General features: G+C 40.3%; 1 protein-coding gene across 1 annotated transcript; it reads right to left on the bottom strand.

The window, feature by feature from the left end:
* Positions 1-1,917: 1,917 nt before the first annotated feature.
* GPR149 (G protein-coupled receptor 149) lies at positions 1,918-30,651 on the bottom strand. The gene is made up of 4 exons (XM_076340680.1): positions 29,427-30,651; positions 28,195-28,387; positions 24,821-25,287; positions 1,918-2,536 (listed from the first exon to the last, which is right to left on the bottom strand). Exons 1-4 carry the CDS (start codon positions 30,393-30,395, stop codon positions 1,964-1,966), a joined length of 2,202 nt encoding a protein of 733 aa, XP_076196795.1. The 5' UTR covers positions 30,396-30,651; the 3' UTR covers positions 1,918-1,963.
* Between the last annotated feature and the right edge of the window lie 30,297 nt (positions 30,652-60,948).

The raw sequence follows: 60,948 nt of genomic DNA, 5'->3' as shown, positions 1-60,948 counted from the left end.
ATAACATAGCATCTTAGTGGAACTAAGAGCCTTGAGGCAATCTTATGAGAACCCTTGTTTTCACCTTGGAAAGGCAGCACATGGAAAGCACAACTTGCAGTGTGATCCATCTCTATCACAGCAACCTGCAGTCTTCAACCCTGATTTTCTTCAGTGCTACATCACTGTCACACCTGCACAGCCCCACTGATTGCGATGGCAGGCCTGATTTATGTTGGTGAAGTGAGAAGGCAAGTCATCTGCTTGTTTTCATGCCTCCGTATCGAATGCTGAATGCAAACAGACACAGTATTTGGCCCTTTTGCTCTGTTTGTTCATAAGCCATAAAGGAATCCTGAATAGGGTTGTGCTTATTTTCCCTTGTGTTTTCCACTGAGTGGAAAACAGGGTGACTGCACACACCTAAATGATTATGTCGTCATGCATACCACTGGAAATTAAATCTATTCCTTAAAGAAGCAGTGTAATTTTTAATCAAACTGCTGAAAGTCCTGAGAGTAAATTTACCTCTGTTTAACTGAAATGAATGACAAACCCTCAGAAGAAGAGCTCTCAGTCAAAATGCACCAGCATTTCAAGCATGTGCAGCATATTTAATGTAAGATTTTAGGACTCCATTCATTGTTTCTGCCTTGGCTTGTCTGAATTTGACACTAATTAGAGTATTCACTGGTTTTAGGTTGGCTTTAGACTTACTTCTAGGTTCCTTATAAGTCAGCAGGGAGATGGGCTCCTCCTGAAGGTGATACAGGTTGGGACCCAATTTAGGTCACCAGACCACTCTCTTGAGGTCGATGCCTAAGCTCAGTCTCTAAGTTTGGCCACCTTGAATAGCTCCTTTCCCCTCTCCTAAGGAGTCACAAATCAGTTGTAACCCCCAGCTCCTGACTCAGATCTAAAGCATGAGGGTCCATCCAAAAAGGAGTGATGACAGGTTTACTGACAGAATATATATGGCAGAAAAAACAGTAGTGTTCTTGCTGTGAGCCAGTGCGACTCCTGCAACTATGTGCAAGCTACACCCACTCTCGTGGTTGTGTTGAGAAAAGTATTAGCTTCACATGGACCTTGAGGAGGAAGACGACATTGTAAAACTATTCCTTGCTTAGGGACAGCTCAGACATGAAAAATTATTCAAATTAATCCTAGCTCTTCAAATATTTCAAATGCTGCCTTTATCTGGATTGAATTGCAAATATTCTGTATGGTTGGGAAACTTCTTAACTTGGTAAGAGATCATGGAGGCAAAAAAAGGGGACTCTTCAGAGTAACTGGCATAAAATTAACCAACATTTGTCACATTTGATCAAAGAAATGTCAACCATGAGAACACTCATAAGTTTCCCAATGTCGTATTTACAAAACGTGCATGCTTACATTTCAGCCACCCATATTCAAAGGTCTATACAATGGCCACTTACATAGGTATTACATATGAATCATGTATAGAGCAGTAGAAAATTAAACCATTTACATATCTTTTAATCCTCTACTTAGTCAACTAAATGAACTAATCTTAGGTTTGGGCTACATTTTTTCAGATAAATGTTTCAAGTCTGGCACATCAGTAAGAGCAGAATTGCAGGTCAGCCAAAACTGTTGTAACTTCACACCTATGGAGCTGCTCCTTCATTTTCTGCAGGTTCCAACAGACAGACCACCCAGTGCCAACAAGCAACCAAAGCTGGTTTTTAAGACTTTATTTAGGATTCCTTTTAGACACACGTGTTCCTCAAACAGATAGATATATAACTTGAAATTCACTATGCAAAGCTGTAAAGCACTTAAGTATTTGTTACCCCATCCATATATCATTAAAAGTTTTAATCTATTTAACAGCGTACCCAAATAAAATTAATTTGTATGTTAGGAAAAAACAGTTGACATTGTATTTGCTAGGGTAACTTGAGTCAAGAGGAGCAACGTCTGTCAAATCAGTTTAAATGCCTAGATTAAATGCCTTTTAATTGCTGTTGCCATCTTCTTCCCGTTTTCTGTATGCTTTATTCAACATTTGTATTTCTTCCTGATAACCACCTCTTTCCATATGCTGCTTTTTACTATTCTGCCGATGAGCTTCGACAGTGTCTGGAATTGATATGTTAATATCACTGTCAGGATTGTTTGACGGTATGAAGAGGGAGTAGGAGGCAGTTTCCCCTAAATCACATGAGACAAACCTGTTTTCTTTCCGTGAATAACGTAAGGATGGAGACCTTACCTGTGTGGAGGACTGGCTGATATTACTGATGATTGACACAGTATCCAGGGCCTCTTCATTGTCACAAATTTCAAGCACCTCTAAATGAATTTTAACGCTTGTGTCAGCAAACGTATTAGGAGACTCCTCTGGGTTTGGCTCGTGACCAACGCTTTTAGATCGATACACTTCAATTTTCTTTGACGTCGGTGTTATTTTTTGCCCTTCAGTGCTTACCTCATATGTAGATAAAGAGAGCGTTTTTCCTGTGGGTGCCTGAAGAGATACAGTTCCTTGAAATGCACACAGAGGGATAGCTAAGGCCCCACCTGCTCGCTGAAAAGAGAAAGAATGACCATTATCCAATACTAATGTTTGACGTTAGAATCCATTATAAATAAGCCAATTATGCTTAGTTTGTTAACTTATTTTACTGTTGTAGACTTTTCCTTGCAGTATTTTAGAAACCTGGTATTTATGTCTTTAAAGAGTAGAAAGAAGTGGTTTATAATTACACACTTTAGTATAAAAAGTGAAGTCCCAAGTGACTGTGACTCAGCTACAGCTTATGGACACGCACACTTTATTAGAATAGTCTACACTTAACGTTTCATTGTGGCCAGTCCACAACGAGACAGCCAGCACTAGCAGGCACCTCTCTAGCTAGTACTCACAGGCACCTCTGAAAGTGTTTTCACTCTGCTCAAATCAGATCAAGATACTGACCTCCTAAAGCTTCTCATACAGTGACCAAAAGGAGAGAAATGACACAAGAAGACTGTTCAAAACCAGGACCCTACGCTGACAACATCTGTCTCCCTTGGACACCCTGTCTTAATTAGTCTTAACTAAATTAGGTGCCTAAAGTTAGACGGCTTAGCTACCAAGCTGAACTTTCCAAAACAACTTATCAGATATTATTCAAGGAACTTTTCTGTGCATTTTATTTTTATAGTGGAAATAATGTTCAATCAATGGTATCAGTTGGAAATCTATAATAAGGATTTACAGTGCCACTACCCTGACGGCCAGAGGGTCCATCCAGAACCTTGCTGCCAAACACATTTCACAGTGGTTCTAGAAGCCAATACAGGACATCTTTTCTAGAACAAAGCTGAATTTATCAGTAGAGAAATTTTCACACACTTGAAGGCAGAGAAAGAAAATTCAGTTACAGCTCTGCAGTACTAAAGGTCATGCTCAAACCACCAGTTTTTAGCAGTTGCAATGAAAATATTGTTTCAGAGGCTGTAAATAAATAAATAAAGGCATTACACAAAGAAATCACTGGGAGTGCCTGCATGGAGAACAGAGGACATGGCTTGCTCCTATGTGGACTATGGTAGCTGACTCAGTGGTAGGTTGTTATATGCTCCCTTCCATAGTGCTGCAGGACAGATCCTGACTCTTTCTCTCACACTATAAAGACTCTCATTTTTAACTGTGGAGATTGTCCATTCAGTGACTCAGTTGGACAGAACAAAAGTGATGGCAGAAGTAGACACACACACAGCAAAGAAACACCAGACTCAGGTTCTGGAGAATTTCACTGGGGGCTCATCTATTGCTCCATCCTTATCTGCTTTGCTACAGTTGGGCTTTGACTACTTGCTGAGAAGGGCAGGGATTACCATTTGAAAACTTGCTCTTACTCACTAAAAAATACTATTAAAATGAACCACAGCTTTGCCAAAAGCAGACTCCTTGGCAGGCAGTGAAGTGCTGACCTTGGGACAGGGCAGTTCATGAGGAAGGGCTGCACTGGTTTAGAGGGAAATGCAAAACAGAGAAGACTACTGAAAACAGGGGAAGCTGCAGAATCCAGCTCTGCACCCACATAGACACTAGGAAGAAGTGTGCACTGAGGGTATTGAAAAGCTGCCAGGCAGCAAGGTGAATCACCTTGTACAGTCTTCTGTGTTGCTATGCTGCTTTCCGGACCCATTGATGATCTTTTAAATCTACCTCAAATATCTCCAGATCACATTGTTATGTGAATTGCAACCTTACTCCTTCTGCGCTGCAGTTCCCTCTCCAGCTAAGGTGCCTCCCTATCACCCGCTGCTGCTGCCTGGCAGGGCAAATCACCAGCCCAAACCTCATCCTCCCCTATCCTTCCTCTATACACACACAGAGACATGCACAGAGACCCTCCTTAGTAGCATGTAACTTTCTGGATGATTTGGGAATAAGAAACAGTATTACAGCAATCAATGCATGAGGTGAAAAAATGACAGACAGTTGATTTATCAGGATGTGTAAGTCTGAGGCATTAAAGGAGTTTGGATAGCATTCACATTTCTTCCTGTCCATGCAATGGAGGGCTAAGATGAGAGAGGGAGACAGCTGTCTAGGAGAGCAGGATATGCCTCTTCGTTTGTGAGTGTTGTGATTAATCTACCTGCAACCAAGAGACAAACTGCAGAAACCCTGGGCTTTGGAACGGACCAGTCTTTCCCAGGCAAGTTACAGGGGGATGCCCTGAGCTCACCCTTGGAAGCTGGAGGGTACTGGGTACTGATTTGTCTTGTGCAAACTGTGTGAATAACAAGAGAGGAACAAAAGGAGGAGTGACAGAAAGACCAGGTCTAATAACTGGCAGTACAGAGAAGTGCTAGCATTATTTCAGCACTGAAAGGACCCCTTCCACTTGGACCAGTTCTGTTTAATGCTTCCTTTCTAGTAAAACTGAGAAAGTGAGTAAAAACAGAGAGGTTTAGGATACCAATTGGAAAGGTGAAATTGTTTATAGGGAGCTGGGAAGGGCAATTATTTGCTGATTATTAAAGGAAGCTGTTGTGATGAGACTTTTCTCGAATCAGGCACAACTTTACAACCACACAGCTAAATCAAGTGCCACATTACCTCACGTTCACTAAAGAGCATGAAAAGGAAATTAGGTTTCATTGCGTAAAAGAATCTTGCCAGACTGTGACTTAATGTGGTCCTTCAACAAAGGAATTTGCCTGACAAAACCCTAGGAGCTGGCTTGCTGTACTGGAAGGAAATCAAAGTTGTATTAGTCTCCTTAATAGATTTGCCAGAGAAAAATGGTCCTCAGGTGTTCTTCCAATGTGCAGTTACAGAGGCAGCTATTGTGCTGTGTCATCGAGCCGGCAAAGGTCCTAGATCGGTGAATGTTAGACGACAGCAGCTCACTGCCAGCTCCTGGATGCTATTCGAGTACAGAGCCATGGCGGGGACAGGCTCCCCCTCAAGTGTAGCTCTCCTAAGGGTAAGCACCAGCAGCCTTTGTTTCAAAGCAATGACGAGGGAGCTTTTTTTTAAAGCACAGTTAGGTGTTGACACTTACATTTTCTGTAGTGGTTAGTAATTAGGATCACTCCCCCAGGAAAGGAGAGATGTGAGAATAACTGTTTTCTCAGCTTGGGGAAACTCTTGTCCACTTGTTCCATCCCAGGTGCTTACTAAGGCTACCAGAGGACAGAGCAACAAATCCAGCTCTGGGTAAGATCAAGTGGGCAAAGCGTACTGTTCTAAGCAGCGCAGACAGAGGCACAAGGTTAGCGTCTTGGATATTGCAACAGATAGAGCCTGGATACTTAATAATTTTGGTAACACACATGTAGAATGGTGTTTTTGTTGGATGCAAACCCTACAGCTCTGTTTCCAGTCCCCTGTCTCGTTTCTGCAATCGACACTGAAAGTCCTTTGCAGGGTCAGTTAAGAGTGTCTGCATTTCTGGCTGTTAATCAAGCTGAGAGTCTGAAGAACAGCACTTAGATTATGCAGGAAGACATCTAACGAGTATGAAAAAATAAGTTAAATAAGAACTGATTACTTCAGTGCAAGGTTATGTTCTACTTAATAAAACACTGTGGATTTGTCAGACTGAACATCAAGAAGACGGAGGGTATGTCTGAGGCACCTGGAGGGAGAATGAGTAATCCACACTCGCTGGAATGAATACTCCAGTTCTGGAGAATGAGAAATTTTCCAATGACCACAGATTTAGTGTCTCTTTCCAGAAGTCTGTTTTCTGTTGAGAAATCAGTATTTACTTCTAGAAGTGAAAAGGATATACCAAGTCTTCTATGCCACTTCCCAGTCACTAACCAGGAAGCTAGTAAACTAAGTCATTTTCAACTAGAACAATTCCAGTAGAGATATCGTTCAATTACAGACACCTTCACCTGTTTCTACAAGTAGAGAATCCATTTGTCTCTTTGCAAATCATGCATCATAATGCCATGCACTTGTGACTGTGACAGGCGCCTGCCTAGTAACCACTGCCCTTGCAGGGAGCGGCTTTCACATCACAGCTTAAACTCCCTCAGTGCAGCAACCGAGTTGCAAGGAAACTAGACTATTAACCGCAAGCTTTGACGAAGTACCTGTGTGTGTGAAACAAACCCATTCATCATCAATGCAACATGTTCAAAGTTTAAAAAAATCCAACTAATTACTGGAAAAAAGTAAGCAGCATTTACATGACACTACAGAACTTACTAAGCAGAGTTTATTAAAAATTAAATCAAACCCTGGAATTACATGATAAGGGAAGGCAGGAATAAGCACAAGGAGAGATCTGAGCCACTGAACTGAAAATTCACCGGTAAGTGCTGAGGGGAACTAGCACTACCTTGGCTGGCCCAAAAGTGCCACAGCCCCAGGAATACTTCTGTGCTCCACACTGGAGGGGAGATGCTGCGTCCACAGACGGTGATCATCCCTCTGCAGCCAGAGTACCTGAAAGGACTCTACACCAGAGCCAGAAAGGGGCTAGCGACGGAGAACTGGATCCAGCCCCTCAGCTCCTTAGCAATGCACAGGGCACTGAACACCACAGCCAGGCTCCCTCCTGGATTCAGAGCTGTCACCCGCCCTGTCCTTGCTTTGCAAGCTTCACTCCAGAGTCAAACAGCCCAACAGAAAAATGCTATGAATAAAAACACTGTTAGCCCAAAAGAGGGATGAATGCATTTCTGGTTTTATGTATAGCCAGGTAAAATTGATTATTACTGGAATTACTTTCAGTATAAATTACTATTAATGAGAATAGAATGTGACCCCTATGTTATCCTTGATATCAGTATTAAATATCCATTTTTGCTTCTTATGACACATCCATGGCAATAAATAGGAATCTACTAGCAAACCAGACTATCTGGTACATCCTGTGAATAAGTATTTTATCTTCCACTCCCATTTTTACCTACAGTTCAGCTCTCTGATTTTGTCTTACAATGCAATTTAATTCTAAAGCAGTAGGAAGAGGAAGCAATTTGAGTAACACTTAACAGTGGCCTTCAGTTCATCCATCCAGGTTTCTGTATCTCATCTCTGCATTATTTTAGCGTGAACAAGAGCATCCGCAGTTGTAGAAGGGTTATGATTCATTTTTACTTCAGTGAAAATAGAAAAATCCACTGTGCTCTTTCTGAACGTCTGCCATCTCATTCTCCACAGCCTGGGCCCAAAATGCGTTTTGAAAGGGTACTGCTCCACCGGGCTCTTTCCACACTCTTTTGCCCACACACTTTGTACTCCTGTATTTAAAAGAAAACCTAGTTTCTAAAAGAAATACACATATTAACTCCTCCCACACAATTTATGCTATGCATTCTCTTTTTAAAGCACTTCTACACAGATGGTTTTAAGAAGGTACAGAAAACTTACAGCCACTTGTTTCTTGGATCGTCTTCAGAAAGACAATGTTTTGATGCTATCTTGACAATGCATGCAGGAATCAGGCACTAGCATAAAGGTAAAGAGCTTTGTGAAATAAAATAAAACCCTATCTTTTCAACCAAAGTGGCATTTTGCAGCTTTTGTGTCTCAGCAGTTTTGCAGTACATTACATACACATATATAATTATCATTATTCCTAAATAAAATGTAGAATTTTTTCTACAACTCCAGTACTGTTGTTTGTTTTATCAGAATTAGTTATACCAGGATTTGTAGTACTATCACATGACACCCCATAGCTGAAATGCATTCTTTCTAACTCTCACGCATCCATCCCATACCAGTTTGGCATCCATGGCAACTACACAGGACAAGAAAGCCTTGCTATTAACGATTCTGATCCTGTGAAGACTTGTCCTTCTGAGACCTTACTCACTCTCAACTAGGAGAGGTGAAGGAAGGATCAGACACTTATCTGCTTGAACACAACAGATTTAAAATTAAGTCTGTTCTGGTTCTTATATCCATTTATAGATACTTTTTCTCTGTGTGCACACATGCATAGATACATGTAAGTATTTATTTATTCATTGTACACATGCATATATGTATATAAAATATTTACCTTTTTACAATTAATTTCTTAATTTCTGGTAGGATTGAAAGGTTTTAATTTGGAAATGCTCAAATTTTTCAATTTAAAAAATCATGGCATTCCCCAATCAAAACATTCTGTAAGCCAAAATCGCTATCTTTATGCTGAGGCCAGCTTTAACTGAATACCACAAAATATCTGCCGGGTCTCATAAAAGTTGCAATCTAGCACTAAATCTGAGCTATCCCTCTAGAGGACTGTTTTCTGCAGGTTTGCATCACAGAAACAGCAAGTTGGTAATTTTCAAAGTTGCTTAATATATATCCACACGCATTTCATCACTCGGGAACGCGGCAGGATCTCTAACACTGTGATGTTTGCCACGAGCTCTTGCCAACGAGAGCTGGCCCTTCCCTTGCCTAGTTTTACTTTTTGTGAAGAGTGTTTATTTCCATCATGTCCTACCACAGGGCATACCCCCTGTGCAGCTCCTGCCCAAGATGGCTGGAGGCAATTCTGTCTGTTAGAATCTGGGACAGGGATTTCACTGGAGAACTACATGTACCAGCACATGCATTTTTAACAAGCAAAGACAAAAAGTTACAATGAAATAAATCACAAATGTACTTGTTCCTTAAGGAGTGCTGATGCATTCTGAAATCTCTGCATAATTGATAAAGCAAATCCTTTCATTATTAAATTAAATTATCCACCTTCCAGATTTCACAGAAGACAGAAAGTAGTTGTTGTTGCTATGAGGCAAACCTTCCTCATAATCACTGTAGTTTAAGACCGGGCTCCCCTGTCCTGTTCCAGCTGCCTGAGCAGAGGTTGAGCCGGATTCACCAGGGGAGGATACTGTCACGCAGGGGAGGCTTCAGCCTCTGCAGAGGATGTAACCGAGGTACATGGTGGCTGGGCAACGGGCCCTGGCAGAAAGGTTTCAATTTGGAAATGCTCAAAACAGTGAGAAAGGGCCCACCAGGAGCCATCTGACTTACAGTTTTTAAATGATCCTACTAAGGCCATTTATGGAACCCAGAAACTCTGCAGCCTTCCCTGAATAGGAAATAAGTTGTTGATCCCTATGGCTTTTTTGAGGGGGAAGGGAAGGAAAGGGGAAGGTAACTTTTACAGAATCTGTTACTGTATTTCTCCTTCCAAACTGGCAGAAACCAAAGCAAAACACCCTTTTCTATCTGGTTTGCCATGAAATAGTTATATTTATGTGAAACATTAATAAAGGGATATTAAGCTGCAAGTACACTCTAAGAAAATTTTAATTTCAGCACTTGCCAAAGCAGAGCCTCGTTCTGCATGCTGGTAAGTGCCTCCCAAGGGTGTACAGCATTCCCTCTGCTTCCCTTTAGTGTCTGCAGGAGTTGATCAGCAATTTGCAGAGCTGGGCGCTTACAGAAAAGTCAGGAATGTATGACTGCAACCAACTTTGAATACTGTTTCTGATGTATTTACATGTGATGTTCAAAATAACTTAAAACTAGTTTACAAGTGATCAAGAATTTATTCTGCTAGAGGAAGCCTAGAAAATTCTTTAAGGCTAACATATTAATATTTCAAGTACCAAACATTTCTACATACTTTTTGCATTTTATAGTAAGTGTAACTGGATTCATCCTGTCACAAGGATCTTAAACTCAGCGGTCCTAGTTCTCCAGTGTTTAGCACCTGCAGAAACCATCGTCCAGTCTGGATAAGCACACACTTCCCAGGATTTCCTGGTAATTTTTTGTTTCAGGGAGTGGATGACTGCACAGTAGGGAAAGGAAAGCATGAACAGCTCCATTCTCCAAACGCAGTTATCAATTAATACTTCATCTCCTGAGAACAAACCTCACTCTGTTCCAGAAGTAGATCCTTAGCTAGGTAATGCTTGTTAGCAACTAAAATCGAAGATAAACTGTTCAGAGCCACATGACCTGAACGGTGGCTCACATAGCTCACAGCTCAGTTTAATTTTAAAGACAATAAACTTGTGTTGCAATATGGTAAAGGCCAGTGGAGAAAAAAAAGGTTAACTGGGGGAAGAAAGGAAATGCCTAAGAATCTGGAATTCCTACATGATCAAGGGGAAGAAGAAAATTTGTTTGGAGGATACTCCAGTGCACCTAAGTTAGGAGCTACCCTCCCTGACTATGCAAGAAGGCTGTGTACTCAGACATTTAAAGTTTGAACTAGTTGCCCAGACATGGTTGTGCAGTGCCATCAGAGATGCCATAGAGGATTCAGGATATCCTAAAAAAACTTTCAAATATAAACTAAAATAAACTTTCAAATAATAACTAATGGGAGACCTACAGCCTCCTGAAGCAGCAGTTGGAGGCCAAGTGGGACACCCTAAGGCATCTCAACTGGTTCTATACGCCTGTGTCAGGGCAACGGACTCAAGCACAAGGTAGTTTGTAGACTCTCCCTCACGATTCCTAATTTTCAAATGTCATGAATCACAGGCCCTGGAATAATAAGATAGGTGTAATATTAGTGTTACAGCAAAGTAGAGATCATATTAGAGCGTGTATCTCATCTCTGGAAAAGGTAGGAGAGCTCTGATGGGAGGTCCCAGAACAGACAGTGACTCTCCCAAGCCTGCGGAATGGCACAATGGTAGAGCCAAGAACAGCCAGAAGGTTTTGCTGTGTCCCAGTCCAACGCCACTCCCATTGGGCCATGCCGCCTTCCCAAACAGAAATATCAGCAATCTAAATAAAGCTCTAATGAGTTTGCGTTCCTAATTACTTTGGTGGAATACAGCTCTAGCTGATTCTATTTTTAGAATGTTTCCAGTAAGGATCCCAACATTTCTTTCCAGAGACAATGTGTTTTCTGTTTATTTTAAAATAGAAGCTTAGTCTTTCACTTCCCTAAAAATAAAAATTAGCTGCAGTAAAATTAATTACTGCAATGATTTGCCCTTTGAGAGGCTAACTGCAGTAAATTTAGAGCTAATAGGGTATGACAAGAATAGACGAACTCACCTCAGATGACCTGAAAACCAGTATTTGCCATTGGCCTGCCTGATGTAGACAGACCTTTATTTGGAGCAAATTAGTAACAGAAAGTGCAACAGAGGCATCCAAGGTAAGAATACTTGCATCTACATGCCAGAACTTCTGTACTCAATTGTCTGGGGCTGAAGTAAATGAGCTCAACAGAAAGCCCTTTAATAGTCCACAAATAATGCATATGGCACCTTTAGTGATCCCCTGCAGTATGGGTGCAGCATGGACAGAAGCTCAGAAGGCACCTGGTTTTAAGGCTGTTCAAATGAGTCCATGGCTCTCCTTACTGCTGGGCTTCATGGGAGTCATCTGTCATGAGCTTCAGTTTCTCTGTGGTCTGTAATCGCTGATGTCCTACAGAAGTCTAGATGCTCTGCACCTACCTATGCTAAAATTATTACAAACAATCTATATTTTCATGTAAAGATTTGCTGTTTCAAATCTCTTACATTTAAATAGTCTTCTTCACAGACAGAATAGATGATTTTACAAGAAACAACTCTCTTCAATACAGAAACAGGTTTGCCTGATGGGATTTGCTGAAATGTCTGGCTTTCACCAAACTTCTTGCGTTCAGGACACCTGTCTCACATCCTATGCTGATCTTTCAAAAATAACCGGGAAAATGAGCAAGTCTATTTTGATTTGTACTTTTGTTATTTTTAATAAGGTTTTTAGAACAAGTACAGACTTGGTCCTTATGTAATTCAGTGCATTTGTTCTCACAACAGTGTGAGATATTTATGACAATTTCTAATAATTTATTTGTACTTTCAGGTAAAAAAGAGTGCACAGAATTAAAATTTCAGTGTTAATTTTAATTATTTGCATGAAGATAAATATTTGGGGTGTGCGCAAGAAACAGAGATATTATTCAAAATCTACACTAGAGGAACATTTAAATTGTGAAGTCATGCACTTGAAAGTATAAAAATGCCAGCACTGTGGCTACGTGGGCAAATTAATTCTGGCTCTCGTATTTCTATCTTGTGTGGTTTTCTCATATGGTACAGCAAATGTGGGCAACAACTGACCATGCAATTGCAGGCTAAGGTCATGGTCTATGTGCACACCTATGTTCATACAGAGAGGCAGGCAGAGAAGCTACCTGAGGTTTTAAAAGCAGAACAATGAGGCTAGCACTGCACTGAGGCAACCACCTTGCTCCTAGCTGTAGAGAGAGCTCCACCCTTGAATCTCCATTGCACGGTATCAATGAGTCTCAAGTAATAAGGGTTTTGTCAACTGGACCACAATTAAAGCAGTGCTAGTGTCCACAGAACTGACATTTCCTGCTTTAAAAAGGTGCAACTCTGCAATCTACATATCACACTCTAAAGAACATGGCTTTTGCATAATTACATATATCTGCCAAAGCTTTCCAGCCATGAACGTTTGAAAATGACTTCTTAGCAGTCTTGACTGACGGGCTAATTGCATTATTAACTGTCTGAAGAAGGTTAGTATTGCAGAAGAGAGAAGAGGTCTATTGGGCAGCATGTGTTGGGTATAGAAATCAGAGCTTGGAATGCCTGGTTCAGCTCTCCATCACGTTGCTACCAGGAGGTGGTCACTCTGCACATGAGATGATCTGCTGACATTCATTCTCTTTTTTGTAATAGCTGCAAAACTGGGCCTTACCCTTTTCACCAGAGTTGGTGAAGTTTACTTGACGTGTGTACTGCCAGTCCCGGAAAAAAGTTCTGAGTTCATTTGCAAGCATCACACTAACAGGCTTTCTGCTGAGCTGCAGGTATTGTAAAGTTAAACTGAAATGGTGTTTTTGCTTACTAGGAAAATATAATGAAGAAAAATACATTGAAGAACAGCACAAGCCTTTAAAAAAATGGAGAACACATCAGCCTACAATGTAATGGGTTTATTGGAAGCTGTCTAAATTGCACTGCTTTTGTAACTCCTATTTCATTAAGTGGCATTAGGACCAATGTACAAGGATCCCTTAGTCAGTGTGATACTGATTTTGTTTGTAGCATTGTCTGTTCTCTCAGAGAAAGAACATTGATACCAATCAGTGGCAGCTCTTTGCAGGACTGATTTCTGTAAGAGTCTCTGACATACAGTGTCATTGGTCAGCTCCACAAGGCTTATTTATCCTCATTACTTCTCCACAGCCCAGTTTTTTATTTCTTTTCTCTAGTTCCATGCGTGCATGTATACTTGTATCTAGCATTCATAAAAACCTGTTTAAGCAACAGATCTGAAAGCTCTTGCTTATTTATCTGAACCAGACAGAATAAACAGCAGCCATAGGAAGCTAGCTGCTTCACACTGGGGTGCCAGCATGAGGGAAGTGCTATAGGAGCTTGCCTATATTCAGCCTTGCCCTCCCGGGCAAGTGTTTCTACTCTCAATATTTCTCCTGTTCGTGCAATTCAACAGAGTCCCAACTGGAATTTAACTGCAGGCAGAGAGTCAGCAAGCATCGCAAGGCCCGCACCACTTTGTCCCACTTGGAGCAAAGTTAGAAGATGGTGAAATGCTATATTGATTTTCCAGCCGAGGGAACACCACCTGCAGGAAGAGACCAGGCGAGAACATCACAGCAGATTAGCATGGGTACAGTTGTATAGGCCAGTGGAAAGCAAATATAATCTTCCAGTCCATTCGTAACTCAGCTTCTATGCTGTGCCTGGTGTTTACTGGAATGTTTACAACTTTCCTGGAGTGAGAAAGATCCTGTGTATTTATCACTGCCAAAAAACCTTAAAACTGCAGACATACAGAAATACAGCACTGACTCCTCCTAAGTGAAATAATTTAGAGCCTCCCCCTCTTTCTCTTTGCAAGGCACATAAATAGGGTCTATACAGACAGTCTCTTGAAAGAGTTTGCTTGAGGCAACCCATAGATGAGGTATCAAGACAAGGAAAAAATATAATCAGAAAGCCTACAACATATTGCAAGCCTGGGAGATTTCTGTTGCCTGAAGGCACTTAACTATAGGCAAAAAAATACTTGACATATTTACACCCAATTTCTTTAGGAAAGGGAGATACACTGGTATTTTATGAGGTGTTAAAGGTATCTTTCAAAAATGCAGCTGAGCAAGAGTTAGAAATGACAAGTACTATTTTTTCTCTCCCTCTCAATTATAGCTAGCCTACATAGGTGTTAAATAAAACCTGGTGCCTCATTCTCCTTTCATGCCACTTTTATTCCAGAGAAATCACTTTGATGGAGTAACTCTTTACTCACAGAACAGAAGATGGGGAGACAACCAGCTACGGCATCATTACTACCACTCCAAGGTAGTGCCATTTTCCAAGTAGTACATCGCTTCAACAGAAAATCAAAGGCATATATTGTCTGGCACCCTACTCTTGAAAAAGCTAAATCAAAGTGATTGATACCTTTCTCACTGCTTCTCTAAGGTCTGAAAGTAACAGAATAAAAAGTACTGTTTTCATAATACAAATTAAAATGGGCAGCCTTCTGCACGTATCACTTGTTGCTCAGAGGGTGAAAAAAAAGTAATGTAGGGAGAGACTTCTTATCCCTTGTTTCCCTGAACCACTTCAGGCAAGTGAGCAGTGCAGGCCAGCTGGCATGCGCTATCCCTCCTCTCAGCAGACAGCACTGAAAAATATTCAGTCCTGCTAAGAGTTACCTTCCTCTGAAGTACTGGAGTGGCTGCTAGCATCAGACATACGAAATACCAGAAGTTTTTCAAATGAAAGCTTTATGCAGACTGTGACAAAGCCCCACTAAATATAATGGAATATTTACCTGACTAAAAGCTGGGATGTTTGGACTTGGGGTGCTTTGGATCAGACCCACTGTTGACTAACCTTGCTATTTACAAACTTTAGTAAAACGTGGGTGGATTTTTTTCTCCATTTTGATAAAGTTGGAATTGCTGAAGGTGACCTACCCACATCTGCTTCTGACCTTCCAATTTCCAAAGCCAACCCCAGTTTATTATCTGAGGTAAGAGGTTAGTTTATTGGGGAGAGCTGTACTTTTTAACACTATTCCAATATCACACCTCTGCTTGCTGACATGCAGTCAGCAGGTCAGGCTGCAACTCTCACCCCTCGTACAGTGTGTGAAGAGGCTGTCAATGAGGACCACCTCTACAGTAACTGCAGGATTGTGTGTTTAACTATGAAATCCTTATGCTTTTATCTCACTTTGCAAATCACATAACTTTAAAATCAGCAAAGACAAAGTCACATTCACAAGGATCCAGTGCAGGTGTTACTGGCAGGGTTTAAAGTTCAAACCGCAGAGTCCTCAATGCTGGCCAATTTCCATTCAGCTGAAACTAATTATCTTTTGTCAAGGTGGCTGACCAGGTTTTAGCCAAGCACAGAGGTTTTCACATTTTAATTTTTAATCACAGTGCAACTGAATGGTTCGGTCACACCAGAACACCAGACACTATTTCCAACTCTACCTGACCTAACACTGAGAGGAGACCAGCAGTCCTAGCTCCTTACTCTGCTAATTTTTCATCAGAGATGCAAAGCCTTTCACTGGATCCTTACCCTTACTTAGCAGTGCAAACCACCTTCAAACGAGATGGAAATCATCACCCAACATTCAGTAAGATTTCAGCAAGTCCTTTCCCTCAGGGGTTTTTTGTTTGCTATTAAGAAGTGGTATGCACACTGGGCCAATCTGCCCAACATACACTGTAAGTTTGGGGGTAGCAAAATAGGAAATTTAACATTTCTTTATAACCAAGTGAATAGCACATATGACCATCAGCACGATGACTATAACTATTTAACACCTCTGAACACCGCCTGCTATAGAAGCAGAGCTGGGAGGAAACGTACAAGATGGGTTTGTAGGACAGAAACATAAGGGGACACATTTCCAGGGCACGGCATGTGGTTCAGCCTCTTGACTTCCATTAGTGTTAATGGGAAAAACACAGCTATATCCCTGCCCTCAGGATGCAGCCCAAGAGGATATTTTTGCCTGTAAACACTGCGATTTAGTACACAGCACTGCACCCAGTATTCCCACCTCTGCCTTCATTTCATCAGCACAGCCACCACCATGTGCTAGCTTTGCAGCAAAACAAGATTTATGGAAGCTTTATTTTTGCGCTCATTTTCCCTGCGTTGAAACAGACGCAAACCCACAGCTTTTAGGTGAAAGGGCTGAGTAAATTTACTGGAAAGTGCTAAAGAAAGAAAGAAAAAAGTGGAAATGACATGGTAGGAAGGAGCTTGGGGGAGGGGTGGAATAGGTGACATTTTTCACCTCTTCATATACTGACATGCAGGAAAGTACGTCAATCCAAAGTCTTATAATATGTAAACCAGTATTAAAGAAATATATGTCCTCATTAATGTGCTTTACACTTATTATACCATGTTGCTCCTTCCACTTGCTTCTTAGTCACAGGGAGCCACGTTGTGATGTCCCCCTTCAGCTACCATCAGGTTTTGTTCTGCTGAAACAAATGTACTGCTACTTGCAGTACTTCTACAGTGGAGCAATGTATCAGGCTCTGGCTATGAAAATAAAAGAAAACTAGAAGAAAGGCCAAACACAAGCCAAGGAAATTGTTGTATTTCTTTAGGACTGTGATATAGTACGGATAAAAGCATTTATAAAAGGAGTTCCAAGGATGGATTTACTGCAGTAGCCTAAGAGAGCAGCTGTATCTTCTCTTTCCTTCCTAGCACCTCCTCTTGTATGTGTCTTCTCTCCTATAGCACAGAAAGGCTTTACCAGCCCCCACTGCCCCCACCCCATCCCCATCCCAGCTCCGGCTGCCCTTCAGCTCCAGCACTGAAATCCTGGCAGGGAAACTCCCAAACTCTGCCCCAGGCTCAGCCTCATCTGATCAGACATTTCTTCCTACTCCACCCAATGGACTGCCAGCTCACACAACAAAAAAAGTAACAAGCAAACATTGCATCTCTATGGGCTTTTTGTGGCATTGGTGCGGGCTCCTTCCAGAAAGCAAAGACAAAACTGTCTCTAACCAGGCAACTGGCAGGCAAAGGATCTGCTGTCATTCAGGGTCATATCAAACTTTAGTTTTGCTAGATATTGTAACTATGCCGTAACCGGAGATTGCAGCCAGCAGCAGCTTGTAGTACCACTGGGCTATGTGTGTATTTTGCCCCAACTTGACTTGTGGGAAGCTCAGTAGAGTTTATCCAGATGATGTGCAGGACAGAGCTAAATTCCACTTTCCCTCTATATTCTCAAGAGGATTCAGTACTGGCTGAGCAAGCTGACTCCCATCTCCAGCTCAACCCGGGGCTCGTTCCCCTGGGCCATCCCAGCACGGGAGCCAGCAGATTAATGAGCAGGGAAGAGAAGAACTGGGCACTGCAGAGTGCCTGCTACTTCACACATTGTTTTCCTCCCTGGCAGAGGGAACGTATTAGAGGCACCACAGTTCCATGAGCCTAGACCTCCAGTTTTAGTATCTCACAGTGTTTGTATTACATACCTCTCGGTTTCAGAAGAAACCAGTAGATTGTCAGCAGCATAAAGCCGCAGGGGTAGAGGAGCTGCCTGTGGAACTCAACCCATTACATCAACTCCTAATGTAACCCGATTTTTTTTAAGACCAGAACTAGGATCAACTCTCAGTGAGAGCAGCAGTGTCTATGATCAGGCAAGGGATCAACTAATTTCCATGAGATTAGGTCAATTCTTTTTGATGGCAGCCTGCAAAAGACTGCAGAGAACTTTAAAGTACTGCCAGTACAGGCAGAGCTTATAACAGATGCATTGCAAAATAATCAGAGGTTTTGTTGGTAAGTAGAAGGGAAAACACAGTCTGCACATATGGATCTTTCTGGAATGAAAAACAGAATGCTTCATGCCCTTCTCTTGCGGTAACTTTTTTGTGGTCTGTTAAAAGCTTGAAGAGCAGCCGCTGTACAGTCACTAGAACTGGCTAATAGCACAAGACTGGGTGAGGAACTGGAATAAATTAGTGAACGCTAAAAAAACCCAAAAATAATGGTATATAGTAAATTAGACATTCCTCAAAAAAGGCTAAAAAAAAGATGGCTCTTTCTTGAATTGTATTGCATTTGACCAGCACTATTTCAGTGGCTTTGGAGAGTGGTTTTTGTCGGAGCAGACATAAAGCCCTTTCACTCTAAACTACATTCACGCATGTGACTGAACTTTCTCTTTCCCATCCTGCTTTTCTCTGTTTTTACCCCAGTTCTGAGTAAACAGAAGCACAAAACTAACCGCTGCAAGACCTTGTCACCAGTTCTCTGGTAACACAACTTGCAAGGCAACAGAGAGCTGGTGCAGTCCCTGCTACCCTCTCAGAAGCAATGTGCCGACCAAGCGCACCGCATGGAACGCAGCTGCATTGCGTCTCCCGAGTAGCATCATCATTTTAATGTTACCAGATTAATGTATTTCTACCTCCAGATCATTAAATATACCTACAAAAATAGCATAACTAATTAACCAGCTTAATATAAATCAATATGCGCATGCACACACACACACAAATTTCTTTAAACAATGTCAGTTTTATAAATCAGCGCCAGTAAAAATCTCACTCACTGCTATGAACTCTGGAATTCAACATGGCCTTAAGGTGATCTGTGGCAGAAGTATACACACTAATTATGTTTCCTTACATAAGCAACACTAAATAACAGGGTCTACAGAGAAAGCAGAATTTATTTCATGTTAACAGTTTACCTTTTAATGATTTCATGGGTTTTTTTAAAATAACAGAGCGACACATGTGTGTTTCGGACAGGTCCCTCAAACAAAACATGAGCATGGATGTGTTCTCTTTTGTGGGAGAAGCCCTCCTTGCCTTTCTTTTCCCCTCATACCCATCCCTCTACTGAAATGTTGATCAGACCATTCTGCACAGCCCGCTCTGATTCTTGTCACTGCCACTTGTGCCAACAGCTTCCTCAAACCAGGCTGTGTCCCAGGTAACTTGTACCATTTGAAGGGCTGAAGTAGCAGGTATCTTGTAAAGGATAAAACTGCTGCCACAGGTACCCTGAGCAGGATGTGCACTGGGTTTGTTTCTGGACCACAGCACGCTCAGACTGGACTGTTCTCCAGTATGTCGCTTCTTTTCTTCCTGAGCTTTCTTAGAGAAACTTTGGACAATTATTCTTTCATGAAACGATGCTTGTTCAAGCCTGCTTTTATTTGCACACTAAATCTCATCCCCCTTTTCTCTCTCCTCTCCTGTTCAATCTGCAAAGTGGCTATGAGAAGGATTAATAAAAAGGCATGACAACAAGCCCTTAGAAAGCTGGTGACACCCAGCTCATTTCTGCTGACCTGAGCAGTACAGGAAAATGCCGTGGCCAGCAGCAGGCGAAGACTGAGGCAGTTACTTTGTGCTTCACTTGCACAGCAAAATCAATGTATTATACCCTTTATATTGTAAAGGATTTACTTGTCCTGCTGGTAAGAAATACTTGTCCTCTGTGAAAAATCTGTGTGCCTGGCTAGCTGCTGTTTGGAGATCAGGATGGGACTATTGCACCTTTTTGGCCCTGACAATTGCTACAGCAATGCACATATTACTCATTCAGCAGCAGCAACTCTCACAGTGATTTCTTCAATACCTGGCTGAAGTTGACTGTAGTTCTCCCAACTGTAACTTCAATCAGCATGGTATTTTCTAGATTTGATTACTGCAATGCTCTCCATTTTGCTGCAGAACTGCAAATAGTTTGGTTGTGTGAGTAAAAGATTCTCTCCTTGAACATAAAGGAGCACAGAGGCACAATGACAGGAGGGGGAACCCCAATAACAGCATCAGGGAAATGGAGCACCCTGACCCAGCTGCTCTCAGGGCTATCATGGGAGCTCTTAATTTCAAAAGCTTTCAAACCAGGTAGTACAACAAAAATTATAAAGAATTTTAATGTGAGAAAAATGCATTCTAATTTTCTGTAAGACAACTCACTGTCCATTTTTCAACAAGTATGTGCAGAAGGACTGAGATTGTTTTTCTCAAGTTCTCATGCTAAGCATCTATGCCCTTTGCTATGGGGAAATTCAGCATGTAAGGACACATTTACCACATCACTTAACAGCTAAGCTGAAAATCCACGTGTAATTGCTATTCTTGCTCCTACTGTAAGTTATTACAAGTTCTGCTTATTGAAAAGAAAGCTGGAAGTACTTTAATAAGAACATCTATATTTTTTTCTGTGATAAAGCACTTATAGTCTGAAAGTACTGAAGATGAGGAACTTTTATCCTATTAGGATAATCATCCATTTCTTTGTAAGGTTTGGTGTCTTCTCCCCAGTTGGATAGCTTAATTGACAACTTAAGCAGAAGTACATGGCCAATAAATGCTAGGGAAAAACTTCTTTTTTAACAAAGGTGAGAAATGGAGAGTGATGAAGATAAAGTGACTTTGTTTAGATACTTAGGGACTTCCAGACAGAATAAATAAAAAGGGTGGCTTTCAACTTATTTAATGTTTGGCCCAAATCAATCTTTCATCCAACAAACATCTGAGAAATGCATTGAAGTTATTTTTACAATGCTTGCTGGAGTTTCATATTCTGCCCTTTTTCAGCAGCAAAGCAAATGTCAGCGCAGTGAAGCTCTGGTAGCTCATGTTGAATGTCAGAAACACTGAGATCTGTAACTTAGAAGCCTTGAACTTTTAGACCATAGGAGCGTTAATGCCTGGCAACTGCACACTGGGTTATAACTTGGAAAAAGTCAGAAAAGGATGAATTGGGCTTCCTTGTAATACAAGTAGCGAAGAAGTATGTCCAAAAGTGACATATAAAGCCCCAGGGCAAATAAAGCCATCCACATGAAGTCATTGCCAGCTGCTTCACAAAGAGACATTCGTACCTGCTGTAATGGAAGTCATAGGTCTAGCAATTTGAAATGGCAGCCACAGGAGATGGGAAAAGGAATTTTTTAAATTATTTTTTTAAACACTGTCTGGAAACTACTGCAAGGAGAGCCACAGTTAATGATGAACCTAGTGATATACTGACTTTATTAACCAAACTATACCTGGCATACAAGGTGTTAGCAAGAACTAGCAGATTAAAACCAGGCTGAGTCATCGTTTACTTTTGCCCACAAACACAGCAGTTCATCACTGCACACTGCAACAGAGTGAACATTTGCTTTTTCATGAAAGGGATGATCAATCAAATCTGAAACATCAAATAAGTTCCTACTTTGACTCAATTTATAAAATTGTGTTTATCAGAGGGAGAGGGGATTCCCTTATTTAGATAGAAAATAAATCTTCTACATCTTACCTATGTATGTGCCAAAGGTCCAGAGCAAGTTGATCTAGCTTTGAAGTCAGCCCTGCTTGGAGCAGGAGGTTGGATTAGGTGACTTCCAGAGGTCCTTTCCAACCTAAAGCCTTCTGCAGCTCCCGTCTTGTGAACTTCACAGAGGCTTTTACCCCACTTCCACCAATTGTAATGCCAAATGTCTACTGAATTCCACATTGCACACTCAAACCCTCACAGTTTAGTTAACACTCAGCCAGGCAGACTGGCTTTGGATTCTGACTTCATCATGCCCCAAATTCCTGCCTCCTGTATCACCTCGGGGTTGCAGTGGGAGGAAGGACTGGGGTTTAGGCATCAGCATGTATCAGAATTCAAATAAACAAGGAGATACTGTACTGACTGTGGAGTTCACTGGAGTTACACTTTGGAAAGATTAACAGAAGCCACGGTTCTGCAGGAAATGCTACAAAAGCATGACAGTCTCACCTAGCCCAGTCAGCACGCGCTCCAGAAGACAGGGTTCTCATAGCTCAGGCAAGGTCAAGTCCTCCCCCACAATTCGGACCTTAAAATTCAACTTCCTTAATGCAAATTCCCCCTTCCAAACATTGGCAGGATAGCTTGGGAAAAACTAAGCCTCCCAGGAAAGTTATTGACCATCTTCCATTGTCCTTGAATAGGGCATAAACATGCAACTACACCTGGAAACATGTTTCTCAGATCTACAGAGACTTCTGCTTATTTCAATGGAGACACTTAAACCCCTTTGACAGGCAACTGATACTTTAGTTTGTGTGACAACTGAAGGACAGTGGGAGAATAACTGCTTCCACACAACACACAAAACAGCTTTCCCCAAATAAATACTCAGGAGGATGATTTTATAAGTTTTCAATTAAGTTTGTGTTCATTCCTCAGAAAAGAGATACACACTCTTGCTTTCTCTCAGTGTCACAATCCTAGAGAAAAACTGAAGGTATGCTTTTCCTATGGCCAATATGAACTTCTCACTGTGCAAATATAGCAGAAGAAAAGCTGTAATTTTGCCACATACTACAAAAGCTCCTGAAATTTAATAAAATAAAATGAAAACTCAACCTCAAATAGTATTACTATTTATTACTCAAATAGTAATAAAATATTTTTAAAAAATACTTCAATGTTCTTTGGTTTAGTCCTTTTGCATGTGTTTCCTGGTTGCTCATGCATGATAAATTGAAAGCTGGTATCGGCTCCTTTTAGATTCCACCAAGGGAAACTTCCAAAGGTGAGCAGGCAGAACTGACATTTTAAGTTGTCTCAGAGTCAATTTACAGCAGCAATATGAACCTGTGACCATGTCCCACATAAAACATGAAAACTGTACTTATATGTACACAGAACTGCCCTGGTTTATCTTGAAAATGGGCCAGAAGACCATCATATACACTATTTATGCAGACCAAAATTGTGTACTGGAGCCATGCCATAGCATGGGAAAGGTGCACGCCGAAGGAGCAGATAACTGCACGATACAGTATTACCTCTTTTCACTCCTTAGGCCACTCTGAGATGCTTTTTAGAGTCCAGTATGTGACGAAAGCAGCATGTAAATTCCACAGTGATAAACAGCTGTTGCTGATTTCAATTTCCACTACAGATATCACACTGCAGGCTCGCCTGGTGCCTCATGTCAGTGTTTGGCCTTTGGTTCATAAACATGAGTTTTTAGGAGACAGAAAATCCTCACACTCATTGCCTGCTTAACAGACAGTTGACAAGGAATGGCTAACAATCTTACCCTTCTTTCATTAAGAGCATTCAACCTGCAGTAGTTGTTGTGACATTCTGCCCCTTAAACAAACACTGATTATAGAAAATAAAAGTAAAGCTTGGCAGTTCTCCTTTAAGACCACATTCTTACATGAGACAACAGCTGTCCTTTTGCTGGATCCAATTTCAGTCTGCCAGTCTGCAAATGGCAGTTTTGGGCAATTCTCTCTCACAGCTCTTCTTTAGTGTTGGACCCAACTCTAGTCAGAAGTCAGTGCAGACCCTCCCAGTATGGGTACTAACAATAAGGTTTGTCATGGCAGAACCAAAATGCCTCGAAGCTGAGGAAATCTGTGATCCTGCTGTTCTTGATATGCCACTATCAGCATGGCAAGGAACAGGCAAATGAAGACTGCACTTGGAACAGACCATAAGCCTGCAATCTGATAAGTGAAAGCTAACCCCAACTTTTGTGGCAATGGTGGTACATTCAACAGTCCACACCTTTAGGTGAAATAGTCACATAGCAAGATTGGAGTGCTCTCTATTAATTTTAGACAGTATGTCCTTAAAGGCTATGGGTTTTGATATACCTCCTCTCCCAAGCTGTGAAAAGCTCTGTTAGATTCAATACAGTGCACAGCAAATGTGACAGAGCAGAATCAGAACCTCTGTGCAAAGAACTACATAAGCTGAGGTTACAGACACCTTTAACAAGTCTTTCAATTTCAAGTGCTAATGTATTAAGACTCCACCTTCACTTTTCTCTGAGCTCCTGAAAACTAATAAATTTTTCAGAATTTCTTCTTCCCAATAACTGTCCACAGTCTAAAGGAAAGGGATGAACAATATAATATTTGGAATCTTTTTGTTTGAATCTAATAGGAATCTTTGTGCCCAGATTAAAATCTGCATTTATCTGTGGATTTACCATTCATGTTTGGTTTTGCAGTTCTCTATTTTCCCCTACCCAAAATGTAAGCATGACAAAAAAAGTCACCAGATGCTTGGAAATACTCTTGAAAATGCAATATTTGAGTCTTTTGGAGAGAAAATTCCTATTCGTTAAGATGAATTAACATAATTCATACTGAATTCTTACCACATACAGATCATGCAGGTGCACACAAAATCATAATAAATAAATAAATAATAATAAACCCCCCATGATTAAGAATACAAGTGAGAAATTATTGCAGGATCAGAATCTGCAAATAGGTATGTGGTTACTAAAATATACAATGCTAGGTATGGTTTTTACTAAAAGTAACTACACTACCAATAGGACTAATAGTAATTTCAATGCAAGTAAAAATTATTCTTATTTTTGTAAGGTAATTCTTATGATCAGAAAAAAAATAAGGGCAAATTCATATTTTACCTGCCGAGGGGTCCTCTCTGACTTACTCCTGCACCATTCCCAATCTGTGAGTTCAGGTTTATGGCTTTCCTCATGAGACAACCTCCTTTCTGGTCCTTCAGAAAAAGTCGACTTATCAAAATTTCTGACCTCTTCTCTTTTAAAGGTTCCCAGTTTGTCAGGAAGGAGGCGGTCGGTGCTGCTCTCCTTGCCCGTGTCTCGCCCGGCCCCGGGTTCCTCCGGGGCGTCCCGGGAGCTGTCCGCCAGGGCCGCGGTGCTGAACCCCGCCTTCCCAGAGCGGGGGGGATCGCCGCTTCCTCTCCGAGGTTCTTTCGAGTTACCGCAGTCGTAGCTCACCAGGTTGTGATAGGACGGAGATTTGCCAGCACCATCGTGGTGGTGGTGGTGGTGGTGGTTTTCATGGGATATTTTGTAGATTCCATAACCTTGCTGGAACGACAGGTTGAATTCAAAACCCCTACGTTTGGCTGAACAGAAAGGGAGGAAATGTCATATTAAAGAGAGTCAAAACCAAGAAGAAAACTGAGATTACATACACAATGAAAATGACATTCTAAAACATAGAATAAATTATTTAACTACTGCTAGAAACAGACAATTTTCTACCCATAAAAAGAATGAATTGTTGAGAAGAAAGACTTCTCAGATAGTATGTTATTATACTGCCTTCTTAATGAATTCAGAAATTATACATTCCAAAGTTAACGGATTCCCAGAAACTGGTAGATTATCTGCCATTTTCAAAAACACACAATAGATGATGTTTTATGGGATACACACAAGAAGAAAATACTTAAATTTTGTAATACTTTCTTTTTCACAGCCTGTTTCAGCTATATTCCTAAAGGTGAAAAATTGTACAAAATGATAAAACATTTCTGAGAATCTATAACTAACCTTCAATATCAATAGTCAAGCAAGAAAAACAGAATTCTACAATAAAAATTAAATATTTGAAGTATTTACACAATGAAATTTTTGTATATTCTCCATTCTAAATTCAGTGCTCCAACTGATCTTACACAGTAATTGAACAATTAAATAAAAATTCTCAATCATTATTTATATCCTTTCATTCTTCCTCCTTTCTAACACAAATCACTTGAGATTCTTCATCCTCCCCCTTTTCATCTTACATTATGTAGTAACTAAAGAAGTGCCTTTTATTAAACTAATGAAATCATCTTCCCACCAAACCTTTCATGCTAATTTATAAAATAAAAGGTATGAGGATACATTTATACAACCTCTATTTCTACTCAACAGTTTGTGTGCTTACTAGATCATATATAATTACGGGTGAAATTCTGACCTTAGCAGTCATTGCATTAAAACTTGAGAATAATCTTTAGTACAAATATCTAAAATTTACAGATTTATTTAAAATAATTTTATAATTGTTACTTTTCCATCTGTTGTACATTTATCTCTCTAAATAGCATTATTAAATACATCTGAAATAAACTGCCTTCTTGATGAACTGTAGTCATCCTCTCTGGGAAAGCGGTTAAAACGCATCAGTCGCAGCACAAGCCATTCTGCACTTGGAGAACGTGTTCAAAGCAAGTGAAAGCCATGAATGAGAATGGCTTTTTGTCTAGTATTCAGGAGCTTTCTTTCTCCTTAAACATGCAGTGAATGTCAGGAATTCACCCACTGATGTCAGAGAATGGGAAACAACACCCAGATCCTCAGAAGTATTTAGCTCTTAACTTTTGCAGTTGGACTAGATGATCCTTTTAGGTCTCTTCCAACTGAACTATTCTAATTCTAACTTTCTAAATAAAACTTACCAGCACTTTCAATTCCCCTTGGACAAGGCCTCAAGGGACAACTGTATCAAACTCTAGCACTGTAACTCTCACTTCTGAAAGATTAATGCATAAATCTATCATTTTTATATACTAATATAATTGCAGCATTATAAATCAGAAATTGAAATTATTTTTCTGTTAAAGTTATTCTTGATAATAATTATGATCATAAACCAAAAAAATCACCTATTGCTCTATCTTCCCTCCTTGTAGGCTTCCATACTGGTATTTTTACCAGAACATATTTATCATATGTTAACAGAGATCTAACAGATACAGATGTATTTAATATCCTGAGGCAGATTTATATCCTTCAAACTTTCCATAATTACCTACCGTTGAACAGCTGAATTTCTTAAGTTGGTACAGTTTCGCTTGTCCCAGAAAGCAAACATGTATGAACATATATGCATACATTTGTGTGTAATGAATGTAAATTAATCGCTAATAAAGATACTGAACTTTTATTAGTAAGTATAATAAGCTTCAATAAAACATTTTAATAACAAATACTTCTCTCAGAAGAATACTGGAAACATATTTTCATTTGTAATTCAAAACGCAATCCCTCTGTGCAGATACATGAACATTGGAGCTTCAGGTATTTTGTAAGTAACTGTGGCCAGGAAATTTACAGGAAAGCATTATGCAGTCTTTTAGCCACAAATATGACAATGTTATTCATGTTCGCAGAAGCCTAAATGTGTTTTTCACTAGAGATAAGTTCATGGAGTGATAGCTGTATTTCTTTGTCTTCTGTTTCTCTGACTGAATATTACCGCATTATCGAGTTCTTTATGAAAAGAACAAAAGTCATGTAACTGCAGGAGACAGGCTCTGGCAGTCAGCGTGTGCAGGGATTCCTCCAGCTGGTTTTACACGGAGGCCCAGAGAAAAACAGGGCTTTAGAAGATTCCAAGAAGGTTACCAGTGAAGGTCTGACATCCTCTGTTACACCAAGGTAAACTTTATAAACATGGAGGGAAATATTTTTAGGCAAAAACTGTGTAGGAGTTCCTTAGCTTTCAACAAGTGGCATGAATACACTGAGATACAAGCCCCTCCCATAAATCACATCCTTTGCTATTCACTTATTGGTGTTGCTGTGATTTCTGGTTAGTAGTTACAGCGCAGGTGTACAAACAAAAGCTCCTCTCCTTTTTAGAATTTGCTCACAATTAGCATGTTTCCCTCCCCCCCCCCCCCATTAAACATATTTAGCATAGTCCATGTATTTGATTAGTAAACGTCAGATTTTGGCAGATACATTTCTCCCAGGGAAGGAGAAGAGAGCGAAACTAGGATTCAGAGTCCATTGGACTCTGCTAAAAGATCCGACAGTGACCTGGGAAAATCAGCAAAGCTTCTGTATCTCAGTATCCACTATTTCCGTCCAGCTGTCTTGCATGAATGTTATCAGTCCCATTTACTGTTCTAAATAATGTCTATATAATTCAGGCAAATGATTTGAAGAAGTACAAAGTACCGTTACTGACACTAACTTCCTATCCTTTTTATTACAAGATACATTCCAGCTATGCATCACCCTTCCATACTTACTTTTGAGTTCTTCTGAAGACACTGCATATGAATTCCTCCTGCAATTAATGATGCAGCCACAGGGCAGGTGAATCCAGTGTTCTGACAGGACAAATACTGGGGTGACTGTGGCAGCCAGCAAAGTCAGCAGGAAGCTAAGTGTCTCAAATGAAAGGCTTTGAAAACCAATGATGTGCTGGACAACCATTTGTATCTGAAAGGCAGAGCATTTCAAAATTTAAATTGCTTCAGGCACATGAGATACTTCCAGGAATAAACAGAACATCTCACTATGAATATGACACAAGTAAAAGACACAGGCTGTCATTAATGTTTGCTGAGCCTAACAATTTTGTTCCTAACAGAAAGTGGAGAAAACACACTGACAGAGGCTCTCCTCCTCATTCTGCATTTCTCAGAAAAACCCTTGCTTAAGCTAAATATAGATGCCTGAACACTATTAAAACAAGCAACTCACAATCCAAGCAACTTAGAAGAGACTGCTAGCTCAGTCCCTCCTGCATGGTACTGAGGAACCCCAACTCCTGATGGGGAACAAGAGAGACAACTTAGCACCACACAGGGCTGCACTGCAGATGCTCTGTAATGCTCCCTTTCCGCTGAGAGAAGCTCAGGTGCTGAGTCTATACACAACCCAGGGACAGGGATAACACTGCCCCGACCCGTGTTCCGTGTTCTCAACGGACTCCTTTCTAATTATACATGAATGTACCTGTTGCCAAATATATTAGTGCATGCATATGGACAGCACTCCCTACCACCCACCCCACCCCCCCAATGCTACAGAGATTACAAAGATGCAAGCAAACCTCATTTTTCTAACAAATTCCTATTTTTTTAACCAGTCTGGCAAAGGACGTGACTCACAGCTGTGAGGAGAGGCAGAAGAGCTAGCTTAGTACAATTCACAGACCCCATAATGCTGAATAAACGCTTGTCAGAGAGCTGGCAATACAAAAGGGTGGACCTTATTAATCCCTGTATTCAGGTGATACAAATGATGTGATGATAGAGTAACATACTGATGAATCAGGCTCTGCCAAATCTGCTGAAAGCCAGTTAAATTCATGTAGTGACACAGACCTGCTTAAAAGGACTTTTGCTGGCTCAAACTATACTATAAGGAACAATTGCAACGGCTGCTGTCCATCTGTTTCAATACATGGCACACCAACTCACATCCCATTTAAATGTAAGTAAACATTAGAAAGTAAAGCAATCTGACGATTTACCATCATTGGAAGCCAGAGAATGACTTTTGTCAATGCAAGAATCAGTGAGAATCGTTTCTGGGCGAAGCCCACCGTGATGCTCCTGCTCTGTATGCCGTTCATGCAACGGGGCTCGAGTACACTACTCTCAGCCACACCTTTCCTAAAAACTGTCTCTGAGCTTGGACATGCGTTTTGGAAATGCTTCAGGGTTTTATCCACAGGATCCACCGGTGACAGAGATGGGGTGGCAGTACTGCAGCCTGCAGGTGTCCCAGGGGTGATGTAGCCTCGAGAGATTTTCTGGTAATCAATGTGCAATAGCTGTTGCCCATCTGAGCACAACAGCTGGTAAGTTAGAGGAACAGACAGCACTGTGAGGAGGCAAAAGCACAGTGAGTAGACAATAAATAAAAACAAGATGTAGGAACTGGCACAGTCAGTGAAGCAACCCCAGGAGGTGGGGATGTACTTGCCCCAACCACAGAGAGGCAAAATGCAGATCAGCAAACTGACAATCCAAATGGTAAGAATGGCCCATACCATGCTCACTCGTCGCTTGGAAGTGCTGCAGCTCATTGTCTCAGTTTTGTTGATGGTGTAGAAGTTGTAAGAAACTATAAGAGACCCTTTCAGGTTGCTAGAAATGCCCTGGAATAAATATATTAGTGCTGAGGTGGTGCACAGAGGCTGGGGGAGGACATCACTTGACCACTGGGTGAGCATGAAAATAACCACTGGCACAATGCTGATCAAATCATCTATTGACAAAGAGGTCACAATCATTGAAACCGTGGTTTTGTTTTGCATTTTCAGCAGGGAAACTAGTGAATAAATGCTGCCCAGGAGTGCTGTGAATGCAATGATAAAAGTCAGGCAGAATAGAAAGACATTCAAAGTTTTCTGCTCACTAGGCTTATCCATAATGCTATGATTTTCAGCGAAAAAGCTCGTCCCATTGAGAGACAAGTTACTAGGCGTTACCGACATTGTCCTTGGCAATTTTTTTTCTTTGCCTTCTCACTGACTCTGCAAGTTTTCACTATCTGAAACCAGAACTGTTAGCTCCACATCACAAGTTTCTTTGTTTTCCTAGACTCTCTTTTGTGGCATCCAATGAAGAAATATTCAGGTGAAAGCACCCTTGATAAACAGAACAACTCATGCTCTCAAAAAATCAGGCAACAATGAAGTATCAAAGATGCTGAGAAAAATGCAATTCTTCATAATCCTTTCAGTACTGGAAGATTCAGGCTCTTCAGGTAATAACATGCCATTCACTTTTGACAGATATCAGGCAATGTGCCTTACTCACGAGTTCAGTTGAAACGAAGGCAGAATATCAGGTATGTTCAAGCTCTAGTAGCTCAGGGAGAAACATAGTAGAAATGAGAGGCTGTTGGATTCACCCTGCGCTGTTCTGAGCTGCAGGAGGGAGGAGTCAGATGCAAGCAGGATAGCAGAGCCGAGGGGAGTGAGTATCTTCTCAGATAGAGCTGCCTCTTAGCTGGATCAGAAGACTGAAACAGTGTCCCTGCTAAGCCACACCTCCGATGCTGACACTGAAATCCAATGCAAATACTCAGATCTGATGTCAGCCGTAAATGTCATTCCCGTAAAGCCCATGGCTGCTCTGGGGCTGTGCATCAGGAGCTAGAGTGCTGCTTTTATTCTTTTGCACTTCTACACTCCAAGCTTAGCAAGCGGAAAAGCCGCAGGAGCCTTTTATGAAGATGAAACAGAAGGGGTGTGTCTGCTCTGCCTTTCTGTACTCTTACTCCCACTGCAAGCGTGCCTGTGTATGTGCACACACTGCACATGGATGCTAACCGTATAGTTACTTAGTGACAACCTTTCATTAATGACAGATAACTGCCATACATGTTAGCCAGGTGTTGCCTGCCTATGCAGTATCTCAACTCAGTTTGGGGTTTATAAAACTTTCATTCCCTGCATGATTCAAATCTGAGCCGCATCAAATGCTGACTGTCTGCTCTAGCTGAATACAGGGATAGAATCACAGCCAAGTGCATTCTGGCACGTTATGAAAGTTTTCTCTTGAGAAGGTGCAATACTGGCAAAACTTATAAGCTGACAAAATTTCCAACACTCAGATGTTAAGTGGACAGATAGGTTCAATGCAATCTTCTTGGAGGACTCTGCCTCTCTTTTCTTTTTGGCACCACTTTGAGTTCAAATACACGATGGTGATGCAGGACAAATATTTCCTGATTAAGGGTAATATTGTAAGGCTGCTGCAATTACTTGCTAATCTGGGTAACATTACAAATCCACTCAGTTAGAAATCTGTGTTGTTAACAACCTGATCCTTGCTCAATTCTACCCACTTTGAAACACATTAGCTGTGTCAAGCCAACAGCTGGATTGCTTGGGTGTTTTCCCTCCTGCCAAGGCAGGGCAGGGTTGGAGACAGTGATTCCCAGGTGCTGGAGCCCCAAATGGGACAGGCAGTGGGAGAGAACGAACGTATGGCTGCAGCTGTATGGTGTGACAAGAGTCCACAATACGAGGACCAGAGCTAAGGGCAATGACAACTTATCTGAATAAACCCTCCTTCATTTCCAATTTCCAAGCTGCCCTGCCACGGCACTGGGAAGACTTACACCCCAAAACAGGCTAGGTGTTCCAGTCAACCCCCTGTGCCCCATACAGCCTCACTGCAGGACCTGTCATGAAGCCACGTTCCTCCTATGCAGCCTGACCAGGAGCCTTTGCCTCTCCATTCTCCCATTCACATCGCAGCTGCCTCTGTTTTGAGGATTCTGCATTATTTATCAGGACCAACTGTCAACCCTCATGTCAGAAATTTGCAAAGGGAGGAGCATCCATCCTGCCTTCCACATGAGGCACAGTCCTGGATCTGGACCATCCATCTGGCCTTTAACTGTACAGGATTTTGCCTTGGCTTTTGTGATTTATCTGTCCTGCTGGAATATTGATTGTTAATCTGTGCTGTGCCAGCTAAAGGCCAGGGCTCATTTCCTTCTATTTACAAATCATAGTCACCTCTGCCGCTGCAAGTCAACTTTAAATTAAGAACAGTGTTCTAAATCTTAAGATTAACAGTGTGAGCCTGGACAGAAGTACAGTCAAGAGATAAGAAGAGAAAGAAGCATCATTCACCCTTGTTTGGACCGTTATTTTTTAGCCTGGCTTCCTCAGGAAACACATGACCACGCTGCCTGAGTGTGGATATATGCCTGTGCATGTCTCTCTCTTTCACGCCCCATCCCTCAATTCCTTTTGACAAAATGATCGTTTTCATCTCAATCTGGCGGTGCCAAAGCTATTAAGTTCCCACAAGTTTTATGAAAATGGGCAGCTGATCAGAGGCGACAGATCACAGCAGGCTCCCTAGACAAGAGACAGGCTGCAGCAGAGTTCCCTCTTCACTAGAAACTAGTGAACACAAAGCAGAGGCTTTATAAATACTCCAACTATAAAGAAAGCTTCAGCTGAAATTTCAGTTAACCTGGGTGCTAAACTGCAGGAAACCAGCTTCATTCACTCTGGCATGTCCTAGTGCTTCCTGATATGTGATCAGTTACTTTCATTCTTAAATTCCCTGTTTCCATTGCCTGCATCATCTTCATTTGCTCTTGCCACGTTACTGCTGGGTGTTTAGAAACAATTTTAATGATGCTTGGGAAATTTATTCTCCCTACTTTGGAAAATTTTTCTCCTGTATCCTGAGTCATTATACCTACACTGGATGTCCAATAGCCCTGACGGCAGATATCAACCACAAATTTTCTCAAAGTTCCCTCAGTACAATCCTCTTCACATACCTTACTGACCTTGCTTTATTAGCTGTGCATATACAGCCTCTATGCCTTTCTGAAGATTTTTGGACACTTTGCTAAGAGTAGTCCGTTCTGTGCCTTCCCTTTGTATTTGGAATTAAATGCTCATCAGTGTTTTTAAGAAGTCACTTTTATTTATCGCCATACCCATTCAAGGCAGATGACGTATTACTCACTTCAGTTTCTCTTCCCACAGAATGTATTTTATTATATGAACTGCACCTTGCCATTCTCTGTGGCAGCTTTTACCAGAACTTACAATACGGTGAAATGTTCTTTCCTCTGGTCACTTCATAGTTATAAACCGAAGGTCTTAGGAGCAATGAATTCAAGCAGCTTCCCCTCTTATTTATCTTTCTTTAACATGACTGATAAATTCTGATAAAACATGTACAGAAAGATCAGTTTCATCATAAAACTAAAGAGAGAATTCGGCTGTAGTTAAGAAACAAGCAACTCTTATAGAGAAGCATGATTTTCCACAGAGCTGTGCCTCCAGGTAGTTGACTTGCATGCCCAGTAAGGTCTAAGCTCTGAAACTTCTCTTGTGGCTGGGGCAAATGAGTCTGAACTAGATTCTCTGATCTCTTCTGAAGGATGAGTTTATATTGCAATCTTTCAAAACTTACAGGAACACTACCTTTGCAGTTGTAATTTCACTCCCAAATTTCCCTGAAATTAGTGAAGAGACTCAACTAGGGCTGGGGGTGGCAAGGACAGGTGAGTGAGCAGAGAGGTAGACAGTGTCATCACAACCCCCATTCTCCCAGATTTTCTAAAGAAACAGTGTTAGAATAATACAGCACTGCCAAAAAGCCACGGGTAATGATCTTGCAGAAACCAAGAGAAAGAAAGAGACACCTTTGTCTGCTGCTGTGCCCTTGGCTTGGACTGTGTGAAGGTAGGCATGAATTTGTAGATTAAGATCCTTACTACCTATTCCCTTTCTTCTCTGCATTGAGCCTCCTGAATTATGGGAGGTTCCTAATACAAATACTGTCCCTTCCAATATAGGTATATATTCTTCATCCTGGTGTGAATTCTCTTTACTAGGGAATGATCACAAAGAGAAAATACATTAGGCATGGAAATCTCCTCTCTGGCCTCATTTCAAACAGCACTGCACAACAATGTCTCTTCAAAGGAAGAGTCAGCCCTATTTGACAGTCTATGAAAGGATTTCTAAGAGACAAACTGCATGTAACAATTCAGAAATGCTTGTAAAGAGAATCAAATATTCACCATTCATAAAATACAATCAACAAATAGGGTATTAAAAATTTATCCTATTTAGTGTATGAGTCGCATTTTATTTCATACCTTGCACTAAGCTAAGCTTTGACTTATGGTTTTGCTTCCTTTTGTCACTCAAGAGAGACAAGGTTATTACAGCAGCTGTACAAATATTTCATTTCAGAAGGTTATATAACCTCTGTGCCAGGCATAAATGTATATATATAAAATTCCATAAATGTCTTTGTAATTTATTCCTCAATAGCATGTGAAAGAAAATGTTTTATTTTTTTCTAGAAATTTTTAACAGACTTTTAAAAGATGTCAAACTAAATGATCATTTTTGGTCTGAAGGACTCAGAAATCACTCTCAGACACAAGATGGTTAAACTGCAGCTAATTATTTCATCTAGCTATTTGCCCCAGATGAATTAAATCAATGGTGGCTTCTAGTAAAAGGCAGATACTCTTATACTTAATCCATTTCCGCTGCAGCTGTATTGCTGTGCTGTAGGAAAAGGGTGCTTACTGATTAGGAGCAATTAGAGCAATGTAAATCAGGAGTAATTCCATTAAATCTAAAAATATGATTTAACTTATGTGCTCATTATGGACAGGACTGCACCAGTTCTAACTCAAGCGAAACAGAACCTTGCTGTGCAGATGCTCCTTTTGAAACCAACAGGTTATCGTTACTCGCAGTAGCATGTCACAGCCTGTCCCTCTGTGAGGTAGTGCCCTCTCTGAGCAGATGGGCCAGAATTAAGTAGTGCCCATTGTCAGAGCTCCCTAACTTTAGTTTTTGCTTCCATGCTGTAAATATAGACAGTAGATTGAGACTGCAATGAACTGATCATTTTTGGAGAATTACAGAATTAGTAAGAGACAAATGGAGCTAAAAGTGAGTAAGCCCCGAAGCGTCCACTGGGTGAGGTATAATCATGGTGTGCGTCTTTCCCCAAGACTTTCAGAAGTCTATAAACAGCATGCCAATGGGAAACTAAAATAGTGCCATCACTTCAGTGAGGTTGGCAATAAACAAGATGGCTGAGAGATGAGAATGAATCCATCTGGGTTGCGCTGTATGCATAGTACCAGAGATGATTATGTGCTGTTATTCAGGAAATGTCCAAAGTGAGACGAACTAGAAGAGAAACAAGCAGTTATAAAATAATAATTCCAGGATGGCAATGCTGAAAGGGAAGAGATATAAAGTATGCAGTGTATACAAGGAGGAGAAAGGGACAGTTCTAGTCAGGAAGGTGTTATTTCTCTGGCAAGAAAGAGAGACAGTAGCAAAATCTGCAGCTACCTAAGTGGAGAGAAGCTCAATTCTAGATAGCATGGAGAGTAAGACATTCTGCTAGGTGCGGCGTAATTGCCCTCTTGAGAGAAAACACTTCAAAATGTCGCTTTTATTGAGCAGCCACTAGCTCACCGAATTGATAGGAGGAGATAGACAGCTAGCAGGGAAGCAATTCTTCAGTACACCTCCTCACAGTTACTGTTTGCTTTCTAATAGAGAGCACAGCAGGCTATGAATATAATTCATGGAACAGCATGATATGAATGCTTTTAATTTTGCTGCACAGCTCTACTACCAGTAGAACACCCGTAATGCAGCTGTATTAGTGCGATCATACCTAATCACGGAACAAATCCAGTAAATGTAACATTGTGCTCAGTAATCACTCCTATTTTAGACACTGCAAAATTTGTGTGGCATTTTGGAGAAAAAGCAAATGTTGTGCAATCTAGCAGGAGCTGGGCAGCAGTAATATCACACTACTGTGGAAAATTGCACTGAGAGAGTTAACTGGAGAATCCAAACAGCTGGGAAGAAATAATTATCCCTTTCTGAAGGGAGGGGGAAAAAAAGGAAGAAGGCATATGCCTGTGAGTGACCCAGCTATGACCCCATCTGGAAGCAGCAGGAAAATCAGCTGTATATGTAGAACTTCCTTCAATGGTAATAAAATTAATGACCACAAGAGCCATTCGTAATACTGTTTGCACATTTCATTGCCTGCTGTATAGTCTCAAGAGCTCTGCAGTGGGTGGGCTCTTAGCCCTTCATTTCTCTTTCCATTGTTACTTCCTGATCATCATCTCTCCCACTCACCTTCAAGGAAGGCTGAATGAGCAGACCAGGAAATTCAGCCCCAGGAGTTAGGATGAAACCGAGTTTTAATGAGTGAAGATTGAAAGCTCTGGAACCAAATTCTGACTAAGAACTTGTATTTGCTGGTTATCACTGCTTTTACCTATACCAACGAAACTATTATCTTTCTAGCACTGACCTGTTTCCTGAAAAGATATTATTCTCCAAATATTTTTGCAAGGAAACCAGTATTTTAAGCGTTGCTTTGCCCTGAAACCACAAATATAAATGTTATCATAAATGATACCCAAAGAATGTGGACAAAGCATAGGACACAGCTTACTATATGTAAAAACAAAGAAAACATCTTTTTTAACAAAAAGGGAATCCTCTCTATTCTGAACATACGTTACAGAGACTTTAAGGAGCTTTACTTTAAGGGAAGAGATGATTTTTGTGCAGCAGACTAGTACTCCTTCTCCAAATAAGCAGAGCAGCAGAAACGTGCTGCTCTTTCCCAGAGGTGGAGCCCCAAGGATAGGAGCAGCTCTGCAGGAAGATGGCAGCCTTTCGCCAGCCTGAATGAGAAAAGGCTACAGGGAAATTTCTTAAGCTCGCTCATTTGAGAAGGCTGCTTAAGAGTGTAGAGATTTTTCTGGGACTTCCTTAGGAAGATTTCTATTCTGATTTGAAGCTTTGGAAAAGTTTGGAAAAATAGGAAAAAAAAAGAGTCTGGGGTAAAGCTGAAAAACCCCACAACTGATACTGTAAAAGAAATACAGGAGATAAAGCACATTTGGTGGATTTCAGATATTCCGTAAGACTGTTGGAAAAAAAAAATGTTTCTTTTCCATAGCTTTAATAAATTTGAAAAGATATGAAAAGTTATATGGGCTGAGAATGCATGTGCCGGCTCTAGCCACTGCTTTCTGTGATAGCTGTGTTCTGGAGTCCCTAGAAATCACACTTCATAACATAGCCATATCCTCTAACTTCTTCCTCAAAGGGTAACCACATGTGCATGTGTTTTTGAAGTGTTTTTAGAGTACTGAATAAAGAAAGGGCTGCTAATTAATTTTGAGTGACAGTAAAAAGGTCTATTAGCTTTGCGAATATAAAGGATGACTGAGTTTGTATTGGAAAGGGTGAAAAAGGTAGTAAAAGAGGATATTGGAATACAAAATGAAATCTTTCCTCTCATGAAAGAATTTTTACTTTTTTAATGGAAGGGTTTAATTGAAGAATGAACTCATCAAAAGGACAGTGTTTTCATGAAATCTGAAGCACGGCAAGGAAGGAATACTGCAGACTACAAAAGAAATCAGTTGTACTTTCCAACTCTCTCTCACTAGGTGGTACGTGTTTGAGAAAGAAAATGTTCACTTCAGATTATGATGGTTTTTAGTTTCAGATTTTTCTAAACAAACTTCACTTTTCAGTAAGTCGATTTTTGTCTGTAAAGTATTTACAAAAAACATTGTGCAAGGCCAAAGGTCACCAGATCATGAGGCAATGCAACATGAAGAGACGTTTGGGCTTTCTCTCTGTCAGCTCCCTCAGGCACACGAAGCAAGGCAGTTACACTATTTTGCACTCTGCCAAGACAGTTACGTCCTGCTCTGCTGGTTACCCATCTCTAGCTCTGGTGCTTCTGCACAGTATTAATATTCTGGGTAATGGACACTATCATTCTTCCCCCATGAATTCCATAAAACCTTTGCTAAAACACAAACAGTCAAACCCCAAAGCTACCTTGTGTTACTTTCACTCCTCAGGAATATTCCCCTAAGCCTATCAATATTACCACCAATTTTAATATTCCAATGTTGGGCTGGTCCTACCCCCAGAGCAGCAACAGCATCAACAGTTTGCTTTGGAGGTGCTGGGAATTGCCTGAGTGCCTTTATCTGTAACTATCAGCTCAAAATTCAGGTCACATAGAAGACCTTCCCTTTTAAACTGTGCAGTATAATCTGATGTTTGGTATCATCTCATAGATTTGCACAAACTAAGTCAACTAAGATGGGCACTGATAACAAACCTTTACTAGTTGAGCTTAAGAAAATGCATTATTTAAGAAGAAAACATACATTCCTCCCAAAAACCATTTCCCTTTCCAGTCAGTTCAATATCATTTGTGAGTAGTTAACGTAACAGGGACCTAGTGGTTCTCAATAAGGTTATTTTTCACACAAGGGCTGAATTAGTAATGTAACAGTCTGTGTTACACCGACAAGAAGCAAAACAAACACACTGGTCTCCTGTAAATACATTTATCATTACCTAGTTTTCATAACAAACTTATTTTTGTCAACTGCTCAACAGGTTCTGAGGCTGTTTCTAACTAGAGGACAAGTTTCCAATGCAGGGGCACAAAGCTTCTGTATTGTGACCTAAAAGATCTGACAGTTGTTGTTTTGTAAAATCTATGAAGAATATATTTTGGCATTGAGGAGAAATCAGGGAAAAAGAAATGTATAGAAAAGGACAAGACGCACAATTTTGAGATAGTGGGGCATTTTCCCACCAACTTCAGAGATGCCCTCTGAATAAAGACAGAACGAAAAGAAGGAGGTCATTCAGAACTGTTTCACCCTATGCATGATGATTATTCAACCTGAAAATTTTCAGAGTTTGTCTGGATTCAGCCATTAACTCCATTAGTTATTTAAAGTCAGACCAAGTTACATGTATATATGGGAGCTGAAAAATAATGCCAGAGTTACCACAAAATCCATCTCTCTGGTGAGATGTCTGATATTTTCTGTGTTCAGTCTTGGAACAGAGTAAGAAAAATGTTCTTCTTTTTTTACCCCCAATATGAATATTGCATTTTAGAAGAGAGGGAAAAAAAATTAAATCTTCATGAACCTCAAAATAATTTCAAAGAAGATTATGACAAATTTAACACAATACTGACAAAGGATGGATATAGGCTCACATCCTCTATACAGGCAGCTTTCTGCAGGCCTATAAAGCAAACCCCAGGAACTACAACTGACTTTAAAGACTCTCGATCACATGGCTTTGATGGGTAACCTTCAACCCCACTGTGGGAATTGCTGCACATTATCAAAAATTACTACTGATTGGTGCTGCAAAGGCATCGTGTTATGGAGCCAACTCCACACCTGCTGTCAAAAGGGCTGGCAAGGTGTCTCACCATGGATCTCCAGCAAATGCACTGTAAATTCCACAAAATAAGCTAGACCGGTGCTATGGAGCAGGAGTTATTGAAGCAATGCTTCCTGTCACTATCACTTAGGGAGGAAAGGTAGCTGTAAGAAAAGCAAGCAGATGCAGCACAAGAAGAAGAGATGTAAAACAGGTACTAGAACCCTTGCACAGGCAGTGTGTCTCCTTATACTGTGCATTATGGAATGGAGATTAATAATGTTCTTACAAACTGAGCAAACCCTGGGAGTCAAGTCTTCTCAGAGGCAAGGTGCTGCTAACCCACTGATTGCCTCGTCCCTGTGAAGCATATATACAGTCATATAATATAGTTATATTTTCACTTGCATTAACAAAACCTAAAAAGACTTGACTTGTATTTCAACAACAACCCTCATAGGAATTATTTTATTCTCTTTAATCAATCTGTCATGCTATGTCCTCCATCCTCCCAACATAAAGAGCTGCTTGGTATAAACTCTTTTGACACTTGGTGAGAGAAAAGTGCACCTATGAAAAGTGATGACCTGAGATAGCACAAAAAGGAACAGTTAAAACAATTTGAATTGATTATTTTTTCCAATTCTGGATGCAAACTAACAGGGTTAGTCAATATATCTCTGTCTTCACATTCTTGCTTCACAAAGAAAAAGCTTTTTAACTGTGCAGGTCGCATAGGTTGCCCAAAAAGGCTACGGATCTCCATCCTTGGAGATATACACCTCCTGCCAGACACAACCCTGGGCAGCCTGCTGTCGCTGACCCTGCCTGAGCAGGGGAGGGATGGGGGAGCTCCAGGGCTGCCTGCCAGCCTCAACTCACCTGGGATTCTGTGCCTTGAAGAAACACTCTGGCATGGTCAGTGTCACCACTCTCCACAGCAAAGTCTAACTCCCACATGTTGTCTGAGGAAGGGATGCTCATGGTATGAAAAAATGCACTAGGTTGTTTGCTGGTTTTCTGATTTGCAAGCACCTACAAGTGTAAGACAAAACTCCGCCCTGGTGTGATGTATCCCACTAAGCTGATAAGTGACCTAAGCTGTATGCTCAACCTTTTAAAAAATATTCTGGGTGAGGCTGTGATTTTGGTAGAAGCAGTCACAGAGTACTTCCATACTTTTTTGACAAAGAAACTCATCTTTCATTTTAAAAGCAGTAATACTGAATAATTTAAATAAACTGATAACCAGCAAAGGAACTAAATATATCATGCAAACCAGACACAACTTTCAAAACAAGAGAATTGTCAGTGCGGATTCCCAGATGATCCATGCAGCTTCCAGTGACACGTAACAGTTACAGCAGAGTGAGTCAGCAGCAGACCTGAGCTCATGGAAACATTTAATCAGTCTGACAGAAGTCGTAAGTGACAAGCGGAGACAGGCTCAAAGCTTGTTCCTTGCCCCACTGGAGCCAGTGCAAGTTGTGCATGTCCTTTATTCAGAGATGATTTCTCTTCATTGAGAACTCATCACAAGTTCCACCTAAAGCTATTTTCATTGCTATGGATGTAACTTGTAATCTTCCTCTACTGTTTTTGGTTTTATATTTTGTGATGTTATTTATGTAGCATGATTTAAAAAAACTAGCTCAATATATCACAAATATTTCCCTTTCTTTTCTTTCTTGCAAGGAATAGGTTGCAAAATGTTTTAACCGACAATACTGAAATAGAAACTTAGTTACCTATGATAGCTCCAGTCAAATTTATAAAGTCAAGTCAGAAATTAATTTGGACCTGTGTACCAATTCATACCAAAGGGACAATTAATAAAGTCTGTTAGATTCCCATTGATTTCAGTAAGCTTTGCATGAAGGTCTATCAGACGTTTTCCTGCAGCTGGAGTTTGTAGAAAGACAGAGAACTTTCTGTCATATCGCATTTTTCGAAGCAATTATATTGCTTTTCATAATCTATTTGAAAACTATTCTATCAGCTTTAACAACAGTGTCCACTCTTTAAGCCAGCCTTTCCTACAAAATTTTCAACAATGGATCTGCTTATGAAAAAATAAGTTTATAGGCATGTCTAAAAAAGCAAAATATCCCAACTGAGAAAACTCTATATAAGTGAGCTCTCTTACTCTGGAGAGCTACCTAGAGGTGAAAGTAGTCACAAGGGATGAACACAGCCTCTGTTAGAGTATCTGTGAATGCAAGGAATTGAAGGTTTTTCAATTTTCTACGGACATCATCAACAAAGGAGTTCAGGGTTAGTCTTTTGAACTTCTCAGCTGATACTTAATTTCTCTTGATGTGGGGGAAACACTGAGTCATTAGATTACTAACCTTTTTAATTTGTCAGCCTTACTCTCTCAGCTATATGATAGACATTTTAAAAGGGCCAATGTTTCCCTGAGCATTAAATCCTCCACAAAATCACATCACCACAGATTTTCTCCAACATCATCACCTTTACCTCTTAATTCCACAGCACAGTTTAAGTCCTTCCAGCTTGCATAAACTTGTTAATATATGTTTTTCTTTAAGGAGAGATGTAAAGAAGAGAGACCAAGGATAAGAAGTTTCATTATCTTTACTTAGCTAGGTAAAATGCCATGATTAATAGAAGACTTAAATACTCATCTGTCCTTTCCAACTGGATAGGCTATATCAGTTGTTAGCAAATTCATAGTGGAGGTTCAGAACAGTTTTCTGGGAAAGTTACTTTTACTTTAATTGTACTAATTGAATGGTGTCTAAATGGCAAGTCACTTGCTGGTAACATATACAAAGCAATCTGAGCCAGTGAAACAGCCCTCAAGACAGGCCACAATATCTCACTGAAATTAATGAGATAAGTTAAAATTTTAGGTACAGAACTATTAAAATGTTGAACTGTAGAATTAAAAAGGGGTAATCTTTAACTTTTCAAATTTAACTTAACTGAATTAACAGCAAACAGAGTCACAAATGTTTTCAAGTAAATGTAAAATCTGAAGTCCTCGTTTGTGTATCTAAATAAATATGGACTAATTTTCAAAATTTGTCACACACCTGCAAAGTCCTATTTACAGTTTACACATTTACTCATTAACTTTTATGGTTAGGTAAGTAACATGGAAGATGTGGCATCTAGTACATTATAATAAAAGCAGGAAGTTGAGGTATTTTTCACATACATACAAAATGTGTTTCTTCAGTAACAAAGATTAAACTTATTTATGTCTATATTATTACCAAACTATTCACTGGATACCGGTTAATATCTATCCCGCAAGTTGCTTTATATACAGTTTTGCCACATAATAATAAAATGCAGGAAAAAAGCAGAACCTGGGCTATCCACCTCTCAGAAAAGTGCTCTAACGACCACTATCTGGACTAGCCTGGAACACTCCCTGTTCCACCTCTTCCTTTCCTGTCCTCTTCGCCACACAAGCAATTTGTTTACTTTAGCACAGTAATCCTGCTGTCTTCATCAGACTGCACTAGCTGAAACAATATAAACATGTGAATGAAGCTCATCTACTCAGCCTACTTCAATAACAAAATTAACAAACTTAATAGGAGATGACACTGAAGAACTGACTACTTTATTATGTAGTATCTGATGTGGTATTTTAAAAGGTATCTGAGTGACTTTAAAATAAAGTTCTATAAAAAATACAGGGAAAAAAGGTAACAGGATCCTACACCACTACGTACTTTTGAAAATAGTACACCTTATATTAGAATTCATAACACAGCAATAAACCCAAATAATGAATGATAGTACTGTAAACAAACCACAAAATCCTGGGTATAACTACTGAATAATGGGTACAAGATAAAGAATATTAAAGGGGCTTCAGAGGCTTTAAAATAGTCTGACTAAACTAACGGGATAATTTTACCACCAGTTCACAAAACTATAGGTTACATGGATGTTTTAATTCAGCCTTGAAATCTATTTTAATGTTTTAAATTTTCAGTAATTGAAACAAATTTTAACAGTCTACGTAGAATTCGGTTTGGCAAGGACAATGACAAGACATCATATAGGCAATAAAACGATACCCTAAATCCATATACTTATTAAATAAACTCTTTTGCATTGTAAACAGAGGAGCAGGTATTTCCAAATGCATGTTCCAAGTTATAGGCTGATTCTGCAAACTGTTTTTCTAATAGTAAACTGGAAGTAATTAAAGAAGTTTTCTTACAAATGTTTCAGTACTGTACTAAGCTCAGCCCCAGTTACAGTAAGCCCTAAGGACATGCTACATCTCACATAAGAAATCCTAAAAACTTCCAGTTCTATTCCACGCTGCAGAATATCTGCACACAAATCTTGGAAGGTTCATTGTGAGGATTTTCAGTGCCGGTCTCAGGTAAGAAATCACCTCCTCACTTGAATGTTGCAACTTACTTGTGTAGCTAAAACACAACATCTGGAATACAAAATAGCATACTTCTATGGTGTCCTCCAGAAGATGGCATTAGTGAAGAGTTGCTTTTATTTCTCTGCCTTGCTCAAAGCAAAATACTTTTGTTTATACAAGTTAGAAAGCTAATAAATGAAAAGAAATTAAATATTAGGTTTGGAAATTCCACCTTCTTTGTCATAATTCCTTTTTTGGCTCAATTCTGCACATGCTGAAGCAGGGAGGTTTTGTTTATCAACTTTGGTGAAATATGAGCCAGGAAAGCCCAGCAGGCTTTTAAAACTCCATGTTTACTACCAAATTACAGACATTTTAATTCCAAGAAAAACAAGACAACAAAGGTATAAATATTTCCTAGAATTTTCAGCACACTTATAATGAAGCTTTCTTCTTTGATATTGCAGTTTGATCTTTCCCAGTAATGTTATTTAAAGCTGCTAATTTACAGAAGTAAAACAATTACCAGATTAGGAACATGTGGAATAATAGAAGATCCAGCAAGAAGGGAAGTACAGAGGTATGCCACTGGGCATCAAGCATTTTCTTAATGATTCCAGTCAAGAGAAAGAACTCATGCACATTTTAATGAAATTGTGAACAAAAACCTCCCAAACAAGATAAAAACACACTTAGAAAACAGCCTTTCAAATGCAGTGACAGGTCCAGCCTCTCTGATCTGCAATTTCTGAGACTCAAATTGTGATAAAGGGACTGCAGAATCCAGGCTTAGCACCAGCATAAACTGGACATAGTGCGTCAGCGAGATACTAAGGTACTATGGAAAGTTTTATGGAAAACATAAAAATCTTACTTTATCAGGCTAGATGGAAACCATGCATCGCTCCTCTCGGAGATTTAAGGTTTCAGAGAAAGAGAAAAGCAAAAATGGTTGAGAAGAACATTAGGTTATTTTCAAACACTGAATCTTTTCAATTCATATGTTTATCTTACCCCCTGGGACTGATGAAAAACTTAACTACGTATTCAAAAGGCAAGGCTGAGTTTTCATTAACGTTGCTGTTGGTATAACAACCATAACTGGGAACATGACACTCCCCCTACACTAGCTTGCAGTCAGTACAGTGTATTTCAGTGCAGCCGATCTGGCAATAGAAGGGAAAACACTGCAGCAGGCTGAGCTGATGCCAGCTTGATTCCCGCGAACTACACACAGAGGTGCTGGAGAGGACAGACATAAACCAAGCTCAGAAGTCCCAGCTGGGCTGTTTTGAACTGCGGCAGAAGTCTGAAATATCTCCCATTACGTTACTGCAAAAACTGGGTACTGTGTTCTGTTACCCTGGCTCACTGGGGAAGCATCAGGCACAAAGGGCTGAAAAATCCAGTGTGCATTTATACACCAAAAGTGACCAAATTCTCAAAACGCCTGTGCACCTACTCATGCAACTGGCCATCACAGGAATTTAAATGCAGGCCTCTCATTTAGATGCTTCAAATCCTCATCGCTTTGCATGGTGCCCGGGCACAGGAGGAGTATGTAAATCACATTTGGAGCTTTAAGCTATCGTCAATACTTTTTCTACCATATGACACTCAAAAGAGCAAGGAAACACGTACTAAAAATGCACATAACCCATGTATTTTTCTAGTGAACAGACATTTGTGATTAACTTGGAAAAGTCAAATCTCAGTATAAATGAGTCATCGTCTCCTAGTGAAAGCAGGTGTGGTTAAATAAGCACATTTAGTCACAGTGCATGGCATATTAATCAGGTGTAAAGTGAGCAGATTTCTGGTTGACTTATTTAATAATAACATAGGAATAAATCATCTTGATTCCATCCACACTCAATCTTCCATTCTCAGCAGTTTTTAAACTATCAGTGGATAATTTTAACGGAAAAATTAAGCACATTCATGATTGCAATCACAAGCTAAAAGTACTTCTCTCTGCTATGCTCTACATTCCTGTTTGTGTTTCAGATTACACATGAACACGAATGGTGTATGTCTCAGTGAAACACATGGGGGATTTGCTCAGTAAAGTCCATAAAATAACTGATTTTATTTATCACTATCTAGTAAAAAACATATCACAGAAAGCATGGATCAGGTTCTTAGGTTCTGGTAACACCATCAAATGCAATTTCTGCGAGAATGTCTAGCTATGTTCTGAGGAGAAAAAGTACTACAACCCTTCCTATTAATATGAAAGAAAATAGGAAATTAATAGGAAAGCAAAGCACTTCAAAGTGTGCAATAGAACTTTTTATGGTGAATACTATTTTTCATCTCAGAAGGGTTCAATGATTTGGGTCCATTCCCGGCATCTTAAAGAAAACCATATCCTCCTTCTGAGGCACTGGAGAAGCTGACATTTCGTCAAGTAAGCATCTACACATTGCTGAGGGTATGTGATCACTAAAAATCAGAGCAGAGTCATAAAAGCAGACCAGTCATAAGACTGATAATTCAAGACTACAGGAATGCAGCAGGCCTGCATTTACGGTCCAGCTGCTACTAAGCTCCACCTGTCCAAAGTACTTGAACCCAAGGTTCCTCTCCTGTTAAGCAGGCACTGTGACCCCAAGGACACCAGACCGGCTCTTCTGACCATCGGCTCTTTTAGCATTCTGAGTGCATCTAAAAGTGGTAGTAGCTTGCAATAACAGCACACGATTTTCTGTAGTTCATGACACAGACAATTAGAGTGCTATGGAAACCATCATAGTTTGCTATTCTGCGAACGGCAAAAGAAACCTTGACTTTTAACTTTTACTTTCGGGACCCCACACAGGGATGGAAGATCTCATTTCTGATGAGATAAGGAGAAGGGACTGTTGGAGGGTCAGCACCTAAGAGCAGGTGGAAAGGTAGTTATCATTAGCATTTATTTATATCTTTGTTTTTTCTCCTGAAGCCACCATCAGTACTGACAGTGCTTTTCAGAATAGCAATATCAAACTATCTACCAGGTATTAAACTAGGTCTTTCATTTCCTACTAAATTTCATATAGGTAATAAATGAACATGCACCAGAAGATAACAGTGCGACCATCTGTATCATCAGGACTAATCAGTATCGCTTTCAACCTAAAAGACCCTTGAACCATCTAGACTCACAAGACTGATTTTCACTCAATCATGCCATAAACACTTACATTACCTGCTATTACAGAAATAGGTTTTTTAATACATTCAGCGACCTAAGCTGTTATAGTCTCTCATTTCTTCCCTTGTGTTAAACGATCATCAGGAGTTTTCAGATGTCAAATCTAATCTCTGGAGAACTGTCCATTTATTTTAAAAGTGTTTTTCATCCCTTGTTCACTCATGTCCTCTGATTCATGTTATGAATTCTCAGATTAACACCCCATTTTATGGCAGATGTCTTGACTTCAGTATGTTTCTGGAATCTATGTATTATATACGTACCTGAAGATTCTGTTGCTTCCTTTCATATCTGACACAAAATGCAGTAAGTTTCTTGCATATTATCTCCAGGTGCGAGAGAGAGAACACCTATTCCTCCAGGTAAGCTCAATGCCCAATGTGGTCTCATGTGAGCATTATCTGGTTGACAAAGATGGGTCCAAATGCTTGTGCTCTGCAAATACCAGAAAGGCATCAACCAACAGCCATTCTGGGAATAAAATAGTTCTTTATTTCTCACCACTGGATGTTTGCTACGTTTTTACCTGAAGTTATTAAGACAAAAAATCCTGCCAAGACAATCAGTAAGCCTCCATGTAGTATACATAGCACGCTCACTAGTCATTTTAAAAAGTGTTTTAACCACCATGAAAACAACAGTTCATTAAACATCAATCCATAAATCCATAATTTTTAACTATTTGACTACTACATTTTGCTTAGAAGGAAGCGTAATTTTGATCACAGATTTTTTCAGTCTGTAGGCAGAAAGATTATTATTTTCAACGCCAACAGGCACTTATCTGATACTACTGAAAATCTAGTATTTTTTAATAAGCTCTAAGCAGTCAAGTTCTTATGGCTGTGCAGTCTGCAGCTTTGTAGCAGTTAGCCTACTTTATAACATAATTCAAATTTTTGAGATTAAAGAAATCAAAGAGTGTATTTTTTCTACCTGTTTGTAAATATACAGCACAGTATCATACCATCATAGATTCAGCAAAGCTTTATTATAACATGTCAGTGCTTAATGAATACCAAGACTTTTTTCAAGAGTTATTTTACGTAAATCATATTTGGTGAAATCATTTACCAGAAGCCTGTGAATTAGATCAGTACAAATCTTTAGAAACAGTAACAGTAGGGAAAAAAAAGTCTTTTTGTTCAAAAACATAGTCATATAATCATAGAATCATAGAATAGTTTGGGTTGGAAGGGACCTCTAAACGTCATCTAGTCCAACCCAGTCCCTGTGGGCAGGGACATCTTCAACTAGATCAGGTTGCTCAGAGCCCCATCCAGCCTGACCTTGAATGTTTCCAGGGATGGGGCATCCACCACCTCTCTGGGCAACCTGTGCCAGTGCTTCACCACCCTCAGCGTAAAAAATTTCTTCCTTATATCTAGTCTACATCTACCCCGCTTTAGTTTAAAGCCATTCCCCCTTGTCCTGTCGCAACAGGCCCTGCTAAAAAGTTTGTCCCCATCTTCCTTATAAGCCCCCTTTAGGTACTGATAGGCTGCGATAAGGTCTCCCCCCAAAGCCTTCTCTTCTCTAGGCTGAACAACCCCAACTCTCTCAGCCTTTCTTCATAGCAGAGGTGTTCCATCCCCCTGACCATTTTCATGGCCCTCCTCTGGACCCGCTCCAACAGGTCCGTGTCTTTCTTATGCTGAGGGCTCCAGAGCTGGACGCAGTACTCCAGGTGGGGTCTCACCAGAGCAGAGTAGAGGGGCAGAATCACCTCCCTCGACCTGCTGGCCACGCTGCTTTTGATGCAGCCCAGGATACGATTGGCCTTCTGGGCTGCGAGCGCACATTGCTGGCTCATGTCCAGCTTTTCATCCACCAGTACCCCCAAGTCCTTCTCGGCAGGGCTGCTCTCAATCCCTTCATCCCCCAGCCTGTATTGATACCGGGGGTTGCCCTGACCCAGGTGCAGGACCTTGCACTTGGCCTTGTTAAACCTCATGAGGTTCACACAGGCACACTTCTCAAGCTTGTCCAGGTCCCTCTGGATGGCATCCCGTCCCTCTGGCGTGTCAACTGCACCACTCAGCTTGATGTCATCTGCAAACTTGCTGAGGGTGCACTCGATCCCACTATGTCATTGATGAAGATATTAAAAAGTACCGGTCCCAATACGGACCCCTGCAGAATGCCACTTGTCACCAATCTCCATCTGGACATTGAGCCGTTGACCACTACCCTCTGGATGCGACCATCTCACCAATTCCTCATCCACTGGACAGTCCACCCATCAAATCCATACCTCTCCAGTTTAGAGAGAAGGATGTTGTGCGGGACCATGTCAAAGGCCTTACAGAGGTCCAGATAGATGACATCTGTAGCCCTTCCCATGTCCACTGATGTAGTCACTCCATCACAGAAGGACTACTAGGTTAGTCAGGCAGGACTTGCCCTTGCTGAAGCCATGCTGGCTGTCTTGAATCACCTCCCTGTCCTCCATGTGCCTTAGCATAGCTTCCAGGAGGATCTGGTCCATGATCTTCCCAGGCACAGAAGTGAGACCGACTGGCCCGTCGTTCCTCAGGTCTTCCTTCTTTCCCTTTTTAAAAATGGGGGTTATGTTTCCCCTTTTCCAGTCAGTGGCAACTTCACCAGACTGCCACAACTTCTCAAATACAATGGATAGTGGCTTAGCAACTTCATCTGCCAGTTCCTTCAGGACCTGCAGATGGATCTCATCAGGTCCCATGAACTTGTGCACCTTCAGGTGCCTCATGGTCACTTCTATGCAATTACTTATTCAGAATGCATTAAATTTAGGTTACCCTAATTAATTTCTTTTAAGTAAGAAAACATTCAAGATAAAGTCATAATATTGACTGTAAGGCAATAGCAACCTGGGAAAGCTCTCCTGTGAATACATGGCATTTAAAAGGGATATATCCATCTAAAAAGTCCCTTGGGCCATGCAGTTTCCCACAGATTGATTTTCAGTCAATTATGCCTTAAATGTTGAGGTTTGGTTGATATACTATAAATATCACAGCCTGAGGGTTAGTGCCATGCAAGAAATTGCTTAAAGACTCCTCTTACATATTGACAGCAGTTTGCTTTTCTCATTAGCATTTTACTGTTAATTTCAGTTTGCTAAAATAATTCTGAAGGAGTAATAAAAAATTCCTCCAGTTCAGTTGTCTATGTGCAAACACTCATTCAGATCTAATGAGGAAAAACAATGACTTTCACTGTCTGCTCATCGTGTGTCTCTTCAGTAAGCACACAACAGGGTTTTCTGGATTGAAACAGAAACAAAATACACTGTAATTAACATAAGAACTGACTCAAGGTCAGACTCATCATCTGTTTCTTAATTAAGTTTTAACGTGAATGATCAGTGAAGTATCTAACACCTTTACTTACAGCCACAGCAGATGACATATTCATCCCCAGCAACAACAGACTGGTTGAGGTTGGAAGGGACCTCTGGGGTCCATATGGTCTAAGCCCCCTGCTCAAGCAGGGTTACCCAGAGCCAGATGCCCAGGACCATGTCCAGATGGCGCCTGAGTATCTCCAAGATGGAGACTCCACCACCTCCCTGGGCAACCTGTGCCAGTGTTTGGTCACCATCACAGTGAAAAAGTGTTTCCTGATGTTCAGAGGGAACCTCCTGTGTTTCAGTGTGTGCCCATCACCTCTTGTCCTGTCACTGGGCTCCACTGGAAAGAGCCTGGCTCCGTCCACTTTGCACCCTCCCTGCAGGTGTTTATACACTTTGGTAAGATCTCCCTGAGCCTTCTCTGCTCCAGGCTGAACAGTCCTAGCTCTCTTCAGCAGCCCTTCACTGGACTCTCTCCAGTATGTCCATGTCTCTCTTGTACTGGGGAGCCCAGCACTGGACACAGTCCCCTAGGTGTGGCCTCAGCAGTGCTGAGCAGACGGGAAGGATCACCTCCCTCGACCTGCTGTGACGCTCCTAATGCAGCCCAGGAAATGTGTGACGGTCAGAAAACAAAGATGCCCCTTTTTGAGGGTTTTTTTTCTTCTTTCAAGCCTCAAAACTAGAGCAGTCTTACAATTTCCTCAGATCTTTCCCTAAGTCAGATAGCTCATTCCCTACTTTGACAGGATTCTTCTGGTCTAGAAGGCATTAGACCAGATCTCACTGCTAAGGTATCACTGGTAACATCATATAGATAGTCACTGGGATTAGTAAGAGCTTAATGCAAGCACTACATTTCCCAAACAAACAGACCAGGCAGACTCAATTCCTCTTACACGTATTTTCAATTAAAACCTTTTCTGTTTTAAGTCAAAGTTGGCAACATAAAGAGTAAAATATGCATTAACATTTTTTCCCAGTGAAAAGACTGAGGATTCTATTTCTTCGTGATTTGACTGACAGACAATGCTAGCTTTTTCTATTTCTGTTATGAATATAATCAGTCTTCGAACTGGAATAAAAAAGGTTTAAAAATCAGCTGTTTTCCCAGCTCAACTGTGCAGTGAAAAAGCTGCTGTCAGCTATCTGCCTTGATTGAACACGGCTTTGAGTGTTCTTAGAAGACAGTATAAAAGTACGATAGAGAAAAAAGAAATAGAAGACATCATAACAAAGTAAGAGGAACTTTTAGAAGATAGGGATGATAACAGGAAAGGAAACAGGAAGGAGAAAAAATCCTATTCTCAGCCTTATATACTAACAGACTTTTTTTCCTTCCACTTTCTTACTTTCATCTTTTTACAGTGGTTTTCTCATAGATTTTCTACACTCACTTCTGAATGACTTTCGGTCTCACTCCTCCGTTTCATTTTCCCACACATCTAGTTCTCTTCTTTTCTTTTGTTTTTTTATTTCCTGTTACTTTTTTACCTTTTCACCTTTTCTGTTCTTTCTCTGCCTCTCTGTTTTCTGTTTATCTTTTCTTCTCTTTTCCTGTTTTCCACATTCCAGTTCACCACAATCTATGTTTCATGGCACTGATCATCCTTATCATAACTTAAACACACTCATCTGCACAAAGAGACCCTGCAGTTACCTTTGGTCAGTTCTGGTAATATTCCTCTTCAATTAGATCAACTTACAGCAAAATGTTACAATACTACAATTGAACATCATGCACTACATACAATTCTAGAAAGAGAAATTGGCTAAAATGATTTATAGCCTTATTCTGCAAACCTGGATTCAGGGACCATGCTGCCATTCCTACTGAATTCTTTTTTTCAAATAAACAAGGTTACTAATTACAGTACAGATTGCAGGGTTGAGACTTTTGCGTACGTGCATCAGGGAGGAGGAATACAGTTCTCTCCTACTGATGAAATTAAACTGTATGACAACCATACCAAAAATTAACCATTCCACAAAAAGGAAACAGTTTCTCCTAATCCTCATACTTGTTTAAAGAAACTGTAAGGAAAGGTACAAGATTTATATCAGTAAACATGATCTTCTAACGTGCATAAACAAGAAAAATATTCAAGATAGTCAGGTTTCATAAAATAATGATTGAGTTAAGAGGATAAAACCAGAAAAATTCAAGCTTATTGACTTATGACTGTGGATTTGAAGCTTACTCAGACATTTCTCTGATTTAGAGTGTTATTATGATGCCAGATTGGCAAAAGGACACGAATACATCATCAGTTACACTCAAGAAAACTTTTGCAGTCTTATTTAATTACAATGCTTTAATGCAGAACTTGAAACAAAATCACAGGAGTTGTCTTTAAAAGCCCAGGAATAACTGGAGAGTCCTCCTGTGTAATGCAGTGAACCCCAAGACCTAAGTGCCTTTTCTAAATTCATCTTTCCACTAGGCAAAGGCTGGAGCCATACACAGTTCCCAGCCTCAGGCAGCTGCACTGTGCTTCACACAAGGAGGCAGGTGTACCAGTTTTGAAGCTTTGAAATATTACAGTCCTCTCATCTACATCAGTCAGTATTTTTTTCTGTGAGAAAGGTAAATTAGTGAGGGCTTAATCTGCTTTAATGACAGTCAACAGGACATCACAAAAAATCAAAGGAATGTGAAGCAACAACAAAAGTATTAGCTGGAATTTAGAGCTCTCCATTTTTTATCAAACCAAAAATATCTTTTCATCCATAGAGTGTCTAAAAAGGAAAAAAATTTGTTGGCAGTGTGGATGACAACTGGAAGAATACTTTCAAGGAAAACCATTTGAGGGCAGATGAGAGAAACACAATTGCAATCACCCATTCACTGTTGAAGCAAGAACCAAGGCTGAAGGCTTTGAACAAGTAGAGAAAGATGAAAGAACTCGCAGAGAATATCTACTTTCTAAGATGAGTATGGCATATTTCAGGTTCCTGACATGTTGTTCTGTAAGCAGGTACCCTTCACTGGTATGTCATGCCCTATGTCTGAAATTTCTTTCTTCATGCAGCAATGGGTTGATGTCTCAGTCTGTTTTAAGAATGAAATGGCACCTTACCTACAGGTAAAGAAAGTCTGTAAAGTAAAAGTTTGTAAAGAACGTTTTGGACAAATCCATTCACGTAACGAGAACAAGAACCTCAGCAAAAGAGCAACACAAGACGAGAGCAAAGAAACGCACAACTGCATTACAATAAGGAAAAACAGTTAATTACTGTTACTTCTTCTGGTTTCACTTTAGTGTTTTAGTCAGACTCTTTTCACTTTCTTTATTTATTATAATACAACCTAGTGAGACTTAAGACACTGAAAAAGCACTAGATCATCTCCCTAATGTAAGACTCTGCAGCATGCTAACAAAGCTTAATGAACCTCTCAGAGCATAGTATTTCACATTCCAATCCATACCCAGCTTTTTGGTAACTCAGAGTGTTCATTTTCAAGAACTTACTTCCTGAAAGCTTTTTTGGGGTTTTTGTTTTGGGGTTTTTTTCAGAGAAAGTGGCAGAATCTTATTAAGGTAATTTAATTTGTTGGAGTCAAAATGCGAAGTCAGGTATTCTGAGGGCTAGTCAATGCCAGCACAAGGATTTGGCTGATGTGTGATTGCCAGCCACGCACTTAGTACTGCTTATTTCTATCTCATCTTCTCTGTTCAGCAATAAAAATGGTAGACAAAGCTCCTTCTAGTAGCTTGGTACAAAACCAAGTTTTTCTCTAGTCTAATAAATTGTGGGATTTGGCCTTGTGTCAATTCAATTATAGAAGGTATTTGATTTGCCCCATTTCAAGTTTGCCCTCATTCATCACAGTATTTCAGACTCCATTGTATATAAAAGGCTGATCAATTTAACAGCCACTTATTAAAAAACACTAAACTAATGTAGGAAAGAGTCAATAAATGCAAGATTACTATTGTTTTTACTGTGTTTTGTAGTCCACTCAGCTAGTCTTACTGAGTGGTTGGGAAACAGGCATCTTCTTGTCTCTGATAGCTAATTTAGAATGAAATAATGTTCCAAGGTAATTGAACTTGTAACTGCAGATTTCAGGACACCAAGAACAGTATACAGTGTTGCCTTTTGTATGCGAAGAAATATTATCAGATATGCAGTGAAAAAGAAATGGAGTTTTAAAAATAACTTACTTGGGAAAACAACAACTAAATCAGAATCAACTCAAATTTTTCAGCTACTCTAAATTTGTTTGACAAAGTTTTCCCAAAGGATAAAATTTAGCTACACACGGTAGCATGGGTTTATTCTTCTACCAGATAATAGTTGTTATACCAAAGGGGATTTAGGTAAATGAATATTGACTGTCTAGATGTATCATTAATAACTCTTTACTTCCCTTTTCCATTCTTAAGTCCAGTCATAACTCTCTGTCGTGGTTTAACCTCAACTGGCAACTGAGCACCACACAGCCGCTCGCTCACTCTCTCCTGCCCCGGTGGGATGGGGGAGAGAATCGGAAGAGTAAAAGTGAGAAAACTCGTGGGTTGAGATAAGAACAGTTTAATAATTGAAATAAAATAGTAGTAGTAGTAATAGTAATAACAATAACAATAATAATAGAATATACAAAGCAAGTGATGCATGATGCATCACCACCCGCCAACCAATGCCCAGCCAGTCACCAAGCAGCAGCTGCCCCACCCCCACCCCCCCCCGGCCAGCTTTCCCCCAGTTTATGTGCTGAGCATGACGTCACGTGGTATGGAATGTCCCTTTGGCCAGTTTGGGTCAGCTGTCCTGGCTGTGCCCCCTCCCAGCTTCTTGTGCACCTCCAGCCTTCTCAGTCGGTAGAGCATGGGAAGCTGAAAAGTCCTTGACTAGCATAAGCACTACTTAGCAACAACTAAAACATCGGTGTGTTATCAACATTATTCTCATCCTAAATCCAAAACACAGCACTGTACCAGCTACTAGGAAGGAAATTAACTCTATCGCCGCCGAAACCAGGACACTCTCTCAGTACTCATGCAATAGTCTGGTATATTCCAGGGGTCCAGCCAGTAAAGCCACAGCACAGATTATAATGGTAGACCACAAATTCTCCCAAAGGTGATTATCCTCAAATACTGAAAGGTATTTTAGGGAGCACTGGAATACAGGTGCCCACTTTCCCAGGTGAATGTCCACATCACCAGGCTGTAAAGGCATCCTTTTTCTTCATCTCAGTTTCTATCTGTGCCATACAAAGTAGAACCACTCCAACAAAATGGCCAGGAAGGCCACTCACAGCTGAAGGCTCACCCAGCAGCAGGATGGGTTAGGCAGTCTGTAACTGTGGGAGACGGTGATGCAGGGTCACATCCATCCTCAGATGGGAGAGGTTTGGAGTTGCCAACAGACTCGGATGCTCCACAGTCTAGTGCTGAAAGATGTGGCCTCAGATCCACTCAAGCAGATACAAAAGAGTACACAAACACCCTCTGCCACCTGCTCAGTGCTCCAACTGCCAGCCTCTGGGGAAACGCATCTCTCCCCTCCAACAACTTTGCTACGCTTTAACCTCCACTTCCTAGCTTGCAAATTATTTCATATCTAAACTGCCCAGTGAATCTGACCTGACTTCACTAACCTGAGAGGGCCTACCCTCATTTTTAGGAAATTTATTACTCTCTCAAAAATCTAACTGGCTGTTAAGTAATGAGCATTAGACCTCAAGCAAATATACACTGTCTCTCCTCAGGATCTCATACGGGTTTCTGGAAATGTTTTATTAGCCCTGTTATCTGGTGTGTTCTGGTCCAGCAACAAAATAGACAGATGAAAAATATTTCATTTCTCTTCTTTTAAATACTAAATAAGCACCTACTCATAGCAAACGTTTTAAGAAGGCTTCAGGCAGAAACCTTGGCTAAGTAAAACCTAAAAGGCTAAGAAACCGATGGCTCAGTATCAGTTGGAAAGAGTAGACAAACGACAGGAACATTAAGAGACTGGTAGCAAGAGCATCCATTTCTTAGCGCTGATAAGAAAATTTGTTGCTGCTCTTTGCCTGTAAGATGTTACTTGGAAGTAAAATCACCTGAGGTGTGTATATTTCAAACAAGCCTGCGCATGAGGGAAATTGTGGATTTTCTCAAAGACATACCTTAAAAAAATGCATTACAGCCTATTCCCCTTTCTTTTTAGGATGCAAGGAAAATTTGAAAGAACAGATGTCAAGACTGATACCCATTTCTAAAAGATCAGAAGCCGTAGGAGATGATGTCATGGCCTATCTGCACTCGGTCAGCACACGATATAAGGCAGGACAGACCGTATTCCATAGTTTGAATGCATTTACTGGCTGGGCTTTTCCAGAGTTTTTTAGAATGTCTCTGACAATTGCCTCTTTCTGCCTTTTTAAAGTTTCCCACTACAGCATGTCAAATGTTAGCTTTAGATCAATCCTGCCCTGTACTCACACACAGCTACTAAGTAGCTGGAGAGTCTGTGTCAAAGCAAGACTTGTCTTCCCTAATTATTCTTTGTAACACAAGAGATACAAAGCTTTGTTTTCTCTCATTTCTCCTTTTATCTGTCACATAGTGCTATCTCATCCTCAGAAATCAGCATGTTTTTAGTAACTAAAGGTACAAACAAGGACTTGTTTCAAAGGCATACCACTAAACTTAACAGAAAAGAATCGATTTATCTTTTGAAAAATGACAAGGGAAAAGAATACCAAAAATGCAAAATGTTTTATTTTATTAGACTATTTTCCACATAAATTAAAAAATATGGATCACATTATCATTAGTTTATGCAGCAACAGTCTAGTTTCTGATGAAAAAGCTAAGGAGATCAGAAACTGGGTAACAGCAATCCCTTATACAGTATTTGCTTTGCAGAAAATATACTTATTTAATATACATGTGCTGTGATGTGATTAGGATGCAGTTCTTCATTTTGATTAAAATGCTGCTTCCTTTATGTTTACTGAGCTTCAAAAACCAGCCTGATTTGTATGCTTATATAGTATTTTCTGTCTTTTTTTTTTAAAGCAGGACTAAATTTAACTTCACTGTTATGTATGCAAAAATGAATGCAAATATGAAACTTTCTTTAGCTTACAATTATTAACCTGAGAGATAAACTAGAAAACTATTAATTCAGAGCCCAAGATGATGACTACTTCTAATTAACAGTAACTCCAGAAGCCTGAAATGACATCTGGGATCCACTGCAGTGAGCACTGAACAAACACAACACAAGAGACGCATCAGTTCCCCAGAGAGCATGAAGGCAACTAGGCCAGATGAAGAATGAGAGAAACTAAGTCATGGAGCAATGTTAAGATCATGCCTGAAGAGCTCCACTTGTCTGTCAGCAGAAAAGCATTTTGTCTCTTATATTTACTTATTTGCAAGATTCGTTTAGCACTTTTTGCTCATTTTACCCCTATGCTGTGGGCAGTTTCCACTATGATATTCAAAAAGTATATTCAAAATGTGTATATTGTTCTTTGTCATCAAAGGTTCTCAGTCTTGACCAGTCACCAACTATACGCTGTGCAATGTTATTTCAATTCTCATACCAAGTGAGTGAAGCTCCATGAATCAATGAAGCTTTGATTCTCTACTGTGGAAACAGGACTTGACTTTTTTTGGGGGTGTTGGTATTATTTTTAATCACTTGGAACCTTTTTTGCCCAGAACTACATGCACAGATGCTGCCAGATGCATTGGTCCTGGAAAATTAGGTTACTGTCAGACCTACTGGCTGGATGTAGAGTCTTAATTTTAGCATCTTCTCATTGTATTCTTACAAAGTAATTTTGTGGGTCTGTGGCATGCTGGGAAGAAAGGAAAGGTGATGGAAGATAGGGAGCCAAATGTCAAAGCAGGCAGAATATCCTTGAGCTATCTTTGCAGCTCTACCAGGGCTTCGGCAGGCTAGGCCCAAAAAAACAGCCCCACTGTCATGTCAAGAAAAGTACCCTACTTACAAAACATACCAAAGACATTGCTTTTACTTGTCCGCATTTCTTTTATTACTAACTTCACTGATGCAAAATAATAGCACATGAATATCCAATTCTTGCTTTAATGTTAAGGATCAGGTCTAGTTCATGTGATATTTGGCACACAGAGAATGAATGTTATGTTTTCTTCTATCTATGCACAAACCCATATCTGCATAGACCTATTAGGCAGAAGGAGATCTCTGCTCACCAGCTCCAGACCAGCTGGCAAGGGAATAACACTGTTTATAAATCCCTCTCCAGCCCCTGATCCAAAGGTTTTCAGGTGAGGTCGGAGATCAAATAAGGAGACTGGAAAGGAGACTTTGGAGCCTAAGTTGTCTTTTTAAGACTCTTCTCTCACTGCCATCTCTTAGCTCTGGATCTGTGGATGTCGGTTTCCCTTCACTTCATCAGAAATGGCGGCATGCCCCTTCCTTCTGGCCAGAGCTTATACAAAGATATAAAGCTGAAGTGTTTTAAGATGATTCATTTTAAAAGTGAAGGAAATCGTTAACTTTAAAATATGAAAAGATGATCTATATGATGAAAAAGATAACTAATGGGAACTTTTTTAGTTAGCAGGAAAAAAAAGACCTGGAAATATAGCTGAAGAGGTAGCATCCATGCAGGGAGTGAATCTTGTGATCTACACTTACCCTATTGCAGGGAGGGCTGTACATCTCTCCACAGATCCCTGAACGAGGTGCAGATGTGCTGTTATGGCAATACAAGCTCTCACCTTTGCTGAGAGCTGTACAAAGCGTGGTATATCTTATGGATTCTGCAAATATAAAAGGCCCCCTTATACAATCTATGATTGATGTTCAAGCTAAATATTTTAAACCAATCAAGGCAGACATAACTTGAAGGGATAATTTGTACAGCACTTGACATACCTGCCGTATGCTCAGCCCTGCTTCATTCCAAGAGTATGAGCAGCACATGGCAGCAGCATCCAGAAAACCCCACTGATTTCTCACATTCACCTTCATTCTAAAAAAAGTCTCCTCTGATGTGAAACTACTGCATCAAGACCAAAGATGGAAATGTAAAAAATACCTCAGAACGTACCCAGAATACATTCAGAAAAAAATAAATAGATGAACTAGCAAAATACTGCTCCCTTTCCCCAAAAACCTCATTTCATCCCAAAAGCTTAGTTTTGCTTAGAGATTTTTAAAAAAAGGCATTTCAATGGCTTGTAAGTCCTTGGTAAGAACTACTTAGCTGAATGATATAACACACTCCAAAATAATGAACTGAACAATAAATCAGTTTAACCATAACTAGTAAAGAGCTTGTTTAGGATTTAGTCATAACTGCATCATTAGCTTAATGCAGTGCTTTTAGGGAGCTTAACTCATGTATAAAGCCAATGAGTTCTACTGCATTCAGCTGGGTTAAGTGAAAGTAAACGTCAGTGTAAGATACAAACTCAGAGTTGTGCTCCTTGGATACACAGCAAGCCTAGCTATAACAGAACAGCTGAATACCACCAGAGTGGCACCCAGAGGGAAAGAGGATTCTTTAAAAGCTAGGGAAATTAGATGTATAAATCCAAAACAATGTTTAGAAAAAATTATTTTCCACCTCAAATATAAGGGACATCCACCAGACTACAGACAGCAGTTTTCGCCTGTATAGCACTCCAAGGGGGTCTCTACGGTACTTGTACGAACAGCACGTGCTCTCTCCCCTCTATGTCATGACTGCTTGGCTGCTGCCTGCCTGTGCAAGCACCACCAGCACGCCAGGCAAGGAGGTGTCCAGGAGGTCTGTGTGCCCCGGAAGGTGCCCAAGGTCACATTAATCTCCACACACATTGCGACCCTCCAGACATGGTCTCACAGGTGGCCTGAGGGCTACTATTAGCATACAGAACACACCCTGTGTGTCTAGGATTCCCATTAGGGCGAGAGACAATATATCCTGGGAAATCCTTGGAAAACATGCTTTGGGAAAAATCTTAACTAATCTGGATCCTTCATACTAGAATAAATAACTGAAGCTTTTACTTAAATGTCTGTTATGGAATGAACATAATTATGTAAAGATAATTTTGGCAGGTGGATTCCAATCATTCAAAAATCACAGTGTGCTTTGATTTCAGCGTGCTCTTCCCCTTCTTTGAGCTCTCTTAGCCCTTGTTAAAGCACAAGCTTCATCACTGCTTGGAAAATTCTGGAAAAAATTATCACCATGGCTATTATATGGTCCTTCATTAACAGCCTAAGTTAGATAACACCATTTTCAGTATCCTGTCAAAAGCCTTTTCTGCTAGAATTTCTGAAGTTGTTAGGATCCGCAAAAAAAAAAATCATAGTCTAGAGAAAATTAAAACTTATTTGGTGCAAGCTGCATTAGATGGCAAAATCACAGAATCATAGAATCATAGAA

This window comes from Aptenodytes patagonicus, chromosome 6 (assembly GCF_965638725.1).
Source record: "Aptenodytes patagonicus chromosome 6, bAptPat1.pri.cur, whole genome shotgun sequence".
NCBI lineage: Eukaryota > Metazoa > Chordata > Aves > Sphenisciformes > Spheniscidae > Aptenodytes > Aptenodytes patagonicus.
The sequence above is the reverse complement of the archived record's forward strand: the minus strand, read 5'-3'. Positions and strand labels throughout refer to the sequence as shown.

Bases quoted from the DNA above. Each gene is read 5' to 3' on its own strand.
- GPR149 (XM_076340680.1), bottom strand. From the start codon at position 30,395: ATGTCGGTAACGCCTAGTAACTTGTCTCTCAATGGGACGAGCTTTTTC. The intron at 28,388-29,426 runs GTAAATCGTCAG...TCTGCCTTTCAG, and splicing joins TTCTCTGGCTTCCAATGATG to ATACAAATGGTTGTCCAGCA. The intron at 2,537-24,820 runs GTAAAATATGAA...TTCTCTTTTCAG, and splicing joins CAGAGAGGACCCCTCGGCAG to CGAGCAGGTGGGGCCTTAGC.